At 35.9% G+C, this 68810-nt stretch overlaps 9 protein-coding genes across 11 annotated transcripts in view; 6 read left to right on the top strand and 3 right to left on the bottom strand.

The window, feature by feature from the left end:
- The window catches only part of LOC136815881 (ficolin-1-like), a 2459-nt gene extending 2 nt beyond the window's left edge, over positions 1–2457 (bottom strand). The window contains exons 1-4 of the mRNA XM_067072329.1: positions 1968–2457; positions 1611–1760; positions 1154–1343; positions 1–337 (exon numbers count right to left, since the gene is read on the bottom strand). The exon at positions 1–337 is cut by the window's left edge and continues 2 nt beyond it. Coding sequence (XP_066928430.1) covers positions 71–337; positions 1154–1343; positions 1611–1760; positions 1968–2374 — 1014 coding nt within the window. The 5' untranslated portion in view covers positions 2375–2457 and the 3' untranslated portion in view covers positions 1–70. The remainder of the gene's footprint in view (positions 338–1153; positions 1344–1610; positions 1761–1967) is intronic.
- Positions 1–6190, top strand: part of LOC136815886 (BAG family molecular chaperone regulator 3-like) — a 24321-nt gene extending 18131 nt beyond the window's left edge. Inside the window, exons 11-14 of one of the 2 annotated variants that reach the window (XM_067072335.1) lie at positions 3290–3448; positions 3962–4077; positions 4729–4831; positions 5612–6190. In XM_067072335.1, coding sequence (XP_066928436.1) covers positions 3290–3448; positions 3962–4077; positions 4729–4811 — 358 coding nt within the window. In that variant the 3' untranslated portion in view covers positions 4812–4831; positions 5612–6190. The remainder of the gene's footprint in view (positions 1–3289; positions 3449–3961; positions 4078–4728; positions 4832–5611) is intronic. The other variant, XM_067072336.1, reaches the window with a different exon arrangement.
- LOC136815885 (uncharacterized) lies at positions 6105–12908 on the bottom strand. The gene is made up of 6 exons (XM_067072334.1): positions 12659–12908; positions 11178–12058; positions 10466–10669; positions 10076–10193; positions 8824–9665; positions 6105–8109 (listed from the first exon to the last, which is right to left on the bottom strand). Exons 1-6 carry the CDS (start codon positions 12753–12755, stop codon positions 6925–6927), a joined length of 3327 nt encoding a protein of 1108 aa, XP_066928435.1. The 5' UTR covers positions 12756–12908; the 3' UTR covers positions 6105–6924.
- Positions 12909–15627: 2719 nt separating this feature from the next.
- On the top strand, positions 15628–18891 carry LOC136815880 (uncharacterized). The gene is made up of 3 exons (XM_067072328.1): positions 15628–16032; positions 17150–17440; positions 18580–18891. The coding sequence occupies exons 1-3, from the start codon at positions 15663–15665 to the stop codon at positions 18672–18674; spliced, it is 756 nt and encodes a 251-aa protein (XP_066928429.1). The 5' UTR covers positions 15628–15662; the 3' UTR covers positions 18675–18891.
- A 2211-nt stretch (positions 18892–21102) lies between these two features.
- LOC136815879 (uncharacterized) lies at positions 21103–25657 on the top strand. Of its 2 annotated transcripts, none has more exons than XM_067072326.1 (6): positions 21103–21433; positions 22168–22350; positions 22696–22855; positions 23564–23734; positions 24135–24620; positions 24928–25657. In XM_067072326.1, exons 3-6 carry the CDS (start codon positions 22771–22773, stop codon positions 25023–25025), a joined length of 840 nt encoding a protein of 279 aa, XP_066928427.1. In that variant the 5' UTR covers positions 21103–21433; positions 22168–22350; positions 22696–22770; the 3' UTR covers positions 25026–25657. The 2 variants fall into 2 exon arrangements, with proteins under 2 accessions (XP_066928427.1, XP_066928428.1); XM_067072327.1 differs by having other exon boundaries at positions 23567–23734; positions 24928–25656.
- Positions 25658–30431: 4774 nt separating this feature from the next.
- On the top strand, positions 30432–34935 carry LOC136815878 (uncharacterized). The gene is made up of 7 exons (XM_067072325.1): positions 30432–30784; positions 31283–31471; positions 31901–32064; positions 32497–32742; positions 33290–33472; positions 34004–34447; positions 34772–34935. Exons 1-7 carry the CDS (start codon positions 30453–30455, stop codon positions 34867–34869), a joined length of 1656 nt encoding a protein of 551 aa, XP_066928426.1. The 5' UTR covers positions 30432–30452; the 3' UTR covers positions 34870–34935.
- LOC136815877 (uncharacterized) lies at positions 34807–45858 on the top strand. The gene is made up of 10 exons (XM_067072324.1): positions 34807–34851; positions 34943–35040; positions 38200–38531; positions 39539–39727; positions 40032–40192; positions 40494–40739; positions 41436–41660; positions 43891–44064; positions 44551–44955; positions 45454–45858. Exons 2-10 carry the CDS (start codon positions 34960–34962, stop codon positions 45585–45587), a joined length of 1947 nt encoding a protein of 648 aa, XP_066928425.1. The 5' UTR covers positions 34807–34851; positions 34943–34959; the 3' UTR covers positions 45588–45858.
- A 493-nt stretch (positions 45859–46351) lies between these two features.
- Positions 46352–50442, bottom strand: LOC136815876 (kinesin-like protein KIF17). Its single transcript, XM_067072323.1, has 6 exons — positions 50226–50442; positions 49509–49688; positions 48991–49185; positions 48400–48600; positions 46761–47923; positions 46352–46505 (listed from the first exon to the last, which is right to left on the bottom strand). The coding sequence occupies exons 1-6, from the start codon at positions 50365–50367 to the stop codon at positions 46428–46430; spliced, it is 1959 nt and encodes a 652-aa protein (XP_066928424.1). The 5' UTR covers positions 50368–50442; the 3' UTR covers positions 46352–46427.
- A 7399-nt stretch (positions 50443–57841) lies between these two features.
- LOC136815875 (nuclear factor NF-kappa-B p105 subunit-like) lies at positions 57842–68419 on the top strand. The gene is made up of 12 exons (XM_067072322.1): positions 57842–57886; positions 61232–61353; positions 61571–61602; positions 62529–62627; positions 63619–63767; positions 64131–64345; positions 64711–64872; positions 65342–65443; positions 65801–65848; positions 66270–66322; positions 66591–66732; positions 67797–68419. The coding sequence occupies exons 2-12, from the start codon at positions 61251–61253 to the stop codon at positions 68123–68125; spliced, it is 1434 nt and encodes a 477-aa protein (XP_066928423.1). The 5' UTR covers positions 57842–57886; positions 61232–61250; the 3' UTR covers positions 68126–68419.
- The last annotated feature ends 391 nt before the right edge of the window (positions 68420–68810 follow it).

Here is a 68810-nt window from a genome sequence, read left to right as displayed (position 1 = left end):
CGAAACGGAACAGTAACGTGTGAACACGGTCTTGTCTCAGTATTAAGAAGTATACTCAATATGAAGAATTTCATGGAATTACTCTTTTAATTGCCATCGAGAATGTGTTCATTGGTGTAGATAGCCAGAGAATTCCTGATACACTCGAATCACCAAATTTTCCGTTCGGATTAACAACATGAAGACAACCATCAGCAAACCACCAGGCTGTACTGAATGTAGATGCGCAGTTTTGATTGGTTACTTCATCGTTATCCTTGTCATTTGTACTGAAAGATAGACCTTCCAGATTCGAGAATCCTTGTGTTCTATCACCTGCTGCATATGTACCAGCCTCCTGTCAAATTAATGAAATAAAATGCACTTTTAGGGTAGTGGCCCGGGGGCACTGGATTTGTAAACGACGGCATGTGCCGCCCAAAACTTTGCTTTCAAAATCGGACCCTTACAGTGCAGCTCTTAATCGTTAAAAAGGCACCCTTACGTGCATTCTTCGAAAGCTATACCAAACAGGTAAATGGAGGTTGGACATATGAATCAAATTTAAAATTATTTTCATATGAAATTCGACGCACTCCTTGTTATTAAAATCGGGATAAATACACCTTTTCGACCGTAGCCGCCAATTGCCGCGCGGGCATTTTTTCCCCTAAATTCGATCCAGTCCTTTTTTGACACCTTTTTCTATTGTCTATAGGTGTGGAAAAAAGACTAGGACGGTTTAAGGGTGGTAAAACGGACAAAAAAATGCCCGCACGGTAATGATGGTGTAGGTGTATTAGGTGAATTATTATATTTCCCCATTCACTCTAACCCTTATTGATCACCTTCAAAGTCCATTGTACTAAACCTCTACCCTACCCCCCCCCCCCCCCCCCCTCGGGTAGTAGAAAATGGTAGTAGGAGGATTTATCTATGGGAAGGGGGAGAAAGAAGAAGCCTTTCTCGTCATTTTCAACAGTTAAGCAAAATTTGTCCTCGAGGAAAAAATAAGAAATATATTTTCTAAAACTCTAGAAAAATGAAATGAATTTTAAATGATATGGTTGATTCTTGAAGTTTTGGATAAGTGGAACATTTAATATTTTCCATTCATGAAAAAAAATCACTCATAAATTTATACATTTAAAAGTGTATAAGCAGGCATACGTACAATAACTTGATAGTTGGTGCTTTCGTCTCCTACTTGGAAATCGCGTTGTGTGAGATAGAAGGAACTGCCTTGGTAATATACCCCTCTCATTCTTATGTAAATTGTGCCTTCGTACTTTGTTGTCAATTCATGTATCTGATCCAATCCTATCCAATAACTCTCTGTTGGCTGGCCAAATCCATTTTTATAACTGTTAAAGAAAGTTTTTAGAGCTGAGTAGCATTTTTGCTAAGGTTTTAGAAACCTTTTCGCTTATTTAGTGAAAAGAAATGCTATCTTGATGAAAAAAGTTTCATCAAGGAAAAATAATTTTTTGTCAACAGGTTTTTTATGAGAACAAACTATATAAGAACGGAAGACTCCATTGGCTAAAAATTAAGATGTTCCTGTAAAAAAACGTGCACAGAGAAAGAAAAATTCGGAAAGTTTGCAAAATCTTAGAAAGGGTCTTACTTACTCTTCCCAGCCGCGATAAAAGTTTGTGGAGCCTTCCACTCTTCGTTGGATCAGCGTCCACCCTCCACCGTTCTCCACCATGTCACAGTATACATTCACTGGTCTCCCTCCTATTGTGATTTGGTACACTCCATCGCTTGTTTGGCCGTCCCTATACAGAAAGAGAAAACAATGGTATATACATTGGGCCATTCCATTTTATATCCATATAGGGGGGCTGGACAAACGTTTCCAGGGGGTGCTCCTTCATTTTTCCAAGGGGGTAAAAGACTGATAAAAGACTGACAATATATTGTGTAGTGTAGCTACCCTTTAGGGTAGCTACGTAACTTAACAAAACAATAGAATACCTCCATACCTCTTCAGTGTCCAACAAGAAACGTCGTTATCATATAGTTGTTTCTCCCTTTCCAATTCTTCCTGTCGATTGATTTCCACCTCGTTTTGATACTCTTTCGTTAAATTGACGTAAACATTCGAATTTCCGTCGTCTACCATCCATTTCCTTATACGGGCATACTCGTCGTACGAGAACAAACGGCACGACCAATTACCAGTCCCCCATTGTTTAATTTCAACCAACCACGCTTCAGTATTGATTGACCGATATTTGTGCAAACATTGTGCTTGAGATGATACTTGTAATGTTGTTAATGGTTGGATATGATCGTCAATCGCTTTTGACTGATATGCACTCAATAGAGTCGATGCAGTTATGCATTTAATTTGTAATACAAAAGTGAATTGCAAAATGAACAAAATCATTCTTCACAGACTTGAATGTCAGAGGTCCGCACTAACTAGCCTCTATTATCTTATGTTCCTGAGTTCAGCATTATCGCTATTATATTTTCCACTGAGAGTAACGCTCCTTACTTATCGAGACAACGGCGTTTTCTTCCGGAAACTGCAAAACGAATAATCTTCATTTGGGTAGGATTAGATATTGATTTAAAGAGCTGTGAAGATTACTTTAGTTTGATACAATAATTTTCACTTCTTCAACCATCATATCACGCTTTTGATTTCGATTGGTTAAGCACTCTATTGAAGTATTAGAGCATTATTTCAACGAAATGAAGATATTTTAAATATGTATCCCAAGCTTCAAATCCAAAGTATTCAGGATGAAATTTGTTATCTTATCAAGTTGATGAATCATTGTATTTTATCCAACTCGAAAGATCCGCAACCACCCTAGAATATCACATATTTAAGAAATCGTTTTTCAATTATTTATAACTTACCCCAAATGGACATTAGCTGGATGTTGTTTTGACGCTTAATGTGCCCTGAGTTGGATTAAATTCAGGAACTACAGACGACCTTTATTTCATTGATTTGCCTTTCTTGTGACCTAGGCCTGTTTATTAGGCCTAGGACAATTAACGAAATAAATACACGTATTTCTTTTATAAGAACATCCAAAAATTTTGAAGCCGTAGGAGGTTCTTAACTTTTTGAGATTTAAGCCTAGAATTGTTCTTAACATGTTCTTATTTTCACCATTTTTGAGTATTTTTATCCATTTTTTTTATAAATTGGCCGTTTTAGAGTTTACCATCTACAGTTCGTAAAGCCTTTAAATGTTATTAACTTGTTCTTAGTATTTTGGCCATCGAAGCTTTATGTTCTTATATAGTTTGTTCTTATGAATAAACGTGTACCCTTTCTTCACAGGTCATCGTCACAGTTCAAAGTGAAAACAACTCAACAGAAACGTTCCCCCATGCCAAAGAAGACTGCTATATTATCAAGTGCAACCGGGTTGGTGCAAAAACTACAACCCGAAGGCCCTGACCCATCACTCGTTATGGGAGCCAACTCGGACGAGTTAAGGTATTTGAACAATCAAATTATCACATTTCTGTAGTTTACCCCCTTGATATATAGACGAAACACGTTAATTTAAGTTCAAAAAACGTTAAAAGTTAAAACGCATGCGTATATTATTTTTATTTTATAAGCTGTTAGTCGTTACTGCACGCAAAACACAAAGAAGAATGAATACGTAGGGGTGGTACAGCGGCATTCGGTCGGGGTTGTGGATAGTGAAATTTGTCCTTTTTTTTAATGTTGTGAAGTAGGTACTTTCTCCCCCTCCTGCTCTGCAGCATGTAACTTTGTAACGTCAGATTTTTATGAGGTATTGTTTAGAGAAGTTTGCCCTCTCAGAGGGGGAACTTGCATCAGCTTCTGGCGTCCATCAGTAATATATATATATAATATATATAACATAAAAAAAGCCTTGGATACACGGGAACAATGTCGAGACAGTTAACCTTACTAATTCTAATACCTTTTCTAAGCCCTAAGGTATAAGTAGCATCCTTTTTCTTTTTCTTGTTGTAGAGCTGACCGTTTACAAACAGTGGGCCGTGATGGATCATTAGCTCGCGGTGCACAGCGTGGACTGGCAAGAGGAAGAGAGCGTGGATTGGCTCACGGAAAATCTTATTCTTCAAAAGGTAGCCTAAATTCTAAAACTTTTATAATCTTGATTTTGCGTAAGTCATTTTCTGGAAAATGGAAACATGTGAAATAAGCTGGAATTTGACCCTTGGAATTTGACTAAAAAATAGAACTGCGGTTATCAAAATCCTGGCTTTTTTTCGGGCACTTCCGTTAAAAAACATGACGTCAGCTAGACTTACACATATTAAGAATATGTAGTTTATTTTTTAACAACAATAATGAAAATTTTTACACAACAATCAAATTTACTTTTTCGTGATCGAAACCTTTCTAGTTTTTATTTCAAATGTTATATCTTTGCCTATCAGAGTATTAAGAGTGGGGAGTGAAATCAAAAGCATTCAAAGTCTGAATAAATTGGTTTTTCAAATACCTATAAATGGTCTATTCTGAAATAAAACTGTACCCCCCTCTGTTGAAAAGGTCTTTTTTGGAAAAGGTGAGGTACCACACTAATTTTTTTTTACAATTTTTCAGGACCCCCTTAGACTTTTTTCTCACTTTTTGGACCACCCTGGATTTCCAACCTTGTTTTACTGACCACCCTGAACACAATACCTCTTCAACATAGGGGGTACAGACAATTTCGGGAAAAGCCTACAATCTAGTATTCTTGACTTAAATTGTCTCTCTACTTTCTATAGGAGCAGATACAAGTCTCCGTTGTGGACCAAACTATGGTTTAGCGATAGGTACTCAACGCTCTGGTATGGTCACAGCAGTCTAAACAAGATAAGACAAAGATAGGTATGACAAACATTTTCTTTAGTTTTTTGTTTTGTATTGTTTCACCTAAGTGCACGTTTATAGATTTGCTCATTCAACTCTGCAAAGGTCGACAAAGACAGGCAACGAGAAACACAGGCAACGAGAAACACTGTAATGACTTTACAGGTTGCTTCTCCTGAGCTATTGACTGTTTTATTAAGATTACCCAAATCGTTGATATAAATTAAAAATTCAACTCGGAGCATTATAATCAAAATTAACTCAAATCAGCACTAAATACACCGCTGCACTTGTAACAGTCACTCCAAATTAAAATACTCATTTACTAATACTAAACGCATTAAATAATACCCTCATTAACTCACACACGCCTTCAATATTCTGCTCTTTACGCAAACACATTGTCATTCACTCTTGACTTTTTTATAATTCAATCTTACTCAGTACGAATAATATGCGAGCGCTCTTGCATTCTAGAATGAGCTACCCAAACCGTAATAGCCTCTACCACCCCGCCCACGGGCGTTTTTGATATTTTGAAAAAAACTTGCCGTGTGTCGAACCTCGCGTTATCTTTTCAGTCAGCGAAGAAGAGTTTGGTACAGGCTAAAACCGTAGCTGAATAACAGATAATATGATGAAGGATAATAAAGCACTAATGCAATGCACTACCTTAACATATTAACATCAATGCACCCGTATACCTGACACTAATAGCTCGGTTTATTACACTTCCTCTACTATGTTTCTACTGAGCTATGTTAAATTCGATTTCCACTTCTCTCAAATATAAAACAGATGCATATTTGGCCATTTTCGTTTTTGTAAAAGCATGTCGTTGCTTTTTGCCAATAATATTCAAAGAAGCATAACAAAGCAACTATTAAAAGAGGATGTCTTGTGTCAAATCTCGATTGAAGTTCATCGAAAAAAATCTATTACTAAACTAGATGTAGCCAACTATTTAATTGTAATTATAAATGAATTTATTTTAGTTTTGTACCCATTTTAGTCACTACTTTTTCAGCACTTTTGTCTAAATTAAACAATACTTAATTATTGTTGCAGAATTATGTAATATTCTAAATCTCCCCATATAATGAAATAAATAGAATCGCATCACGAAACTCGAGCGGTTATATCAATATATCTCACATATTATTTAAAAACTTTCGGTTCAAAAAATTTTCAAAGTTTTAATGACAAGAGTTTCTAACAAAAAAGAAAATCTCTGAGACCTTTCAGAGGCTGTCTTAAAAGACTTTTACTGTTTTTGATATCCCCATTTCGGTTACCGTAACTTCATTTTACTATATTTTCAAATCAATCTTATCTTTTGTACATAAAAATAATTATTGCTTTATCATTGCTGTATTATATTATATTCTGTCACATAAAAATATTTACAATTTTTGTCTTTTATCATGATAACCTGGAAAATATATCTTTACATTTAATCAAATTTTATTGCTGTCTCATTAAAATCCAATCTCTCAAGTTCTTGTTATATGCCAGCTTTAATGTAAAATGTTTCTCAAATCTCTTCATTGAAGATTATTGTCTTTGCCCTAATGCCCAACTTGCTCTGAGCTCACTCAATTACAGTCACATATTGGCGATTATAGCTCATTGTGCACGTCCTGTATCTCTATGAAATATGAGATTTCTCATAACTGTGTGTTTAGCCACAGATGGATATTCTAATTTGAAACTAGGTACCAATTATCAGTTAATAGACTATTCCAATTTACCAATATAATAGCTTTATCATTGTATTATAATTTCGTATCATGCCCTCATCAAAAAGCAGTTACATTTTGGTCTCTATAATTCAAACAGCAGGGTTTGAATTATTGTCTGTAATTTTCGAATGTGTAACTTGCTTAACACATTGTCCTCACAAGGTTCCAGCTATGTTTTGCAATATTCGAATATTCACTTTGCTTAACACATTCCAGTTAATGTTTGTAAAATTTGTATCCGAACTGGCAAAGACATTACTTTACACTTTGCATGTATACATCTTGCCTTAAACTTAAGTTTATGTTTAAGTTTCATGTATTTATGTCACAAACCTATCTTCATTCATACTATAAGTTACAAGGTTCCAGCTATTGTTTACAGCATTCAAACTTACAGCTTGGTAAACACATTACTTTACATTCTGCATCACAACTTAATGTCTTTTTACTTGCCGAAGTTCTCGGTCCATAATTCAATTCATCTGAAGATTTTGATAACAAAGAAATCAATGATTCTAATTTCTTTTGTGTTTCTTTTAAAAACTTTTGTCCTTTTTTAGAATCATAATTGATCTTCTTTCTCAGCTTTGGTAAGCTTGGCAAATCTTTAAACGCCAGAGCTTTTGATGCTGGTTTTTTCAACAATTTACTGATTTTTTGGTTAATCGATTTCACTTTATCTTCAATTTTTGAATCTTTCATTTTCTTCTTGTGTAAATGTTTACCCACATTCCTTGTATTGAATTTCTGGCTGTGTAAACCTTTGCCAACATTCTTTGCATTCGTTTTCTTATCCCCACCTTTACAGCATTCGAAACGACAGCTTGGTGTACAAACACGTTTGCAGCTCACGCGACATCCATCGTCATCAATCAAATGATTGTCTTTCGGTTTTGAGTCATGTCTAATGTTTTTAAAAGTCATCGGTATCCTCGAAGGCTTATAATCACCTCCCTTAAATTTTGAAGTTGAACCACCATGTTTGTGGTAAGTCATTGGTATGTAAGACGGCTTGAAATCTCCACTCTTAAAATGCGAGGATCCACTGAGATGCTTATGAAAGGTCACTGGTATATGAGAAGGCTTGTATTCTTTACCCTTGAACGGTGAGGAGGAAGCTCGGTGCCCACTAGCCTGCTTCCCTGGAAGAAGGTATCTGTTACCCTTCAGTTGTGCATCTTCATCCCCTTCCTCCTCTTCTGTATCCTCGTCAGCATCCTCCTGAGACAAAGTCCCAACTGCTGCTTTAGCTCCTTGTCTCGCATTAGTATTGGTCTGGAGAGGAGGTTTGATGTTAGCTGGTTTCTGGTAACCAGTTGTTGCCACGTTCTTATTCGATAATCCTTGACTAGAGGAAGCACTACTAAGTGACTCATCATCTTCTTCATCATTGTTTTTGGAAGCTTCACTTGTTTGGCTTTCAGTTGGTATGATTTTACTTTCATCTGAGTTATCTTCAACTTCAGTAGAAAGAGCTGTATTGGATGGAACAGTTTGTGGTTGGTTGTTTGCGACGTCATCATCACCATCTTGTTCCTGATTGGTCGATGCAACCTGATGAAAAGTTAATATGATATTATTGAAAAGTACGGTATTGAAACAAAAGTTAATCTCGCTGACTGATTATAATAAAGGAAAGAAAATTCGGCGTATTTCAAAATCGCCAAATTAAGTTTCCCGCTAAAATGACTATATTCCACCATTCGCCAAACTTGAGTTATTTTGTTCATCCTCCAAATTTTTGCCATCTCAGGCCTTAAAACCAGTTTTTTGATTCGATTAGTTCATTATCCCGCCATGATGTTTTCTGTTTTCAGTCATATTTTCGAACGTCTAAATTTTCATGTTGTTGGCGACCAGAACACAAAACAAAATGACACAGTAGACAGCTATAAAACTGGGCACGTTTTCCTATTTATGAGAAGCCAACCCAATTAAGTAGTTAGAAATCAGTACATTCGACCCCAGTAAACTCAAACCCAATCCTCCTGTGATGTTAAGTCGACAAGAAAGGCTTGTCAGGTTGGAAATCATTCGATTATTCCTCAATTGAATGACTAATTTGCTTTTCTCGTTCAAAACTCCCCAAAAAACATCCAATTAAATGAAAGTTTTGCATATAATTTATACCCATACAAAATCTTGTTTCCCAATAAGAATTTGTTTAAAATTATTCACTTTGATGAAAGTTTTGCATACTAAAATTCATACTCACCCAATAAGAAGAAGCCCCACCCAGCCAAAAAACACCAAAAGTTGATATCATACCTTTTGTTGCTCTTTATTCTTCAATTTAGCAATGGCTTCCAAAAATCCTTTACTTTGTTTTTCGCGGCCGTCTTCACCAGCAATTTCAGCACCAGTCTCTTTAAGTTCATCAAGAACCGGTTGAGCTGTATTCACCGAAGATATTGGATTCTCAGTGATTTCATTCAGATGTTTCTCGACTGGTGAAGGTACCGGGAACGTGAATTGAGGTGATTGTTTCGCATCGTTTGATTCTTTAGATCCATCTATATGTGATCCTGAACCTTTCGTATTTTCATCTTTTCCACTATCTACATTTGTTGTTGAAAGATGTTTGACTTCATTGCTATCTTTTGTTGTTTCTTTTACTGCTCCTGATGGCTCTTTCTCATTAAGGCGTGGACCTACAGATCCTCCTTCCTTGCTATGCTGCAGTGATGCATCCTTCTCGTTTAGGTGTGGCCCGGCCATCTCTTTTTCATTCAAGTGAGGTATAGACGGTTCTTTTTCGTTCAGTCTTGGCCCACTTTCCCTATCATTTTTGAGTGTCAGGGATGTGGTGTTTGTTTTACCTGATTCTTCACCAAGAGCTAATAGTTTCTCCTTAATAGCATTAACTTGTTGCTCCAACATATCTTTATCTGTTAGTTTCACTGGAACAGCTAAAATGATTGTTTTCCCTGAGTCTGTATTCTGTTCTGTTAGATTTTTGACGTGTTTTTCTGGTATGGATAAAACAACGTTGGATGTGTTGTTAGTTTTAGCACCTTCCTCGTGTTTCTTGGCAGAATTCTTGGTGAATATATTCAACGCTTCTTTGATGACCAAAGGGTCCACATTCTTGGTAGATAAATCATTTTTCCCTGAAACAACGAAGTTATTACGGGAATTTTTTAATACAGTTATACCTACGATATGGCACATACTCTTCAGACGGTATGGAAAACTCCTATTTGCTTCCTAAGAGACACGATTGCAGGCTACATTTAGATATTCAAAGTAGATTTGTTATCTAGATTTATAAAAAAAGTGAAAGTTTCTTAAAGTTAGCTTTCAAGAGAAGCTCTGTATTAATCGACTCCAAAACTCGGGTCTCTGAAATTTCTTCATAATTTGAACAGTTCAAGACCTTCCCCTCTGGTGTCCAGTACACTGTTCACTATTCTAGGATTTTAAAAGTATATACAATGGGAGGAACTTCTTGATTTGGCACCTAACCCAATAAGGAGCTATTCAAGAAAATATATAAAAAATAACGTTAATAATTTGCTACCTGAAAACATCAATACTTCGGATACGGGTTGCTCAGGGACATTTTTATTTTCTTTGACAGACGATTTTTGTTGTGTTTTATTCTTCTTCCCTTTTGCGTTCTTGTTCTTCTTGTGACTCTAGAAAAGTTCAGTAAAATATGTTAAGAAATCAAAAAGACATCCACCCTTGGGGTTGATTCATTATCCAGATCATCCATTAATTTTTTTAAAGTAAAAAATTAGAAATGAATACACATTTTGTGTTTTAAAATAAACATTTTGACGGGAACTTTATAATCTGGTGAATTTTGGGTAAATTCGCCAAATCCACCAAATTTTCTTCCTTTTAAAGTAGATGCGTTAATTCTAACAGCGTACCGCATCTACAGGATAATCGGAAGATACCTTACCTTCTTTTTGTTGTGATTCTTTTTCTTCTTTTGACCAGCATGATTTTCTTCCTGTATATCGAAGAGAAGATCAATCGTTTTCTGTTCATCATCATCCTCATCAGTATCTTCTGCACCGTCAGCAGTTTTTGACAATTTGGTTTCTTTGATTTTATTCTTGGAGGTCTCCTTGCGGACGGTTAAAACTTTGGTCGGGGCTGAAATCTATCAATTCAAAAGATTAACGTTTAAAATACTCACAATGCTGTGATGTTATAGATTTATTATCTTTCTAGGCTTGGTCGGCTAGGAGACCCGTCCTGTATTTTTATAATCTGATGTATAGCGGACGGGTTTGACCAGTGAGGCAGATTTTTGCCTCAAATAATTAACAGTAGGCCCACAGTAGAAAATCCGGATTTAGCGCTGTCCTCACTTATTAAAATCAACACAATTTTGAAACTTGTGTTTTTTGACCAAATGGTAACAAAATGGTAACAAAATTTGATTGGCTGCGTTTTCAACTGTGATTTGGAGCTGGAAGATTCAAACTCGTAGCCCAAATCATGCTATTCATTTCGCCATCAGTAAATAAAAGAAATCATAGCCAGGCTAGGTTGGCTTGTCTGTTTGCAAAATACAATTCCTTTCAATTTTGAATCTCAAAGAACTCGAGAAAATACACTTAGAAAAGAGAAAATTATCTGTGGTAAACCTGGTATCATATACGTACTTTTGGTTGAGCTGGTTGAATCATTGCTGATTGAATAGCACCAACTGAATTTTGTGGTTGAACTTGACTTGCACTCTGAGCTTTGGGTGCTACGTAATTTACATTGAGCCTCATTTGGTTTCGTATAGCAGTTATTCCACTCCCTTTTGGTGTTGCAGTTTTTACACTCCCTTTATTTTGGTTGTATTGGGGCCAGTAGTTCTGATATGCGTTTAAAGGATTGGTCTGAAGTCTCTGTTGTTGGTAGTGGATATTAGCGTAGTTCATAGTTTGCGTTTTGATTTGTGGTGATGACATTTTGGTATTCGTTAATGCAATTTTTTGTTCGTACCGTACTTTCTGATTTGATTTTTGCGTTGCCGGTGTTTTCTTTTGGGTTGCTTTCTGCACTTGCTTTACGTTTCTTTGAACTGCCTTATTTTTGGTCACTGCTCCCCTGGGGTTGCTTCCCTCGTCCAAGATGACTGGTACCCATTCGGCGTCCTCCTTAGAGGCACCACTACCACTCCCTGATCCTGATATCTCCTCCATTCCACCGTCTTCATCCCCTGATCCAGAGGAGGCAGCCTCTAACATTATGGTAGGTTGGTCCTCTTCACCACCTACTGCATCCACACCAATAGCATTCTGTAGCCTCTCGATAGTGTTTACTACCCCACTTGTGGTTCTCTTCTTTGGAACAGTTGCCATTACAGTCTTGCTGCTTGATAATGGTGTCTTGCCATTATGGACTACAGGGGAAGTTACCAAAGCTGTTCTTGGTGTTGAAGTACGCTTGTTTCCTCTTATGGCTTGGTTTTGAGCAAACTTCTCGACCAGTTGATGAAGTTCTTTGAGTTCACTCAAGTCCTGCTCTTTTGTGGGGTCTTGTTTGGTGTTTCCTATAGATCGGAAAATTAAGATTCCAAAAATGTTTAGAGCGTTTTGATTTTCAAATGCAAACATTAACAAAAATTGTGCAAGAAAAAATATTTCTTCCGGAATTAATGGACCAAAATCACCGAATTTTATAAATCTAAACCTTAAAGGTTTTATTTTTACAGAAGTATTCCCGTTTCATATCAGACACATATTTCATAACAGAACAGTGTCATCCTATTATTATATTATTCTGAATAAACAAAATATAACTTTTCCTTTCCTCATTCTGACCAATCTTGCGCCACATCCGTGTCAATTCAATGTGAAAAAGCTTGTAAATTAAAATCCTTCATGTTAAAATTGAGTTAGCAAACGATATCACTGTTATTTAAAAACAAAACCATTAAATCTGTCAGTCAGGAGTTATCCCTCTCTGCTAATTCGAAATCCAATGCAAATTATATGTGTTTGTTTTGGTTTACAGATCCAGAAGTAACAAAAATTTTGCAAGGAAAAATATTTCTTCCGGAATTTATTATGGACTAAAATTACCAAATTTCTAGACCTTTACTTGAAATAATGTTTCCGGGTAGTACCATTTTTCCTGTAGATTTTCTTACCTTTTTCATGCTGATGATTATTTTTCATACATACAGCCTCTTTGAGAATGAGACACATCAAAAATAAAACCAAAAATCCTCTATAGAAACCCATCATTAATATCTAATTATCCGTCAGATTGTATTGTCCATTATACATCAATCAAAATTTAAGTTCTTCATGGAAAAAGAATGTTTTAAAAACAAACCATTTATTAGTAGAATTTTCGAACCCTGTTTTGTTTAAAGTTTCCTTTTGTTTTTATCGTTCAATTGTTTTACTCATATTCAGCATTTAAAATTTTCGAATTTTTTTATAGCGAAGTTTTTCAGCATGATTCGATTGCTTTGATTTTTTTTCATCTCTACTATAATTTGCCTATTTATCTATCACTTTCATTTTACCTGACCGACATACTATATTCATGGGTACTATGAGATTCGGAGGTCAAATTCGATTTTAAATGTTCCTCTATACTGAATCATCAGTCTGTTCCTCTAAAGAATCCTGCATTGTAACACGCATTCGTAATTTGTCGTTCTTTAAAACCATATGTAGTTAATTCCCGTGATAAGTAAAGAGGAATGAATCCGTAGGGTTGTTACAGTCACTTTCGGTCGGGGTTGTGGACGGCAAAATTTGTCGTTCTTTATGAAATTTGTCGTTCTTCATGTTTATTTTTAGTAATGCAGAATTTTTGAGATAAACCCCCTATCAGTCTTCGATCCCATTTAGCAAGATCCCTAATAATAGGATATTTAAATACTCAAAAGGGTGGATGCTACGTTCTCTAAAAATTTTGATTTGGCGCCCTCTATCAAAAATGATATCTTAAAAATTACGCGAGCGGAGCAAGCACAAAAGTTACCGGGTATTTTCTCTCTTTTTTTTCGAAAATTTTTAAATTCTAAAATGTTAAAATGCAAAGGGGCGCCGAAATTAGTAATAAAAGGCGTCTTTAAGCGCCCTTTGTATTTCGGCGCCCCCAAAACAATCGATCGCTTGGGGGAAACGCCCCCTGCCCACACACCCCAAATAAGAAAAAAAAAACGAAAAAAATGCCAATCTGGACTTTTTTTATTTGGGTGGGGGTAAACAACAGGGTGGCATTTGTCCAGGCGCTCCTAGGTCCAGACGTACCGGTACAGGACAGAAAAAAGAGCGATCTCGTTTGGTGCCAGTGGTACTAACCTTGTCGCTATATTTTTCTCAAGACCCCCTGCGTATGAATTTTTCCGAACTTCAGAATATTTCGTATATTAACGTGGACTATAATGTAGAATTTCACCGAGTGGTACGGCGTCCAAAGTACTTTTTGATAAAAGATCGGTTAAGGTTTGGTTAAACATTTAACAAATGTTAGACGATGTTATCGTCCGTTACAGTGACAGTAAAGGCGGGAGAATATGGTGGTATACGGGGAAAAAATCGGCGGGAGAGTTTCAAAGAAACGACTGGCAACTCTACCGACTGTAAACTCTTCTTTTTGGCAAAAAAAACCGTTTTCTGAATTTTCTTCGGCTTTAGGCTTTTTTTCTAAGATAGTGATTCGTCTTAGACTATAGCATAGTCTCCGAATGGTAAGGCGTCCAAAGTACTTTTTGATAAAAGATCGGTTAAGGTTTGGTTAGACATTTGAGAAATGTCAAATTGTCAAACAGAAGAATCTATTTTTTACTTAAGCCATTAGGAAACAAATATAAGTTTTCAACCATATTAACTATTATATTGTTCTTCCGTGACGTATTACTCAAGTTACCGTCGTAAATTTTCTATAATTATCTTTTTATTTATTATCTTTTGCAATAATAATACTGTAGAGTTTCCATAACTCGAGAACACGCAACGGGGAACACAACTTTGTTCGATTTAAGGAAGAGTAAGGTTTATGAAGGCATTGTTAACTGAAGGAACCATAGAACTTGTTCGAGAAATAGAGATTCGAGTGTTGCAACTATCTATAAAACTTACAGCGTTTTTCTCCCAGAGGGGTACTAGGGTTGCGAGCTGACGGGGGGGGGGTGCCGCCCGACTTTCGAACTTTGGACCCTTACCGGGACTAAAAAGGAAAAAACAAAGGAAAATTTTGGGAATTTTACGACCCTTAGCGGGACAAATTTGCCAATTTTGATCAAATTTCGATTTTTCAGGGGGTATAGATTTGAAATTTTCCTATTTTTCCGACCCTTAGTGGAACCGAAATTGATTTTCTGATTTTTCCGACCCTTAGCGGGACAGTGGACGTCCAAAAAAGGTACCCTTAAGGGCGGCACCCCCCCCCCGGTGTTTGTCTTTGACATAAAGAATACTCTGCTATACACAAATTGCGTAATTAAAAAGTTAACACGTTCACGCATTATACCATTTTCAATGTCATATTAGACGTTATAATTACAGGAAATGGTTTCCTGTCATAAAAAACTGCTAATGAAAGCAAATTCGGTCATTAATATTTTGATTGCAAAATAAATTAGCAACATTAGAAAGCATAATGGCAAGCAATGAAAACTGACTCAACAATCATTTCTGTTTAGAATTCTAGTTCTGTGGGGCTGACCATGCTAGCTTACTTTTAAAGTTTATTTCAAATTAGCTGTTTTTTTTAATCTCAATAACTTTTTGATAGAATTTGAATTAAGCAGCGATTTTGTGCTCGTGGAAAAGACAAACAGGAGTGGGATATTTTCTATAAGAAAAAACTCAAAAAAGATCCGAAAATGAAGATTGAAAATGAAGAAGAAGAAAATCTACTTTATGACGTTCTAAGATTGAAGAGTTTATGATACAAAAATGAAGATCATAGCATTATTAATTATTCTACAAGAAGTTGATTTTCTTCTTCTTCATTTTTCATCTTCGTTTTTCCATTTTATATTTTTGTTTTCTTTTTGATAATACTCCACTCCGGATTATCTTTTTAACGAGCACGAAACCGTCAATTAATTTTTGCTGTATTTGAATTGATTGAACCAAGTATTTTTCTATAACATTATTTTCTGTTTCTCCATTTTTAGAGCTATTAAAATGGTTAATTCATTAAATTTGTTTGTCTTTTTTTGCTTGAGTCTATTTTACCAACAAGCTCAATGCTGTCATGGTCCTGGCTGCCGATACTCAAGTGATATTCATGGCGTTCAAGGGTCTAATACGGGACACCCTGTCCCCAATATAGAACAAAGAACGAAGCCTCTCACAATCAAGGAGAGAAAAGATTTGTGGTTACGCTTAGAGAGAATGCCACATCTACCACGTCCGCCTTATCCACCCCCTCCGCCTTATCCACCACGTCCGCCACATCCACCCCCTCCGCCTTATCCACCACATCCGCCATATGGAGATTTTCATCGACCAGCAGAAATGAAGAAAACAACCAATCACCGAGTAGCTGATGAAAGTGAGTATTGTTAATTTGAAAATGAATGGCGTATGATATTCAGTGAAAACATCATTATATCAATCTTCCCGGGGGGGGGGGCACTCAAGCGAAATTGGGAACAGGGACGTGCCACTGAAAACAATAAGTCTTTTTTTTAGGCTCTGGAGATATCTGACAGGCTCCCAAATTTACAAATTTTTAAGATTTGTGTCTGACAGGGTCGACTTTTGGTTATTTTGGACAATTTTCAGGGTGGAGAATTAAAATTCTTTTCAATATTTCGTCTTCATCTCGTCATTTTTGCTACTTTTCAGGGTGCAAATGGGAAATTATTTTCTATTTTTCGTACCGTCAAGGGTCCTAAATTTACCAAACATTCATATCTGACAGGGTCCACTTTTCAAACTCCAGCGGCACGTCCCCGTCGGACGTCAAGGTCAGTGCCCCCGGATAATCTTCCCATCACAACTCGTTTAAAATTTATAGCTATGGTGTTCGAAAATTGAATTTTTAAAAGAACTAAAATATAAGAAGAGCTTTGCTTTGGTATAATTTAAAGAACAAATTAAGGCTTTTTAAACATCCGATTTCTTAGGAAAGTGCACACGAATACTCACAAAATGGTGAAAATAAGAACGTGTTAAGAATATTTTTAAAGGTACAACTCAAAAAGTTAAGAACATCCCAATATTCAAAAAAATTGAATATTCTTACAAAAAAACGTGTATGGGCGGGATTCTAAGATTGGATAAGACTGGTTGACCCAAAAAGAAGTAAAGTGAAAATTTTTTCCCTTAGAATATACGCAAAAGATTTTACCAAGAGTCAATTTCATTTTGGACTTGTTCTAACCTCTATTAGTTATACATTTTATAAGAACATCCAAAAAATTTCAAACTTGCGTTTGTTCTTAACTATTTGAGTTTTAAGCCTAAAAATGATATTGAAATGCTCAAATTTTTATCATTTTGTGAGTATTTTTGTGTGATTTCTTAACAAATTGGGCGTTTTTGAGTCTGCCAAGCCTTAAAATGTTCTTTTAACTTGTTCTTAACATTTCAGCCATCGAAGCCCGATATTCTTAAATAGTTTGTTGTTATAAAAATACGTGTAATGTCAATATTTTAATATTTAGATTCGGATTCAAGAAGTAAGGAGAATAAAATTGGTGTGATAGCTCTCATCGTTACCATTGTATTATTTGTACTGGCAATTACAATAAGTTACGTCACTCACCAACGTAGAAAGACGAAAAAGTTGATTGAAAGACGAATCAGCCAATCACTACCAAGCTTGGAAGAAGATCCGGATATTGTTATGGAAGAGATTTCAGTAAACCCGTCAGTTGTTGTGGAAAGATCATCTCAAAGTCGTTTGGAAACGAGCAATGATGGATTGGCAATGCTAGCCCTACAAAAACAAAATGGTAATTCGTCTTTCCTTACGTTTTGTACACTGTTAGTGGGGTCGTTTAGCATAATTTACATAATATACCATTCGAAAGCTCTCAAAAAACTATATAGAAGACTTTTAAATGGGTATAGCCGATTTCATTACCTAACTCAAGATAATTCACGCAGAAGATGCAATTTATGGTCAATTTTAGACCAAAATGTGGCGAAAAGTGGAACTTGCGCATGAAATATGTTGTTAGGTAAGGAAATCCGCTATAACCGTCTAAAAGTCAGCCTGTATTTTTCTAACACGTCCACACTATGTCCGATTCTGTCAGAGTCAAAGATTGGTAAAACTTAAAGGTCCCCGGTAATGTTTTTCAGCTAATTCGAACGGTATATTATTAACAATTATTATGATCCATATAGCGGTCATTGAGTAAGCCATTAAAGGTTCAATCGGCGGGCGGTATTGTGACTCAAATTGTCATACCCGCGCTGAGGAAACTAAAGCGCCAGGCTTCAGAGTGCTAAAATATCATTAACGGCCCGGGTATAGGGTAATAACGTCATTTGCGACCCGCTCGGAATTGGATTGAAGTCGTTGCATTGAAGCGAAGAGACTAAACTAACGTCAGAAAAACACTTTTTGGTCATTTGCGGCCCGCTCGCAAGGTGCTAAAAATTTGTTAAAGACATTTCATTGAAGCGAAAAGAATTGGTTGACGCTAGAAAAAAACGTTGTTTGAATGTCCGATATGGATAATAATAGTAATGCCATTTGCGCCCTCCGCTTCGCGTCGGGCCCAAATGACACTATCGGGCCAATAATCAAACTACGCGGGCAGAAAATAACAAACAACGACCTCAAACTGAATGCTATTGTTATATTAACCTTTGACGTCAGTGTTTTGGACATTAAATGTTGTTAGCCTCACTAAAGTTTCCACTCTCAAAAAGGTCTTGAAATAAAATTTTCACGAAAGATAGGGATTCGTTAGAAGATTCCAGTGGTGCATTTAATGGAGGTTTAAGATTTACGAGGAAGAGTGTTTCTTTTAGCCATACTCCTTATAAATAAATGAAACTGTCCTTCAGAAATATTGACACCCCCGCCCTCAGATCTGCAACTGTATCACGTGACCTTGATGTTACTTCTTTTCATTAACAGATCCTCCACCAAGTTACGAAGCTTCTATTCAAACCACCCTCCAACCGCCCTCATATAACGAAACAATGAGATACAGTAATGTTGACACTACTTAATACGCATTGGTCAAAACAGCACCATTTTCCTTCTTGTAAACAACCGTTATACAGTAGAGAGATTATGTATCGGAGATATTCTACGGCTACGATTGCGGGGTTGCCGATGCGGATCTGCAAATATCGAACTTGCTTTCACCTGCCATTACTTGCCTTACTCGCCATATCCCTCGCCACTTTAACCGCATTCCAGATACATAAACTCTCTAGTAAAATTCTCATAGTTTATACCAAATTATATGAATTATACTTAATATTTCAATCTAAAAAAACTATTCAATCATTTTGGGAATCGAATTGAACGGAAAATTTTATTCTTATTTCAATTATTCTAAGCCCAGTTTAGATTGTGAGTTTTGACGATTTTACTTTATATCAGGATATTCGTGGGGGTGGGGCGGTTCAAAACTAGGGGGGCAGTTCCTGTACCACCCCTTTAACCTTTGACCTAGTGGGTCTTTTTGGATGAAATTTGGCACACAAGATCCTTGTCATAAGGCCCGGGGGGGGGTACTTAGGCAAAATGGGTGCCGGGTATGTGCGAGCCATAAGGGTACCTTTTCTCATTCCTCAAAAGTCTCTCAAAGGGGTACAAACTCAAAGGTTGGTCTCTGAAAGGGTCCCAAAATCACGAAAATCAAAAATTTCTCTCTCAAAGGGTCACGATTTCCAAATATTTTGACCAAAATTTGGTGAAAATCAAAACAAAATTTGGAAAAAAATGGACCAAAATTTAGGAAAAGTCTCTCAAAGGGTCCCAAAATCAAAATTTTGTCTCTCAAAGGGTCGATTTTCGATTTTCGGCTCGGACATACCCGTCACCTAGCAAACCTAGTACCCCCTGGGTTATAAGGTAACTTTTGGCAAAAAAGTTTTTGATGACGTCACTCATCATATTCAAAGTGAGCAAAAATCGAGACGTTCTATTGTTCTTACAAATAAGTATTGTGTTCTAACATAGGCTTTGTTGGGAAAAAGTTCCCTGAGTCTGAAATGCTTATTTTATCCTAAATATTCCGTTTTAACGATATATTTGACATAAAAAATAAATTTGTGACACTTTACTGTCAGAAATGTCATCAAACACATGGTGTGAAAATTTTTATGTGTCAATTCTTTTTTGTATTTTGAAGCTAAATAAAAATTTATTAACATTTGTTTCACCACCGAACAGAAACAGCCCCCCCCCCCCAGTACGAATAGAGTTAAATGCGAATAAAATGTAAATATATTGTTTATAGCATATCACTTTTCTTTATTCTAACGATTTATTTAAATTTATGGATAAACTGATCAATAAAAATTGATTAAACCCACATCGCCTACATATCAGCAACTGAATTCCGCCACTCTGTCTAAAAAAAGAAAAGATTCCTCCCCGCCGCCAACCGTGCCCCCTCAGAAGGCATACCTTAGAAACTATCTTTCCAAAATTGAAATATTTTTGTTAATAACGCTAGCTATGACAGAATATTTAGCACCTTCCCAAAAGCAGCTGTTATCCAATATCCGATCTCGCTCCCAGAGCCATTTGCACCACTTTTTGATTTTATTGATGGTTAGTTCGATTTTTGTTTTATATCGCGGAACTCCATCCCGACTAAAAACATGGTTTTCTTAATCTGCAGACGTGTCCTGGTTTGTCTGTGAAACAGTTTTCTCAAGTTATTAGTTTTTTCAGGGTTTCGGCTTTGTGAGAATATACACTGCCGACATTTTATTTCTGATCTAATAAATACAGAAGCGCTCCGTATCTCACACGTCATAATTATTTCAACTAGAAACTTTTACGAGTTCCAATCCCACAGTTCATTTCGAAATGATTGGAAAACCGTGAAAGTTATTACCTTTTTTTTATATAATTAATTAACGTGAAAGGGCAATTAATGGAAATGAGGGTGGGATTGAATTCGGTGCGTTGTGTTATTGCATAGATTTTCGTTTATTATGTCATTATTATAGGATTTTGTACAAGATTAATATAGGAAATCCATCCACATAGTAACAGGAATAAAACATAATAAGTAGTCAAAAGAAAAAGATCATAAATGAATTATAAATATTCTAAAACTAATTTGATTGATTCTGCTTCCCATAGCACAGTGTCAAATTTAAACGAAAATTTGAGTTAGAATATTAAAGATTTTGTAATTAAATAAGAGTGACATTGTTTGCTTACTCATTACAAAAGTTTTTTTTCACATTGGATTGAAACGGATGTGGAGCAAGATTGGTCAGAAAGAGGAAATGAAAAACAGTTTTTTGCTTACATCAGCATAATATAACAATAGGCAGACACTGTCCTGATATGGAATATGTGGCTGATATGAAACGGGAACACTTAGGCAAAAATAAAACCTTTGAAACCTTTGAATATTATTTTAGGAAGAGAGAATCATGGTATATTGTTTCTAATTTTTTTAGATGAAAATAAGTTGTACATCATGTAAAGTTACAACAAAAAGTTTTCAGACATTATTTCTGGTCACCATCTTAGCATCCCTTGGGAATAATTGGGTCAGGAGCACCCCACAACCAAAATGCACCCCATATACTGATTGCATTGAAAATCATTACGTCATTTACAAATCTTCATTAACAGTCCAATCAGAAAGCCGTTCCAATGTGGAATTCTACCATTTTTATAATAACAGTTTATCTCTCAAGGATCAAATCTCATATCGTCTAAAATGGAATGTTTTCCAATTGAATGGTAATTTTCCAGAATGTGAAAAAGATTCGGTTACAGTTTTTGTAGGGTAAGTGATCACTAATTCTGACAACCCTGTCCCGCTCACACTCTCTAAAAATCGAGGGAAGGGGTTTCTTTAAGGGGAAAATGGTCTCCTGCGTTTTCACACTTTCAGAGGAGGACCTCCAACGGGCCCAAATTTCACGCATAGTCATGCAAATTTTTCTCAAATTTTACCCAAACTAATACAGCTAATAGTATATCTACTCTGTATTTCCCAAGCATTGGCAGGTGAAGCAAAATAATCCGCTATCTTTGCTGAAAATAGGTCACAGTAGGTTAAATTTCCGTACCGGCAATTTGTTCAACCAGGCAAAAAAAACTTGAATGGCGCGAAGCAACGAGGCGAACGATAGAGCTTCTTGATCGATCAAATTTCCGGCACCGAACTATGGTCTACTTATCAGAGATGGTGGATTATTTTGATTCAAATAGGGACAGAGTAGCTCCATCTGTAGTGTTTTACATAAGATATATGTGAATACAACACATAACAAAAAAAACCTATTCCCGCATTCACACAACCCACTGAGGAGCCTTACAGAAGGAGAAATAAAACAGTCTTCTCTATCTTGAACTTTTCTGCTCAAGACATTGAGTTTCAGTTGCTCCATGGCAAGTCTTGACAATCCCTTAATTTAAAAACACCTTTTCGATTTTTTTTTGTCAACAAAATTTGTCTTAATATCGATTTTTGTCTTAAAAAGTTAAAAACTTCTTTTTTGTTGGTGTTTTTGACAGGAATGGTAGCAACGTAAAGCAAGTTGGAACATTTTGCGGACGAATCATCCCACACGACATTTATTCACTCGATGGTTGTTTTACATTACAATTGAAGAATGGACGATTGTACCAAAGTAAATTTGAAGTGGAAGTTGAATTCATACCTTACTCAAAATCTGATTCTAATTGTGAAAATCTAAGGTACCGTTTTATTTTGTAGATAATAGGATAAGGGGTTCTTCACGCCCTAATTTTTTCAGCCAGCTTTGAAAGTTTCTAACAGTTTTTAAGAAAAAGGCTTCTCGACCTAAGGATTATATATTTATAATATCTCATAATCCATCATTTTATAGCATTTATATAGCGGTTTTAAAATCCAGGGTGGTCAGTATAACGAGGTCGAAAATCCAGGGTGGTTCAAAGAAATGAAAGAACAAAATTCAGGGGGGTCACCTTTTTAAATAAAAGATCTCCTCAACATTTTCTGGAATAGCCCAATTTGTAACTTTGAGAAATGATACTTAACTTCAGTTTTCCTTTTTACAGCATATCAACTGAAAGTCATGGTGTCATACTATCCCCTGGTTGGCCAACCATTCCCAAAAGTAGATCGTCTTGTACATGGAGCATCAAGCAAACGCTAATCAATACATTGTATTCAATTTCATGGACGTAGTTCTCGGTGGCTCCTCGACAATTGAAATAGGTAAGAATGAAAGATTTAAATCGTTCTTTTTTTACTTTTTACTTTTTCCGTTCTTCCCATTTCATGCCATTGAAGATTTTGTCTGGAATAAGATACCCCTCCCCATGATTGAGATGGACAACCCCTTCTCATAAACCCACTGGGACCCCCACGCTAAAATCTCGTCCCTAGTGGAAGATTATACTATAATTTTTGTCCCGCTGAAATAATAATTTTTAATAAGAAGGTACTCTGTAAGAATGGGCTTTTCCAGAAAAAAAACTGTTAAGGAGTCCATTTCCATTCCAAGGGGTATGGTTTATAATGCAGTGGAATTCCATGGGGGTAATGAATGAATTTCTGTAAAAATTCGGAATTCCAGAGGGGTATGATCCTAAAATCGCCTGGAATTCCAAGGGGGTAATTCACAAAAATCTGGAGCACCTCAACAGGGGGTGTACGGTTTTTTTCTGGAAAAGCCCAATCTCATAAGCAAATCCTCACTGCAATATTATGCTCACTTTCTATACCCATTGAATTTTCTGGCTAAAAAACAAAGGAATTCAAATCTCCATCCTTAAAAAGATCCCCATCGAGTTTTTGTCCGTTATTTTTTTCCCCCATAAAGTCCCACTGGGTCTGTGAGAATGGGGTGTATTCTAAGATTTTATTTAAAATTTACTTTTTTGAGGTATATTTTGCTACTTATTTAAATTTCTTGTTTTGAAGCAGGTAGAGATCCACAGCAATTCACTTTCAAATTATCCAAAGAAAACGTGAAGAATATCACAACGTACATGACTTATAACCGCGAAGTGGAAATCAAATATACACCTGATGATATCACTGGTGAAGGTGCATCGAATCGTTTCGCTTTGGGTTGGATGTTAGTTGACAAGGGTAAGTAAACTAAAGGGATTCATAGCTTGTCAAAGATACACTCAACTCTCTCTAATTCGAAATTCTATTATTCAAATTTGTTTGTAATTCGAACTAAATTATTGGTCCCCTTAGCTGGTTTAGATTTCTCTCTCTAATTCGAATTTTTCTCCAATTCGAAAAGAATTTTTGTTCCCTTGAAGATCAAATATGAGAAAGATTCAACTGTTTGACAGTTTGAATTCTTTAAAAACTGGTTCTTACGCAACTCTTACGTTGGAATTCTTGACAAAAGTAAAAAAAATTTGTAGCTTGTTCAGGAAAAAAACTTGCCCAGGACAATCCACAAAGCAAATCAAATATCACATACTTTTCTATATATATTTATCATAATAATTCTTGTTTCTTTACCTCTTTCCAGCACCTAAATCAAGCCAAAATAAAAAGTCATCGTCCAGAGGGTTTCTAGTCATTGCTATCTGCTTTCTATCTTTGTTTGGAATCTTTTTTTTGTTCGCATGTTTCGGGTGTAGACCAAAAAGGCGTCTTCAAAGAGTAGTAAGCAACCGACTACCATCTAGCCTCCATCTTTCTCAAACGATACAAGTTTCTTTTGACAATGAAGCCTCGACTACTACAGAAGAACGTAGTGTTTCAACTAGGAATCAAGAAGAGAATACCACAAGTAGAACAAGATCGAATTTTACAAATGAAATTGACATTGGAAGTAGAAGAGACAGTTTCAATAACTTATTACACCTTTTGGAGATGGCTGTCCCGGGGAATACGGCTCTTGGTGAAATAGGAATTGATAATAATACACTGGAAATGGCTGAACCACCCGAGGGAAATATTGAATCAAATAGTGAAATTGGAAATTATAATAGCGTGTTTAATGACCCTTCCGGTAAGTTCAGAGGATACCTTTTTACGGAAATACAAATTCTTTTCCGACCTTTTAGTTGTTTCTTATGAGATCAGAATCTTAACTGTGCAGTAGTGCAGCAATTAATGAACAAGAGACTTGATAACGCTACCATGGTCAATCTGCATTGAGTTTTATCCTACAACATTCCAATCAGAAATTATGCGCCTTGTCATGCTTAGGAATTCAATGAATCTACATATATTTTTCCCAAAAATTCAATCAGTATATTGGATTTCAAGCTAATGAACCTATACAAATTTGGTCTATATCCATGCCTCTCGTTTAGATTCACCTCCAACGTACAATGACGTCACACTTGGACCGAGTCCTCCAAGTGAAGCACCTCCTCCATCTTATGATGAAGTTCTCAAAATGGCAAGGTGACGATGCTGACAAAAAAAACAAAGGCTGAATTGTCAATTGATAAAGATCACGGTCATTTGATACTTACTGTCGAAATTGTCGTCTTAACCAATTCTCCAGATACCGTTAGGAAAACCTTTGACGTTAATTTAAATCATTGACAGTACTGTTTTTTAAAGAAACAGATGTCACTTAAAGATAAAACAAAATGCGTGGAAAACGCTTGGTGGGATAGGTATATAGTCCATTGATATATCAGCATGTTCATTTTCTTTATATGACATCAGAGAAGAAAACCCGAAGAACTACCTCTATCAAAACAGCTTTTCCTGAGGAAAGAATACGTTACGCCACACTCTGTGACCCAAGGACCATTCAACTTTATCCATCATAAAAGCGTATCAAACTCCCTATCTATAGTTGACGTTTTCCTGGAATGTCTGACAATGTTACTAGGTGTCAACATTGTAAATGCAAAAAAAAATAGGACTACAAAATCCTTTTTCGTTCTTCTCTATGCTTGAAAGATGAATCTATTAATCAACATTTGAATTTGAAAATTTATTTTTTTCGCCCAAAAAGAGTTACTTCATCATCATTGGCGATAGTCAACGTGCCAGAAAGTTAACAAAAACAACATAACAAAATCAATCAAGCAGTAAACTACTCAAATCTCTCACATCGATATCGCTAGTGCTATTAGAATTACGTTTACTGCCTGAACTATCTTAACATTGACATGGATGTTTGTTCGATGTTAAGGTAGATAGCCTTCAGCCTTTTCACTGTAGTTAGCTAACTAAGCTGTTCAAAAACAGAACAGAAAACGGATCTGTGGCGACATCACTCTCGCGCTAAAAACATACATCCCCCGGACAAGGCAATTTTTGTAAATTTTTCACTACCCCGGACAATATATCCTCCGCCCCCCCCCTGTACAAACATTTTCTTGAAGAGCCCAAGTACAATTTATACAGAGAATGGTTTACAACTGAAGAGAAGAAAACTGCAATAAATTCTTATAAGAACGGTCGTGCCGGAGTTAAAAATCACTGTTTCTTATATAAAAAAGCGTGAGTTTTGTTTTTGGTATGACAGAGGTATGACTCATTAAAGTTATTTGTCCGTAAAGACACATTTTTGATGTGATGAATTTTGATATTTTTTTTCAAAAGTAAAATGTGTAGGATACATATTTTTTTATAAGAGCATTCGAAAATCTTAGAGCATTCGGATGTTCTTAATTTTTTGAGTTTTCAGTCTAAAAATGTTCTTAGCATGTACTTATTTTCACCATTTTCTGAGTATTTTTACCCATTTTTCCTAAGAGATCGGGTGTTTTAGAGTCTGCGAAGCCTTGTAATGATCTTAACTTATTCTTAATATTTTGGCCATTGAAGCCTTATGTTCTTATATAGTTTGTTCTAATAAGAGAACGTGTACCTAGGTCTTTTCAGGAGAAAAAAACATTTTTAACATAACACAGCATGCTTAGTATGGGATTGATTTATAAACTCTCAATACTGTATTATATCTAGATATTTCTTTTAAGAACGACAATTTTATATTACATAGATAGCTGGTTAACAAGATTCGATTCATTTTGTCTTTGTAATGATCAATAATGATGTGACGATATTAAGTGTTGTCAAGATTTGTCCAGATTTTTGTTCTTTTACGATAGATACTCGTGAATTGCAATATCAAACACAAAATGGGAGATTGTGAGAGCATATGCATCTAGATTGGATTAAATTTATTTCATTTTTCGAAAATTTCTTGGAAAATGAAGAAAATTTTCCCGTGTTATATGCGTTGAAAATCAGTCAAAATCAGAATCCTCTTTTTTCCGATTGACAGCGAAACTTTGAGCTCTATGGTCTTCCTGTTTTCTTTTCCTGTCTGTGTATAAAAAAGATTCTTCATTCATTTTTGATAATATTCAATTTTTCTTGCACCCGTTTTGGTATAAAAAGTTTATTTTATCTCACAAAAAACTGATTTTAGCTTTTTTTAATGCCAAGGAACCTCAATTATAATTAGCAGTTAAAAAAAAAAGTTTTTGATAGAGCTTGTTTTTTTTGTGATTTGTGCTCCTTGCAAAGATAATGGTACACCTTTTTTATGAGAACATCCAAAATTTTCGAAGCCTTGGGATGTTCTTAACTTTTTGAGTTTTCAGCTTAAAAATGTTCTTAACATGTTCTTAATTTCGCCATTTTTGAGTATTTTTGTCAATTTTCCTAAAAACTTCGGTGTTTTAGAGTTCACAAAATGTCCTTAAAATGTTCTTAATATGTTCTTAACATTTTGGCCATCGAAGCCTTATGTACGGTGGCCGAGAAGGGCCACACAAAATAAAAAACATCAATACATAATAAACAATTCCAATACAAAATAAAGAATCCCAATACAAAATAAAAAATCCCAATACAAAATAAAGAATCCCAATACAAAATAAAGAATCCCATAACAAAATAAGAAATTCCAATACAAAATAGAAAGTCCCAATATATACAAAATAAAAAATTCCGATACAAAATAGAAAAAACTTCAATACAAAATAAAAACTTCCGATACGAAATAAAAATTTTTTTTGAATACCGGGACTCGTGAACCACCAAAAAAGGTCCCAAAATCTTAAAAATTGGAACCCCCTAAGGTTTGGACCCGGACTTTCAAAAATTTCAAAAATTGGTACCAGGGGCCCTAAATTCTTGAAAAGCTAAAGTAGGACACAAAATCTTGCAATTGAGGACTCCAGGGGAGCCTGAGCTGAAGTAATGGGAGCCAAAAAGATCAACCTAACTAACTAAAACCTTAAACATCACGGTCAATGATAAGTATCCAGGCTCACAACATAAGACTTTGGCCATTTTTGGGTCCCACTTTTTGTATGTATTGAATTTTTTATTTTGTATTCATGAACTTTTTTTATTTTGTGTTGGACTTTTTTTATTTTGTGTTGAACTTTTTTTATTTTGTATTGAACTTTTTTTATTTTGTATTGAACTTTTTTTTATTTTGTGTTTAACTTTTTTTATTTTGTATTTGAATTTGTTATTTTGTATTGGAATTTTTTATTTTGTATTGGAATTCTTTATTTTGTGTGGCCCTTCTCGGCTTCCGTACTTATGTTCTTATATATTTTGTTTTTATGAAAAATCGTGTAGTTAAATAAGGAAAAACTTTTTGGAATTACATTCTCTTCATTTCAAAATTCAAAATATTTTTATTCAATAATATTCCACATATAATTATCTTTACTACGAGCACAAAATCACAATCAAGGTAAGTTCGTACAAACTTACTTGCCAAATTAAAATGAGATAAACTTTTTGAGTGTTCAATTGGGTTTAAACTGAATTTTTTGGCATCTGTATCTTACTCATAGGCAGAGAAACATGTTAATAACAGCATCTTAAAGGTTTTATTTTTACATAAGTGTTCCCGTTTCATATCAGACACATATTTTATATCAGGCTGTGTCTGCCTTTAGTTATATTATGCTGAAGCAAAAAAATGTTTTTCTTTTCCTTTTCCTGACCAATCTTGCTCCACATCCGTGTCAATTCAACAATATCAAAAAGCTTGTAAATTAAAATTGACGAGTAAGCAAAAGATATCACTCTCATCTAAAAACAAAACCTTTAAAACATGAATATTAATTATATAATTATTGATATAAATCTTGTAGCTTTTTATAAAGCCTTTTTGATGATAAATGATGTCAAAAACTCTTGGAATGTGCTTTAGCAATAAAATCTTTTTAAAAACGATTTATACTTTATACTTAACATTTCGATTCCTCACAAGATTTATAATACCGATTGTGGAATGTAGAGAATATTGATTTGATTTATATAAGATATTTGTGTTGAAACTTAGGGTAAGTTTGTTAACGATAACGATGCACTCGTTTTGGATTTCAGGAGGACAAAATAGGTATTGGGTTTGTGCGGTCGGTAAGAGTCGGATAGAATTTAGTCTTTCTAAGGGTCTGTTTTCGAAGGACCGGTCTGCACATACCCGACATTCTCCATCTTAAGTACTTAACTTAAGGGAACAAATTTTCGCGGAACAAATTTTCGCGGGACAAGTTTTCGCGGAATTTAATTACCGAAAACACGAATATTCTCAGGACTTAAAATATCACCTCTAAAATTGGTTCTTTTAGGTGGGGGGCGTACGGTATTTCGGTATTGCGGAAATCGACCCTTTTTTCTTCGGAATTTCGGAAATCGGGGAAAATTCCTTCGGTATTTCGGAATTCTGAATTTCTTTCGGTATCGGAAGTCCATGAATTTTTGCTTTGAAATTTCGGTATTATAAAATTTTTATCCCCATTTTTCGGAATTCATACATGAAAAATCAAATTTGATGGAAAAATTAGTCAAAACGAGGAAAAATACCCAAAAAATCGGTATCGGAATTGCAAGTATTTTTTTACGGAATTTCGGAAATTTTGGCTAAATTATTCGGTATTTCGGAAATCGCAAACCCCGTAATTCCCCCCCTTTTAGGGCAAAATAGGCCATATTGTAAACAAAAAATTCTCTCGACCGCGAAAATAAATTCCGTGAAACTTACGAATTTTGAGCTGTGAACTGCGGCTTTCCCCATGGTATAGCAAAATGAGTATCCCCACTTATAGTAGGGAGCCAAGCCTGGGGTTCCATGACATATTTTTCACGACCTTACCATTTTTAGTCTATTCTAAAGAACAGTATAATATAAGATATTTTTGAGAGGGAGGCCGCGGATTAGGCTCGGAAAAACTTTTTGTGACTAAAACACACAAAGAAATACAGCCGCTTTAAGATCAACTAATTGTCAGCTCTACTGTGATTTGACGTCCAATATCTTGTCTTGATCGTACTAACGTCGGTATGTTTTTGAACTTCAAGCAGCTGTTTTTCTTTGTGTGTTTTAGTCAGAAAGTTGTTTTAATACATTTTTTTGCTCAGAATCTCATGCTCTTTCAGATGCTACCAATCATTTGCAGTTTTGCCTATGACGTCACTATTTTGGTCATAAAAAGTTTTCCCGGGCCTAATCCGCGTCCTTCCTCTCAAAAATATCTTGTAATATACTTTTCTTTGAAATAGACTAAAAATGGTTAGGTCGTAAAAAAGATATCACGGGACCCAAGGCTTGGCTCCCTACTATTATTGTGAGTAAGTCAGAACCCTACTCCATTTTTCACTTCTACAACATCAAAAATTTTTGAGGGATAGTAGATCTAGCGCTCTCGATGCATTTACACCGCTATTGAGTAGTGCCGCCATTAGGGTAGCACTTTCACAAAAACTCCGATCAAAGATTTTGATTGGCCGGGATTGAGAAGCTTGGTCCAGGGTATATGAAGGCCAGTGATCCCCACTTACTGTGAGTAAGTCGGAATCGCAAACTGAATCACTTTTTCACTTGTACTTTGATATCTTTCAGATGAAAATTGGTTATGCATCATGTAGGAGAACAGAACAAAAATTTCACAAAATCTTTCTCATCATCATCCTTACCTTAGCATTTACTGCCAGCTTGGCAACTCCACAAGCAAAATGCACTCCTTATACTGATTGCATCGAAAATCATTACGTCATTTACAAATCTCCATTAACTGTCCAATCAGAAAGCCGTTCCAATGTGGAATTCTACCATCTCTACAATAATAGTTTCTCTCTCAAGGATCAAATCTCATATCGTCTAAAATGGAAGATTTTCCAATTAAGCGGTGATTTTCCAGAATGTGACAAAGATTATGTTGCAGTTTTTACAGGGTAAGATAGAATGACATCTTTATTTTCATCGTTTGTGATTTCAAGGAGGCCATATGAGTATACATGGTACTCTAAATTTCTTTAACCTCTGCATCTCGAATGTGTCTTTTAAATCAGGGCAAGTTTTCTGGTTCCTTCAATTAACAATGGCGTAAAAAATAAACCAATCATCCAATTTAGCCCATGTTCATACGTTACTATTCCGTTTCGCTCCGGTAAGGTTTTCGTTACGGTTCGAGTGTATTCATATTGGTTTCGGAACGTTTCGGAGCGTTTCGGAGCAAGAAAACGAAGCAGTTCCGTTCCGATGAAAAAAGTGGAGCGAAAACATTTCGATCTGTTTTGCTTTGTAACGTCTTCTTTTTTGACGTTTCGAATTTTGACGTTCACACTTGTTTAGGAACCGTTTCGTTTCGGAACGGAACGGAACCGTAACGTCTGGACATGGTCTTACTTTCACCGTACGTTACGAAAACGCAGCTGATTTCCCTTTTACAGGTGTGGTAGCAACCCAAAGCAAGTTGCGACATTTTGTGGACGAACCATCCCACATGATATTTATTCACTTGATGGTTGTTTTACATTAAAATTGAAGAATGGACGAACTTACGGAAGTAAATTTGAAGCGGAAATTGAATCATTACCTTTATCGAAATTGAATACTTCTCTGTGTACTGAAGATCCAAGGTATTCACTTTTTAATGTTCTTAATTTGTTCTTAATATTTTGATTCACAGTGCGCATTATTGATTTTTTGACGCTTTTCTGGTGTGGATATGGGGACGAGACCGATACTGTACCAATAAGAGCATTAGTTTTAACTGTTGGAGTTTTATTTCTTACATGTTTTTTTTTTATCAGAACAGCCAAAGTTTTGAATACTTCGATTGTTCTTAATTTTTGAAGTTTAAGCCTAGAAATTTTCTTGAAATGTTCTTAATTTCACCATTTTGTAAATATTTTTGTACAATTTCCTAAACCATTGTTCCAGCCCTAAAACGTTTCTTAGCTTGTTCTTAACTTGTTCTTAATATTTTGTCCATCGAAATCTTAAATTCTTAAATAGTTTGTTCTAAAAAACGAAGCTGTATTTACCCTTCAAACTTTTTTTTTTAGCTCATACAATTCAAACAATAGTGTCATTCTATCTCCTGGTTGGCCAGCAACATCTCCTAAGAATATATCCTCTTGTACGTGGAAAATCAGAGCAACAGAAAATAAAGTTACAGTTCTCAATTTTTTTGATCTGGATCTTCACGATGATACTATTCAATTTTCAGGTTAGAAAACTTGTTTTTTCTTCGTTTTGGGTCATTGTGGACCATATCATGGGGTCCATATTGTGGACCATATCACGGGACCTTATTGTGGGCCGTATCACGGGACCTTATTGTGGACCGTATCACGGGACCTTATTGTGGACCATATCACGGGACCATATTGTGGACCATATCACGGGGCCTTATTGTGGACCGTATCACGGGACCCTATTGTAGACCATATCACGGGACCTTATTGGGGACCATTTCGATGGCCTTATTCACAAAATTATACAGACCATCCTATTTTAATTTTAATACTTTTTTTTGTTTTTCACGTAAAAAAAGTCAAATTTATATTTGTAATTTTTCAGAAAAATTTGCAGAGGTTTGTACTGAAAATTGACTTAAAATACAATTCTATTGGACTAAAAAATTACATCTTTTTCTTAGCAATCAACCTTTGGTTTGTCACAAAGAATGCTTGCATCAAACTAAACAACGAAAGAACTTATGACAATATCCCATCTTTCACACAATGTCAAGAAAGGTGTGAAAAAGAATCTTGGTGCAAGTCGATCGACTACAATACATTACAAAAAAAATGTCATCTCTCAAAGTTGAACTCCTCGTCATCTGTTTATTACAACCCTTGCTATGTGACACCAAATGATTTTTTTTACGCTGAAATCGGTAGAGGTAAGATAAAAGACTACACGAAAGAATAGACTGCACGCACCCCCCCCTGATTGAAATTATTTGATACAAGGGGCCGTCCATATAGTATATACGCAAAGAATTTCCAAAAATTCGATACCCCCTCCCCCTTGTACGCTGAGAACAATAGAAATGATGTAATTTAAATAATAGATACTGTATACGCTTTTGGTAAACCCCCCTCTCCCCCCTTCACTGCGTACGTACTATATGGATGGCCCCCAAGGGGATGTAAATTGTGTATAAAATTCCTGTCCGAGAGTTGCCCCGAATATGGGGTAACCTGTTTCAATTTTCTTTAAAAAAAGGTTTAGAAATCCAATATTGTTTTTACCTCTGACCATTCAAATTATCATCGTTTCTTTTCGATCTTATTTCGGTTTTTAGTTTGCCTCAGATAGATTTCTTATTTCCGCCGATTCCCGTACTTTTTCGTCAATGTCAAAAATAGCCAATTTACGTCTGAATCAGTAATTATTCTATCCAAGAGTATTTACTTTGACCTTTGTTTATTTTTTCAATTTTTAAGGTATCCATACTGGGTTGGTGTCTCGAAAATTTAATTTCATAATATCAAAAGACATGAAGAAAAATTACACGATGTACATGACTTTTAATGAAGAAGTAGAAGTCAAATATTTACAAGATATTAACGCTAGGCAGGACAGGAAAACTAACCGGTTCGCTCTGGGATGGATGTTCATTGACACCTGTAAGTTAAATACTGTCGAGTCTCCGTAACTCTAACCCGCACGGAAAAGATGAATTCGTTCGAGTTAAATAAATTTCGAGTTATATTGTTAATATAAGGGATTAGAAAACTTGTCAGAGTTTTAAGGAGACATTCGAGGTATAGAAGTTCGAGTTAAAGATACTCTACTGTACTTTTACTCTTGTGTTTGTGTGTTTGTCAGTCCTGGTTCTAAGGTCTCCGACACAATAGAAATACGCAGGTCCAAAATATTGTCACGGTGAAGAAGGTTTCACTTAAGCGCCAAAACAACGAAAAGAAATACCCATAGATACCAAGGTGCCCACAAATCATCAAAGCGAGCTAATATCCATTCAGTGAGAGGTGAAATAAACGTTTTTAAACCAAATGTTGCGTTTCAGGTGGTTGGGAAAGATAAATTTTGCTTTTTGTTGAGATTTTTTCTTCTGTTTGCGTATTTTGCATTTCTCTGAATCTAATTCGACTTATACGAGCTTTAAAATCCACTCAAAGTTAAATTTCTTTCCGTAGCTCTTCAATCGACATCCAACAGCAAGGAATCTTCTTCAACCGACGGTGCATCAGTTGGTGGTATCATCTTCTTCTGTATCGTAGCCTGTTTCTTCCTACAAGGATGTTATCGAAGAAATGGTGAAGGTGGGGGCTGCACGGTACCAACATGCCCCCAACGAGCGACTAGAAGCCAACCTAGAAGCCAACTTTGTAGCAGGAATTTTGCTATAGAAACACGTCGGTCATCTGTTGGCAATCAAGACCAAACTAATACACGTAGATCCTCGATAGGGGATCAGGAGCAAGCTGCTACTCCCAGATTAAGATCTAGAACTCTTAGTAATAGTAGTAGGAGACATAGTTTTGCTTTGGAGATGCCGACTCCGGGAATTATGGAAATTGGAGATGCAATGGGAATTGATAATATCGGTATGGAAATGCCTACACGAAACGACCCTTTCGGTAAGTGGTCAATAAGACATATAGTCGGCCATTTGTTAGTACAGTGCATTTAAGGAAATGGTATATTTCACATATTTGTAACAACAAAAAGTACAGACTTAGCTGACACCAAATGCCATTCTAAATCTTAAATCCTAACTACTTACGTATTCCTGATATGCACCACTGCGATATCTTCCACGGACCCAACAGCTGATTGGTTGAAAGTGTGACGTATTGACTGATTTTACGTCATTTACAACCAATCTATCAGCTGTTGGGTCCGTGATGTAATTTAAGCTTTTACAATGCTTTGTAAAAAAATCTTTCTATCAATTTTTTTAGATTCACCGCCAGCGTACAATGACGTCACACTTGGACCGAGTCCTCCAAGTGAAGCACCTCCTCCATCTTATGACGAAGCTCTCAACATGGCAAGGTGACGATGATGTTGTTTAGATTCACTTCCAACGTACAATGACGTCATTCTTGGACCCAGTCCTCCAAGTGAAGCACCTCAACATGACAAGGTGATGTTGCTGACGACAAAACAACAAAAGCATGAATTGTTAATTCTATTATGTCAGCATTATTTGAAAGCCACGCACTATAAGGTATTATAATTAATTGCACTATTAAATAAACATATTTATATTCTATAGTTTTTACAATATTTTTAACTTTATTTTTCTATCACTTTAGTCTATTGTACTATAAAATCTAAGAAGGAATTTTTTTACCTGAGGTAAAAAACTAACAGATAAACCCACAAGTTACAGTTACAATCTTAAAGGTATTATTTTTACATAAGTGTTCCCGTTTCATATCAGATAGTGCCTGCCTATTGTTATATTGTACTGATATAAGCAGCTTTCTGATAAATCTTGCTCCACATCCGTGTCAATCCAATGTGAAAAAGCTTGTAAATTAAAATTGATGAGTAAGCAAACAATATCACTCTTATTTAAAAACAAACCCTTTAAGTCTATTTAAGACTGCTTCAATCGTCATATAACAAATAAGCTATAGATACCATATCTTACCGTTGGAGACATACATATTTCTGAACACTGTGGTCTAATGCCAAAGGGCTAAAGTGAGAATGATGCCCAACTTTAATTTAAAGTCCATCCGTGTATACACTGATGAACTAGCTACCATGTTACCACACTTAAAGCGAATAGGCTTTAATAGCTTGATTTCGATATTCAGGGCTCATTATAACGGTGTATGGGTCATTTTTAATTCTGACGTTTTAATGTTTTTAAGACAACTGATTATTAGATAACAAGATATGCATTGGATATCCTTTTATAACAAAAGTATTTTATCAAAGCTTTAGCAAAAAACAGTATATGCTTAGCATGCATTGGTGTCTAATCTCTTTTTCCATGGATTTTTTTTTAAGAACGCATAAGAGAGGAAAAAACTTGGATCGATAAGACTTGGTAATTGATGCAATTTTATATGGTATATTTTAGATTCGCATGTGTCAGGTTTGTCAGATTTTTTTTTGGTATTTCAGCTTTTTCGCAATAAGGTAGCCTGAATCACAGGCCTCTATAGGCTACGTCATATCTTTTTGTTTCAAGCGTAAAATACTCTCTGGGATATGCTCACTAATCACTAATTAATAGGTGCATTTCATGTAGGGAAAACAGTGGCTGTCCATAGCAGTGTCTATAGACTAAAAGTAAGACCTAAAAGCCTGGAACTGCCTATTGTGTGGACTAAGAACTTTACATACCACCAGTAGAATAAGAAGCGCGAATCCCTTAGTGAATTTCAGCAGCTTGACAATGAAGGGACCCAATATAAGGAAAGAAACCATTGTATCGTATCATATCCGGTGTATGGGACATTAAAAGAACGTCCATGGTGATACCGTAACATTCAAATATGGTATGGGTGAATTTTAATGAGCCTCAACTTTTGTTGTCTTTTCTCATTTGAGATTTTTCAAACCGACCGCTGTGACGGAGTGTTGATGAGAGAGAGGAGACGATGAGAGAACTGGGAGAAGTGTTGCTCTCTGTAAATCATGCTTCATCGCAGAGGTCTCCGTACGGGAATATTTTAGTCAAACAGACAATGCGCACAGAGTGTACTATGAAGCGACAAACGTGAATTACACTCAATTGTACAGAGTACAATTTTTGGCAAAAAAACAAATTGGCTGAGTCAGCATATTTAGGACATTTGAAGAACATTGAAGATTTAAAATCACAAAAAATTAAAAACAGTCAAACCTCATCCAAAATTTACTGGTTCTTATACAAAAGTGTATAATATGAAAATCTTTATATAAAAGAGTTCATTTGTTTCTTACACGCAGAAGTTGCTTATAAAGCCCCTTTATCTGTAATAGAGGTATTTGAATTATTTAAAAAACTTTATACAAAAAGGCAGAATTTTAATACATGAATGATAGATTTTGAATGTAATATTTGGCATAAAATGTTGTAGCTTGTTAAAAACATTTTTTATGGCGATTTCAAAAATACTCTACGAAGAATCTCGAGACAACTCGGCAAAAATTTAATTATGATGGTTGCATATGTAGTAAAATCTCACCTTTTTGTGATCATCTTACAAACAATAATGTTTTACAGAATCTTTGTGACTTTCTACTTATAGTGGACTCACCATAACTGGAAGACGTACAGAAAACTAGAATTTGCTCGAGTTATGTTAGATTCAGTTATGAGACTTATTACAAATTGGACTGAATACAGTAATATCAGTGATATTCTCAACTTCAATTGAGCTAGAATCTGAGTCTGTCTGTCTGTCTGTCTGTCTGTCTGTCTGTCTGTCTGTCTGTCTGTCTGTCTGTCTGTCTGTCTGTCTGTCTGTCTGTCTGTCTGTCTGTCTGTCTGTCTGTCTGTCTGTCTGCTGTCTGTCTGTCTGTCTGTCTGTCTGTCTGTCTGTCTGTCTGTCTGTCTGTCTGTCTGTCTGTCTGTCTGTCTGTCTGTCTGTCTGTCTGTCTGTCTGTCTGTCTGTCTGTCTGTCTGTCTGTCTGTCTGTCTGTCTGTCTGTCTGTCTGTCTGTCTGTCTGTCTGTCTGTCTGTCTGTCTCTTCAAACTTTTTGGGCAGACTGAAGACTTCAAAAATGGTCCAATTTGGCTGAGATCTTACAGACTTGATCCTTGGGCGAATCCCTGGGTATGTCATTTTCATTTTTTCAAATGTTTGTGGCCACTAGTTTTAGCCCCAAAAATAGGCTGAAAAAATTTGAGGCAGCCACAAAAAATGGTTGAAATTGTTTTTTTATCAATTTTGCAATTGGGTTTAAAAGTGAAGTTGAGGCAGTATTGTTAGCACGTTCGACAGTGGTATACGCTATTTTTGCGAGATAATGTGTCGTTTTCTATACAACTACATATTTGTCCATATTTTGATTATTGACCACTATGTCTGAATTGATTGACTGTTATATTTTAGACTAGTTAAAAAAGTTTCTTACGTAAAGGGACGCTAATTCACCCTAAATTCGAGAAATAGAGACTCTAGGCTCCGGCTGTTGTTATTTTTTGCCACTTTGAGCATCAAATTGTTCTTATTATGTTCTTAGTTATAGGATGAAATTAAGGTATTTTAGGCTTTTTACCTTATTCTTACTATTTTGACCTCTAAATTGCTTGAAAATGAGTAATTCCAGACTCAGCATTGTTCTTAAATTGTTGTCATATTTTGGCGATTTTGAGCCTTGTTATTCTTATAAAATTGTTCTTCTAAAAGAAAAAAATGATTACCTTTATCGTATTTTTCAGATGAAAATTGGTTACAAATCATGTAAAACAAGACGAAGAAGATTTCATACACTTTTTCTCATCATTATCCTTAATATAGCATTTACTGACAGCTTGGCCACTCCACAAGCAAGATGCACTCCTTATACTGATTGCATTGAAAATCATTACGTCATTTACAAATCTCCATTAACAGTCCAATCAGAAAGCCGTTCCAATGTGGAATACTACCATCTTTATAATGACAGTTTATCCTTAAAAGATCAAATCTCATATCGTCTAAAATGGAAGACTTTTCAATTGGGTGGTAATTTTCCAAAATGCGAAAACGATTCTTTAACCGTATTCACAGGGTTAGTCAGAAAATTTATTTGATTACACGTTTTTTTTTATAAGAACAACACAAATTTTTCAAGCCTTTGGGTATTCTTAACTTTTTGACTTTTAAGCCTAAAAATGTTCCTATCATGTTCTCATCTTCGCCATTTTGGGAATATGTTTGTCTGTTTTCCTAAGAAATCGGGCATTTTAGAGTCCCGAAAGCCTTATAATGTTCTTATATTGTTCTTAATATTTAGGTTATCAAAGCCTTATATCCTTAGATCTTCCCCGGGGGGGGGGCAGTCAGGCAAATTGACCGACGGGTATGTGCGGCAGTTAAGGGTATGTTTTTTCAAAATATCAGAGATGCACTGTAAGGGTGGACTTTTGAAAAATGCACTGTAAGGGTGGAAATTTCAGCAAATCTGGGAAAAATTGCAAATTTTTGCTCGAAAATGTTGATTTTTTTTGCTCTAAAAGAGTTTAAAATTTGAAAAAATGCACTGTAAGGGTATGAAATTCACTGATTTTTTTCTGCACTGTAAGGGTGCGATTCTAAAAGCCAATTTTTTCACCGCACATACCGTCAGTTGGTAAACCCACTGCCCCCCCGGGAGTTCTTCTCATGACAAATAACATATCTTGACTTGATTTGAGTGTATTAATTTCTTTGGTCTTAAGTTACAGCCGGTAAAATTTGGTATCCTTGTCACACCACAGTGTTGTTTTAACGACCCTCTTGTAAGACGTTATGAGTGTCAAATGAACGTTGACACAACATTGTGTCCATCAGCTGGGGGGGTTAAAAAACTAAATCCTTCTAACATAAATTAAGCAGAATAATTGTGTCTCTATCCTCTATCACCTGTTAACATTTCCTGAATACCGAATCATGAGTTGACACAAAATTGAGTCCATCAGCTGGGAGGAGAATTTAAAAATCAAATCCTTCTAACATTAATCAAGCAGAAACGTTTCGTCTAAATCTTTTTTCTTACATATAGACTTCATACCAAATTTCTTCTCGGCTTTTTTTCAGGTGTGGGAGCAGTTCAAAGCGAATCGGGACATTTTGTGGACGCACCACACCGCATGATATTTATTCACTCGATGGTTGTTTTACATTAGAATTGATGAATGGACGAACTTACCAAAGTAAATTCGAAGCGGAAATTGAATCATTACCTTTATCGAAAACGAGTGGCCCTTTTTGCACCAACAGTCCAAGGTATTTCCAGCATTGCTTCGACGTTCATCTTAACGTTCTATGGACGATCGCTGTGGAACCTAATATATTAATGACATACCCAAGGCAAAGTTTTTACGTAAGCGACCAAAGACCTCCAATAGCGATCCAAGACATCCAAAACTTCTTAGTTTATAATCTAGCTATCCAAGACCTGGTTAAAGGCCTAACTATCCAAGATAATGGTAGAGCGGCAAAAATTCCTGTGAATAATTTGACTTCGGGAAAAACGTCACTTTTTCGAGAGTCAAAAAGATTCATGCTTGTGTATTCTTTATTTTAACAGCATGTCAACTGAAAGTAATGGTGTCATACTATCCCCTGGTTGGCCAACAATTCCCAAAAGTAGATCGTCTTGCACATGGAGCATCAAAGCAAACGCTAATCAATACATTGTTCTCAATTTCATGGACGTAGTTCTCGGTGGCTCCTCCACGATTGAGATAAGTAAGAATCAAAGATTTTTGGTTCCTCTTTCCTTTTTCAGTTTCTCCCTCTTTCGATTGGACGAGAAAACCCTGATTGATGATGTTCTATGGGATAACATACCCCCATGGGTGCCTTTTTGGGACTAGTAAATTACAGGCACGTCGCAACGGGTCGTGAAATTTTCCTCTTCGTCGGTAAAATCGCTATAAATTTCCTCATTCGCCATACCAGATATAAAAAGCTTCCATCGTGTCTAAATTATCAAGTAATGTCAACTGTTGTTTTTTTAGTTTAGATCCATTGTTTTTTCTTCTTCTAGCAATCAAAAGTTGGTCTGTCACAAAGAATGCATGCATCAAAAATAACAATGAAAAGACTTACAGAAACATTCAGACTCTCCAGGAATGTCAAGATTATTGCGAGAGAGAATCTTGGTGTCAATCACTGGATTACAATATTGTTACCAAGAATTGCTATCTCTCAAAATTGACGTCATCGTCAAGCTTTTATAAAAACCCATGTCATGTGACACCAGATGATTATGTTTATGCTGAGAAAATTAAAGGTTAGAAAACGTAGCCCTATTTTTTTAAACGAGTTTGAGTTTGAAAATTCTTTAATATACTGGCAGTGCTTATAACAAAAAGTTTCTTTAAGGGGGATCCAACTTTTCAAGAAAGGCTTTATAGGGGGGATAAGAGATTTTCCAAGTAAAATGAGGGGTTTGAGTTTTTAGGGGGGTATTATATAACGGTTTGTGAACCAATATTGTAGTTAGAGCGGGTTCGAAAGTTTTTTGAAATATGGGGATGCAAACATAGGGGGGATTAAATATAAATGGAGATCAGACCCCTCTTCAACCTTTCCTTGCAAAAGAAAGTAATATTTTGAAATTTGCGTCGCATTTCGGATGATTGTTTGAATCTAGCGCTATCTTTAATTTTGTGTCAAAGTTTAGCGGTAAATGACTTACTAAATGTTACTTCCTCTCAGGCGTTTGTGCAACTTCAAATCCTACATCCTCTAGCCTTCGGCTATAACTGCTTTGAACTCTATTTTATCTACAGCATTTTTACTTCCCAGCTGGCACACAACGTTGTTTCAACGTTAGTTAATCTAATGTTTACAAAGTCCATAAAACGTTAGATGAACGTTGAACCATAGTATAGGGGACACAGAAATCATGGGCATTAAGAAACTTTTACGTAGAGAAAAACCTAAGAAATCAGCGTAAAAATCTTCATTTGATTATCTATTTTAGCAATCAACCTTTGGACTGTCACAAAGTTCATTTGCATCAAAAACAACAACGAAAGAAAATATGACAATATTCAAACTTTTCGAGATTGTCAAGAAATGTGTGAAAAGGAATCTTGGTGTCGATCGCTCAATTATAATACAAGAGAAAACCAATGTCATCTTTCAAAATCGACGTCTTCTTCGGCTTGTTATTGGGATTATTTTATCCACTCTGAAATTAGTAGAGGTAAAAGTTTAAGAATTATCACTTTTTTACAAAACTAGGGTCCAATCCTACTCGGTAAATTAGATGTCTAAACTTGGAGGCCCCTTATAACACTGGAGAAAGTGAGTAAATAATCTTGGTGTGAAATGTGCGTTTCACTGCTTTGAACATGCAAGAATGCCCTACACAGGTTGCAAAATTAAAGTTTGAAGACAAATCACGCTTTTACTCGAAATTTTATGTGGTTTGTACAGGGTGTCCCTAATTAAAGTATCGAGTCGAAACACAACTATGAGTAGAAAGTTTTATGTGCGTGTTCACAAAATTGTATTTTAAGCTCTCCCTCTTTTTTCTTTGTCATTACGATTAATTTATACGTTGTAACTACCTTTTGTAATAAGCCTGTGTGATGGAGAACGTTCTTATATTTTAGCGATAACACACACAAACTTTTCTACTCAATCGCATGTTCAAACTCGATACTTTAATTAGGGACACCCTGTACATGACATTTATTTCTGATTGGTTCGAATTTATTGACACTAATAAAGTTATCAGCTGTAAGTTGTAAAGCAAGTAACATGGGAATAAAATCACGTGAACTTTTTCATGTATTCACATGTTTTGACTACATTGGTATATTTTTATAATTTTACATTTGTATATATTCTTTAAAGTCGAAAAATGTGTACAAATCTGTACTAGCTTGAAAGCTAATAGAGTTCGACTGCCTATTTTACAAAATGAATCATTCATCATCATCTGTCAATGCCCAATCCCTGACGATTTCTTCTGTAGAGCATTTTAGTTTGTAATTTGAAGATATTTTTGTTTGGTTTTGTAATTTTTTAACGAGGCGTAGTTTTGTTCTTGGGCTTCCTCTTACGCGCCAGTTGAATCCTTTATTGTTATTGTTCTTGTTGAGTTTCTTTGCTTGTTCGTGCATCTCCTTGATCTTTTTCTGTTCGTTGATTGTGAAATCTTCCGTTTTACTTACCTGAAAGAAACAAGTTTCTTTTAGCATGTGTAAATTCTTCATGATAAGATCTTTGTCATGTTGACTTTGCAGGGTGACTTTCAGAGGACGGCCATTCTTAGTTTTTCTGTCTCCTAATCTGTGGTGAGTAACATTGTTCTCTGGAACATTGATGTCATCTAGGAGTTCTCGGAACCGAAATTTGTCATATTTTTTCCCATTTTCTTCTTCTTCCTTATCTGGGCCTGAATATTCGAGAAACCCGTGAACGATCATATTCAGTTTTCTAGATTCTATGTCTCTCTTTTCACTTTCTTCCTTCCGTTTTTGTTCTTCGGCAGATTTTAAGTCTTCTTTTTGTTTCTTGGTAATCTCGGCGTATGTTTTCTTTGATGTTTCCGTCATTATTTCTGCGGTGTGCTTTATTTCCTCCTTTATCATGCTTCTTGTCTTTTCCTCCATCTCTTGTAGTTTCCCTGCCAGAAAAGTTTTTAAGTCATTTTTGATGGAATCACGGGTTTTGATGTTGGTGTTGACCTCATTGTTCAGTTTTTGTATGACGTCGTCTTTCTTTTTAAGTTCATTTTGCATCATATGTTGAGTGTTTTTTCCCACTTTATTTCTTAGGTTTTTCGTTATTCGTACGCAGTTTGAACATAAGTAATGATCATTGTAGGATGTCACGAATATTTGTAGTTGATACAGGGGTAACTGTGTGCACTCATAATGAACTGATCTTTTACATTTTTTGCATGTTAAGCGATCCAGGTCTTCGTCTTCAGTACATCTTGACGGCGTGCAAGCTTGAGGTGGTGAGGCAGCTTCGAAAGGCTGATCTTTATCCATTTTGATGTTATTTTCATGAATTTTGATGTTTTTATTTGTTTTAAGGCATTTTTTCGAAGAGCGTTGCAAAAGCGTCTGATCTAGTTGACGTCAAATGGATAGGATGGGTAGGATTTAGGAAACGTCTTTAAAGCTCCAACATTGGGATATGCACTTTTTACATATGGATGACTTAATCAGTTTTTCTTGTGCAAAGCTTTATGATAGACTGGATAAGATTCATCAATAAATTATCAAAAAGTAGATTTCAGTTAAAATTAACCCTTAAGGTCCTTGACCTGATTTTAATACCACTGCACTAGTCCCAGCTGGTACGCAATACTGTTTAATGTTCATCCAACTTTTAGAGACGTTTCGAACGTTAGATAAACGTTAAAGCAACATTTTGTGCCAGATGGGGTATTGTTTGAGCTTAAATCTAATCCATAGGTGTCCAAATAGGACCAAATCCATTCAGCTTGGCAATATCCAAAGAAAACGTTGAGAATATCACAACCTACATGACTTATAACCGCGAAGTGGAAATCAAATATACACCTGATGATATCACTGGTGAAGGTACATCGAACCGTTTCGCTTTGGGTTGGATGTTACTCCAAAGTTGTGAGTTTTCCAGAACATTTTCTTAGCTTTGCAATTAATCATGTATGCATCATTAAACCTTGCAGGCATCCTTGCAACGGTAAACGATGTTGAAAATAAACCTTGTACACTTCTTGAAACATGATGTTCCAAATTCAAGGCCTAGCAGACTTATAAATTAGACTTCCACCTATATTTTGAGTTCAATTCATGTTCCCTAGGCCTTGTATTTAGAGCTCCATGTCATGACCCTATTTCTTCTTCTAACTAGCATTTAGCAGCACTGTTAGTTTTTGAAGAAAAAAACTAGTTTCTTTAAGGACCCGAAGAGGAACTGGCTGGGTACATAAAAACGAGTACAGGGTGAATGTGAGCGGAAAGTAGCACTTTCATACCCTCTTATGGCTGAAAATGGATATAAAATTGGCAAATAATCCCAAGATTCTCAAAAATGTCATATGAACGTGCTTGCGGTAAAGGTGTCTCTGTTTTTTATTTTTTTTGCAGATCCTCAATCGACTAGCAAAAAAGAAATAGAATCGTCACCAGCTGGGTGGATTGGTGGAACCATCTTTGTTATCATCTCATTTAGTTGCTTTGTTAAACACAAATGTCATTGCAACGCCTTTAGAAGGAGCCAATCAGCTGTCACTATACAAACACGTCGATCATCTATTGGTAATCAAAACATAGCTACTACACCAGGACTTGGTCGAACGCGTAGAGCCTCAACTGGAAGTGTTGGATCAATTGCTAACCCCAGGATGAGATCTAGAACACTTAGTAATAGGTCTATAAGTAGAAGACATAGTTTGGTTTTGGAGATGCCGACTCCGGGAACTATGGCAACTGGAGGTGGAATAGGATTTGATAATATTGCCATGGAATTACCTACAAATAACGACCCTTTCGGTAAGTTTATGAGGACAGTGTTTGTTTCCTTACATCGTGGATTTTGAGGCATTTAAGGAAATAGTAAAAACTCTTAATTGGCGTCCATGTTTCAATGGGTTCGGAAAGAAACAAACACAGACACAACCGAGTTGGCAAGAATTTTATGAAGGTAAATCGGCCTAGTGGTTTAAATCATTGTGTCGGTGAGTAAACTGCTGGAGGTCATATTTCATCAAACCGATAAAATTCTCTATAAAAAGCTAATGCATAAAACAGCTAATAACTAAGATTTTTTCTCTTACCTTATCGGCCCTTTTTACACCGGCCCTTATTGGCGTTTTTTTTGGGCTCGTGGCGTAATTAGGGCCGATTTAAAAAGGGCGATATTTTGGAATAAGTATCCTTCAGAACCAGTCAACAAAAAAAAAACATTTAACACTGTATGAGCTACAGAGAAAAAAGTAAGAATTTAGATCTTACCTAATCATAAAATACCCTTCATTCCTTCTCGTCTAGATTCACCGCCATTATATAACAACGTTATGGCTTTACCAAGTGCTCCAACGTACAATGACGTCACACTTGGACCCAGTCCTCCAATTGAAGCACCTCCTCCATCTTATGATGAAGCTCTCAACATGGTAAGGTGACGATGCTGTTGTTTTTGTCAAAACAATTTTCTACTTATTATTTGTGAGCATCATTACGTAATTGAAAGTCATGGAAAAGTGATGCTGTTGTTTGCCAAAGAACTTTTCTACATATGGTGTCCTATTGTCATTATTTGTGAGCATTAATAGAACGCACTAAGGTAATCATATTAGATTACGTATATTTATTTTTTCTCAGATTTATATTTGATATGTTAGCATTATTTTCCTATATATAAGTCTTAATGTATCCTAAGGTCAATCGTTAGTTACTGAAAAACCAAAATCATAAAGAATCTACACGGATAAATTGCAACAAACCATTTAGATCCCAATGGCGGACCTCTGAGGGGGTTCAAAATTAATGACGGAGAGTGTTAATTTCCTTATATGGGAGTATGGCTAAAATAAACACTTTTCCTCATGAATTTTAAACTTTTTGACACTTTCAGATCCGCCACTGCATCTTATTTAACTAAACAAATACAAAATGTCAATAATCAAATAACCAACTCGTCATCTGTAGTTTTCATGATAATAAGTCTCAATAAAATTCTTGGATATTTTGTTAATTATGCTTTCAAATCCCAATGAAAAATTTCATTTGAAATGCTTCGTGGTCCAGCTCTTTCTTCTTAATTTTCTATTAATATGTCTTTTGGAAGTTCTCAAATTCATATACTGATTATGCCAATTGTTTTGGCATTAGCTTTCAAACTTGGTCTCTTCAGCTTCATAATTGGAAAACAGTTCTTCTTCGTGGTTTAGTTCTTTCATCTTAATTTCCACTGCGATTTCGTATATTCGTCATGTCAGTTGCTTTCTAACTTCTTCTCATCTTCATGATTGGAAAGCAATTTGTTCACCGAAAAACGAAACAAACGGAACAAAACAGCATAAACCGTTCCAATATGTCTCCTGAAAAAAGAAGAAGAAATTCTGTGTATTCTGTGTATGCTTGACTCTTAACTTTGACACTTCATGGGATAGAAATAACGCTTACCTTGTTTTCAAAATTTGTTATGATTATTTAACTCCAAGAGGAGTTCATAAGAAGTTTAAAGTAACATTTGAAGGCCCAAGGCTTAATCACCTTGGTAATGGTTTCAAAACGAGGCAGTCGTTGCAATTTTTCAGAATTCGTAATCTGACATGAAAATGTGTTCAACTTACCTTTTGTTCTTTTGCGTCACGTGACTCTTCATTCTCCATTCCCATTGGTTCAGAGGAAATAATTGTTTCCATTGATGACATTTCATAGGAGGTTGTAAGCGAGTACAACGCCCTCTTACTACAAATTTGACATGTTTGACTCGCTTTCTCCGTTCTTTTATTCTCCTTAATCTGCTCCACACAGATACAGTGAAATTCACTTTGAACTTCATCATTATTAGGGAGATAAAGACCACGAAACATGGCTCGCTTATTCGTATCACAATAGCATTTAAGCCATTGGTAGCTCCATAAATGTCCATTTTCTGTTAAAGGACTCAATAACGTGCTTTTGTTTGCACGATCTGAACTTGATCCACATGAAAAGTTCTCTGTATCGCTTGTAGCTGAAATATATGCTGACTCATCAGAATCATCTTTAATTGGTGACATGCTACTGCTACTGTCTTTAAAATGTTTGATTTTCGATTTATAATGTGATTGAAGTTTTTGTACTTTGTATTCATTTGATAACCGATAATTATCGAATTCTGATTGGACGGTTTTTAATGTTTTCTCTAAACGACCACGTGATAGATACTCTAGTTCGTATTTTTGCTGTAAACTACTGATTTTCTGCTCGTAAGAAAGTCTCTCTTGTTTTGTAAGTAATACGCTGGATCGCTTAGGTGAGCTTTGTTTAGGAGATGCGCTTTCCTTTGTATCTTCAGTTTCAGAGACAGTATTTGACACTGATAGATCTTTGGCTGATGTGATTTTCATCTGGCTTGCCAGCATTTGTCGAAGTGTTTTGATCTCTTTTTGGTATTGTCGGATCAAGGCATCTTTCGGGTCTTCATTAATGCGTGGCCGGTTCTTGATATTTTTCGCTCTATTCGCGTAACGGAGAGTACTCAATGTCTCACATTCATTGTTTTCGCCTGGACTGACACATGCGATCATGAGCGTGCGAGAATTTCCGCCCAACGAGTCTTGCAATAATCGAGTGAGCTTTGATGCCCGGTATGGTATGTGTTTGACTTTTTCGTTGACAAGTGCTGAGATCACATTTCCAAGAGCACTCAACGAGAGATTGATTTTGGTGGCTTCTTTGAAGCGCTCGCCACGTGTTCGAGAATAACGTTGTCGCTCACTGCCAGCCAGATCAACCAAATTGATTCGACCTAAAATTATTATAAAATATAAATTATAGTGGAATCTTCATAACTCGACCCTCAACTCGAATTTCTTCTTAACTCGAACAAGTTTTCTTGTCCCTTTAGTTAATAATGCTTTATAAAACCAAACCCCATAACTCGAAATTTTCATAATTTGTACAAATTTGTTTTACCCGTGCATGTTTCACTTATGGAGTTTTGGACTTATGACTCTACTGCCTTTTTGCCCGCCCTCGAAGGGTTAAAGGATATTGGATAGTTCACAGCCGAGATGACAGTTTACGGAATACACCTGCTTTCTAGAATACACTCCTTCTAGTAACCTTGTACAAACGGTTTCTCCATTTATCGCTCTACCCATAGTTTTCTCTCACAAAATTATCTCTGAGAGGATCTGGACCTCTCAAACTGAAATTCGAATTTCAGTACATTTAGATCAATTTAGTCAAACGGTCTCCGAAACAGAAAATCTTTGAATTTACCTGATCTGAAATTTTCTTTTCCATTTGCTTCACTGGTAAAACAAATCTCATATTCGATGGTAAAAATACAATGCGATCTTGATGAGTCAGCATTTAATGCGGTGGCACCCAAAACTCGGTTCCAGCTCCCCACCTCTAGAACTTCTTCCATATCTTCAATGCAGGTCACATCGACAGTTGTTAGATCTTTCACGTAAACACCTGAGAAATAATATAATGAGGTTATAATAGGGTCTAAGTTTTATTGAGGTGGGGAACAACGGCAAAACTACAATAGAATACAATGCCATAATATCTAACAGCCGTCCCACCGCTAGTTAGTTGTTCGAAAATTTTCCACCCAGGACTTTTTTATTGCAACCCCCCTTATTAAGTATTGAGATTTTTTCCATTCCCCCCCCCCCCCCCCCCGCTTATTCCAATCCCCCAGCTATTAGGTACCCGAGAGTACATTGAATAGATTGACACATGCGCGATAAAATTTCTTTACTTGGTCCTCAGAGGTTGTTGATTATGTTCTTTGAAAACTCAACCTTTGATACTCAGGGTAGGTTGCAGGCTTACTAAATTACTGTGGCAAGGGAATTTTACCTTTCTCGGGGTGTTCTTTTACTACCAATTTATGTTGATTGTGCTTATTCAGCAAATCTCTTATTTCTTCATTGTAAATTTCCAAATATGATGTTCTGACCACACAATATTCTACATCTGTTGTTTGTATATATTCGAAAATTTGTTCGAATGTTCGACTCATGATTCCACGTTGTAAATCGTCATCTTCAATCCCTTAAAAGTTAAAGCCAAAATCAGTGAGCAAATCAATATTTTACAGCTTGTGTAAAAAAGCTTGTTATTGTTTCATTAATCTCCTAGCGTTATAAAGACGTCCTCGTAGGGCACTCAATCGAACGAGAGAGTCTCAAAATTGGACCCTTACAGTGCAAAGATAATTAATTTTTTAAATCTTTTAAATCCACGTTCGAGTGCACGTTCTATCATTTAATCATTACAGTGCACTTTAAGAATCCTGAAAGACGTACTCTAAGGAAGGGCTTCACCTACGCTAACCTCTCTCCGCATGGAGATATTTATTTAGAGATAATATATACCTTGCATAGAAAATGTTTTCCCACATGACGTTTGTCCATAAGCAAAGATACAACCATTATATCCATTCAGTACACTTTCTACTAATGGTGAAACAACATCGGAAAAAATCTCTTGATTGGTTGCACGCGTATCATACACTCGGTCGAACGTGAACACTTTGCGTGGGTAGTTGACGTCCGCTGAAAGAAGAAATAGTCGATATCGGCTTTCCGTGAACTTTACCACGCGTAAAGCATTCTGGGAAAGTATGTATAAGAAATCCTAATTTTGGTATACCTTTAAGACAATGAATAAGAGATAGATACGTTGATTTTCAAAGGAACTCCTACTGGTTTTTCCCATTGATTTCTCTCGGGAATACACATATTAAACCTTAATCGTGATCGTGATCGTGATAAAGAGACTAGGTTAGAGTTTACTAGCTACGATCTGACGTCAAATGTCTAGAGTCGTTGTATTTACTTTCTACTGATCCTGTATGTGTAGAAAAGTAGAAAAAAAAATTTGCTATTTTTGTGTGCTGCGACATAATACTAGCAACTTTTGGCTTTTCCATATTGTAAAACCAATCAATATCCGAGCACAGAAAACTGTGCTAGGTTTGCCTTGGTGATCTGCTATTTACCTGATGTTGATAAGACATCAATATCATAAAAATCGATAATATCGGATTTAGAAACGGGTTCTCGTCACCAGGTTTCTTGGCCACAACTTACATGGGTGTCTCACGATGATTTGTTGGTCTTCCCCTTCATTTTCCATGGCAACAACCACTTCAACGTCATTCTCAAGTTCTTTTTCACTTAACGGTCGACAACGAACTATTACTTTCACAAATTCACTCATTTTTTCATTCATTCATTCATTCATTCATTCATTTACTGCAATTAAAAGTATGAAGAGTGAGTTAAAACCTTAACTCAGTGCTAACTCCCAAGTGCTTGCAAAAGTTTGAGTTGGCTTTGTTGCAGGCAGTTGCAATTATCTTGTGCAATATTTTTATTGCGTTGGTTCATAAAAATCTGACTGCTTGCAACCCCTGTAAAATCTTATTAGTGTAGCCTTAGCTGAAAGAAATTACTTAGATTTATTTTTTTTAATAATTCTGACCCGTTCTATGCCTTCTATAATCTCCTTTTCATTCGAATCGTCTTAAGCGCTTATAACAACTGTCTATATTTTCCTACTATCTCACGTCATCTACACTGCGACTTAAACTATGATAAATTCTATACTTTTAATATGTTTGTAATTTTCTGAATTTTCACGATGATTTTTCCTGCTATTGTTTTTATTCTCTCATTTGTTTTCAAGATTTTTTGATTTTATAAATCAACTCTCAGATAAAACCAAAACTAATCAAAGTTAACGAGCCTTTAAATTCACTTTAAATTTAAAGAATTCAAATTTTATTTTCATAATTAAAAACATGGCGTTTGGAAGATTACGATCATTAACTACTCTTTCGTCCAATCAAATTACGTTTTAGAAATATTAGCCAATCAGAGACATTCGAACGTAAGTAAAAAACCAACCAGAATAAAGTAAACAATAAAACAATGCGTATGTTTTGTGTTTGAGTTTAACGAGCCATTTTAAACACAGTTCGTTTGAGACTGTTTGGAAAAATGTTTCCAGAATACAAAATACGGTTCATTAACTCTATCAGAGCTTCCTATTACCAATATTACCAGTGGAGTCTCTATAACTTGAACATACACATGGAACACAAATTTGTTCGAGTTAAGGAAATTTCGAGATATAGAGTAAGTAAGGTTTATAAGGCATTGTTAACTGGAGGAACTAGAAAACTTGTTTGAGTTAAGGAGACATTCAAGTTATTTTCGATTTCAAATTAAAGAGACTCTTCTGTATTATGTTTAAAACATATACATTATCCCTTTCCAATTATCCCTTTGTAGCCAGATCGTGTAGCATAGGGCAACTGCCAAAACTGCTCCCCCATTCGCGCCTCTAACAACTAATTTAGGTGCCCCTTTGCTTTATCACTCCTCAGCAGTTTTCAGCCAGAAAAGAACAAATACCCATAAATCATTATACAAAGTTAGTTACTTTTAAAACGAGGTGCCAAAATCCCGACTTTCGAAAGTCCTTTTTGGTCGACCCACCACGCTACTTGCTTCTGTGGCTCTAGATGATGTCAAAGATACCACCCATCAAGGCCTCTGTCTTATTTGAATAGACCTTTTCATAAATTACGTCACGAACATCACTTGCCTCGTTTTCAAACAATCACTATGGTGATTATGTCCCTTGAGACATTAAATGATTTTTTTATGAAAAGAAAGTAGTTTAAATAAAATCCGCTGGGAGTTAATCACCATGGCAATAATTTCAAAACGAGGCAAGTGATGTTCGTGACGTAATTTATGAAAAGGTTTATCATAATTGCTACTAGAACTAGAATGTTGTACTTCAATGCTCCATTGCAATATTTCATCAAAAGAAATTCTATTTTCAATTCTCAAGAGACGAAAAATACACAGTTGTCACAGTTTGACAACTTTGCTTCAGAGTGTATCTCACGTTTATCGAAATTAGCCGTAGATACTGTAAGCTTCTGCTCATCCGCTAGCGAGGTATATAGGAACGATAGGAAGTATATCTATAGAGGTTTGCGATTCAAACTATAGGTTTGTACATAGGGTCTGTGTACAGACAACCGCTTCGCAAGAGCTTTAAAAGTTTAAAGTGACGTCAAAATTTCGGTATTCAGTACAGTATACCATATACCGACTCGACTCGTAGGGTATCTTTTTGGGGGAAATCGGGAAAAAGGGGTACCTTTCTCGAATTTTTCTGTCGGTCCTTTGGGGCTCGAGACAACGAGTGTCAAACTGTATATCCATTTTTAAAGTTATTCGTAACGTGAATTGTTTGCCACGAAAATTTATCCGACCAAAGTAGGGATTACATACTTCTTATTTTTTAAAAGACTTCGTTTTGTTCTTTGAGTTGGAGTAGGTATATTATTATTTTTATATCGTTCTAAGCAATAGGTCTATTGATCCAATCCCCAAAGAAACTGATAGAAACTATTCTTTGAAAGCGTCGTCACAACAAAGATAACTGGGAGGTACGAAGCTAAGTAGAGGATTTTTACCGCCCAGAAATATTACATAGCATAAAAACTCGAGATTTGACTGTGTTTTATTCTCTTTTTCACGGGAAGAAGAACAACTGTAAATACAATCAGGGACAAAATACTTGGCACAAAAGGGAAATTCACCGGGGTGTTTTGAAACCACAATCGATTTGTAAGTGATCTAAAGTAGGTTCGAAGGGTAGAGTTTTAACTCTGAGTTTTAACGCTAGACTTAAAACTTGAGGATCCAAAAGTTCAAAAATGGTCCAGTAGGGCTTGAAATATAGCCTAGAAACCAATAAATCCTCCCAGAGTTGGAACAGTAATTGATATGAGGCATGACAAGAGCGTTGGTTAATAGCCTTTTAGTATCATCTGTTAAAAGGGATGAAATCCGCGTTTTATCCTGTTTAAGGCAAGATAAGCTTTGCTTCAGACCCTTTTAGCCTGTTCATCCCAGGTCATGCTCTCGTAAAAGACGACACCAAGATATCTCGCCTCCTTTTTAGAGTCTATAGCATCACCTAGAAATATGAGAGATAGAACAGACTTGCATTCCTCAACTTTCTTGGATCTACCGAAGAAGATGATTTCAGTTTTAGAGGTGTTAACTGAGAGTTTACATCCATAGGACCACTGACCAAGATCTGAGAGTTGACGCATCAGACCAGAGCGTAATAAGTCAAGGTCGTCAGCACTCTTGATGATTATTGTGTCGTCAGCATAGGGATGGTAAAAAGTGCCAGCGTTAATGCAATCTCCTATATCATTGATATACAGCAAGAACAGAAGAGGTCCTAGTACTGATCCTTGGGGAACACCAAAAGGATTTTCTTTCGATAAATCAGACATGGTGTTTTCAATAAGGGTGCACTGGAGTCTGTCACTAAGATACGATTGAAACCATTCATAAGGGAGACATCCCGAAATCCGTAACAGAAAAGCTTCTTTAGCTTAGGAGTATTTGGTGGTTTACAGTGTCAAAAGCCTTTTTGAGATCAACGAGTACAGCTCCAACATATTTACCTTTTCCTAACTCTTTAAGGATAAAATCTGAAACGCAAATGACAGCAGTGTCGGTAGAACAACCGTGTCTGAACTGAAGCCACTTTGCGATGACGAAAGTATCTTAGACGAATCTAGAAAATCAGAGACCTGGTAATGCACAACTTTTTCAAACACTTTCATATCGATAGGTAGTATAGAAATTGGACGATAGTTGCTAACATCATACGTATCGCCCTTCTTAAAGACTGGTGTCACCCTTTTTTTCTTCCATGATTTAGGAACACAGCCAGAAGACAAAGAAAGGTTAAAAAGATGAGTTAGATAAAAAGAAAGAATTGGCGAGCCAGCTTTGAGTGCCCGCGGCGGGATACCATCCAGACCTGTTGCCTTATTGTTATCAAGCTGAGAAACAATCTTTTGAACAACCGGAACAACAGACAAGTTAACCCTATTAGCCCCAAGCTTTTTTGACTTTTGTATCCCCAGGGGGGGGGGGTAGAATCTACCACCCTCGATTATTTTCGATCTAGAAGAGCTATGGCCATGAAATTTGGTACAGATGTTCTCCATCATGATACAATTTTCTAGGAAGAAAAAAAAATTGATGACGTCATGCAAAAACTGATGACGTCATCACAAAATTTCGACCTTTCGGAAAAAAGCCCCAATATATGGTTTACAAAAATATCTATTACAGTTGAACCAATAAAGATATTTCAATTCTGTTTGAAGATTCTGAAAGGTAAAAGAATGTTCTTTAACATAATTGCCGGTTTTGCAATTTCCATGAAGAGTTTTTCTTAAAATCTATGCTGAAGATGAGTAAAATTTTCAAAATTTGATGACGTCATAAATGATGACGTCATCATTTTCAAAAATTTTCTTTAGATTTTTTAAATTTGTATTATTAATGCCTATCACGTGTCAAAATTTGAAAATGCTTGAATAAATAGTTTAGAAGTTATCAGCACTTTAAAATTTTGAGTTTTAAGTGATTTTAGCTGGGTTTTATGTCATGTTTCACAATAAAGTCATAAAACCTGATCTGGACAACCTATGACCCTAAAATTTTGCACAAGTACTCTTAAGATTTTATTAAAAGTCAGAAAGTTTCAAGTCGTTTAAAAAATTTTTCTTGGAGATATAAACAAAAGAACTCCAGCGTGGTAGATTCTACCCCCCCCTGGGGCTAATAGGGTTAACTTTAGAGAAATTGAACTGGTTTTGATTGGTCGAAGTTGTGATGTGTGAAAGTTTCGTTTTGGAATCAAAGGACTCAGCAAAATTTGTTGAAAATTGTAGCCATTTCTTTTCTGTCAGTGACCTCGACCTCGTCTTTTTTGAGAGAATTGGGCGATGTGTTGATATTTTTGCCATTTGGAGCAATCTCATTTAAGGTTTTCCATAGTCTGATTCGCAGACCTATACTTCCTATAGTTTCTATAAGAAACTATTTTCGCTAGAGGATGAGCAGAAGCCTAGGTTTTCCATAGTTTGCGAGAGTTAGTTTAGTCTGAATCGCAGACCTCTACAAAACCCCTGGTAGTATAGGTCTGCTTAATGATCTACCAACCGCTTTCCGATTCGGTTTTTTTTAATTCGATGTATTTTACAGAATCTTAGCGAGTAAATAATTTGACTGACATTGATGTGCGCGCAAAGACGACCGTTTCGAACGTTTTCAATAGAATGTTTACATTCGAAATTCGAATCCCAGACCAGAAAAACAAAACAGAAAGAAAGATAAAAAACAATTTGATGCGCGCATTTTGTACAGTCTGTAGATTTATTTTTAACTTTTGCTTTTATACGATATCTGGTCTGTAAATTTATCAAAACGTTTCCTTCATCTCTTCGGTCGAAGCTCAAAAATACAAATATGAACAAAAAAGTGAAAGAAAACAACCAAAAACACTCCAATCTCTTCAAAAGGATTGAAGCTAAGTACATGAAAAAGATAAACACAAAGGCCACACAGTATCGAAAAGTGGAATGCCAAAGCTGAAGAAGTTTGAAGTTTTTTGTTTGTTTTAACATTTAACAAGGGAACAACAACACTCCCTTTTGTAGAATCATAAAGAAGTAATGTCAGAAATATTCAATATAACCCCCAAAATGTACTGTATATACATAAACTAAAATACCTTGAAATAATCTGCAACATATCTGTAGAACTGACAAAACAATTATCTGGAGCCAAAGTGATCAAAGAATCCAGTGTGGTAAAAAATATATACACTTGTATGAGTCCAAATTCAAGCATCAAAATGTAGTTTTATGAAGCAAAATTTTGTTGGTGCACAGAGAAGATACATCAGGGCACTTAAATTCAATAAATTTAATTTCTAATCTTTTACAAAATCTCCACATTAAACAAGAAAGGAGGAAGAAAAAGAAGCAAACTTCCTTCCGCCTACTTTTTTTTCGAAATCCAAATATATTTTCCAATCTATGATTCGGTGCCTCACAGAAAATGTAAACATTACGTAATGTTATATTTGTATAACTCGCCAGCTAAAAATGTCTTTAGCCGTATATCGGCTAAAGGCGGCAAATCTCTGGACAAAGGAAATATCGCTTATTAAGCATCCTCTATAAGGAGCACGAATCCGTTAGTGGATGCCAGCAGCCTAGAGTATCAGGGGGGATCGGGGTCAAAAATCCGGAGCATCGAGGCCGTCATACAATTTCATAGAGGTCGTCATATGTTTCCTAGAGGTCGTGGTTGAAAACATAGAGGTCGTCGTGGAAAACGTCGAGGTCGTCGTTGAAGTATGGAGGTCGTCGTTGAAATATTGTCAAATTTTATACTTACTTATCTGGTCCTCCTTTTATATTATTAAGTCTGTAAAATAAAGACTAATAAATTGAGCGGATTGAAAGATCTAAAATTAAACGAAGTTCTCACGGTTCTCATATATCATATCGGTAGTCCGGATAAAGCATAGAGGTCGTCGTCCAACCATAGAGGTCATCATCCAACCATAGAGCTCGTCGTCGTCCAACCTAAGAGGGCGTCGTCCAACCATTAAAGGTTGTCGTCGTTCAACCGTAGAGGGTGTCGTGCAACCGTAGAGGATGTCGTCCAACCACAGAGGTCGTCGTCCAACCGTTTTCGAAAATGAATTTATGTGACACTATTTTACTATTTTTGCATTATTATGATACTATTTTTATCACCATTTGTTACTAAGTTTATGCAAAATCCGTGTTTCTTATTCATTGAAGATAGAGTAAAAATTTTCTTGCTATATAGAAAACTTTAGAAAAGGGGTATTTGACCATTTTTTATAAGTGAGTTTGAAAAAAGAACAAAATTTCGCGAATTTGAAGGACTGTCGTTTTCCTGACATCTACTTTGCTTGGTCGCCATTTGTGATTTAAAAGTCCAGCTTTATGATGGCATATTTTTCCGGAATAACCAGACCAGGAAACCGGGAAACCAGGGATGAAATAAAGACGACGACCGTTTGGACGACGACCTCTATATGATGGGGCCTCTATGGTTGGACGATGACGCCTATGTTATGCTAGACGGAAATTTTGTCATCTTCCAGACCTTCGTTTATTTTCCAGACCTTAATGTTATAAATCAAAGACCAGATCTTAAAATGTTGAATTTTACACTACGACCCACTACGACCTCTATAGTCCGCTCACGACCTCTTTGTAATAGACGACGACATCGATGATTTCTACGGCGACCTCTATGAATTGAACGACGGCCTCCGTGCTTCGGATTTTTGACCCCGACCCCCCTTGATACTAGAGTTAGTTCTGTTTTCAGTAAGCGTTCGCTGATAATACTCCTGCTTCAATCGGTCTTTAAGCTTAATAACAGAGTTTCTTTTCTTTTTCCGGAATGTGCATGTGCTGTGACTGCACTTTTTTCCCTGGACTCTTCCCCCGTAACAACCCCTCCCCTCTCAAGCCTCGTGTGTATCCAATGTATCATCATATCATAGACGCACCATCTGGGTTGAAGAGCAAAAGAGGGGAAGTTTTGAAGTCACCAGAGGAGAAGCGCAGCAGTCAGCAACTTTCGATTTCATCCAGTTTTGTCTTAACCTTCCAAACTTTGTTATGGACGCTCGATTCAATACGAAAGAGTAAGCGAGACAAATCTCGGGTATTTCCCGACGCCATTATGGAAAATTCTGAAATCGAAAGGGAATTTTCTTGACGAACACGGTCTTTTTTCTCAGTTCGCAGAAAGGAGTTGACTGGGAAAAACATTTTGGAAGAAGGGGAAATGTAAACTGGGTAAATTTTTATTTTGCAATCTTTGGTCATAGTATGAAATTTGTTATCATATTTAAAATGTTAACATTTATCAAGTGCAGATAGATTATGACGATCAGGATGTTTGTTGACATTGTTTGGTATCATAATTTTTGTCTTTGTCAGTTTGTTCTTGACTAAAGTCTAAAAAGGGGTGGCTCCAAGTTTTGCTGTCTACTTTGCTGGTAATTTGTGAAAGTGAACTAGTGAAAGTATGATTATTTACTGTCATTTTGCAGAGGATTCCCTTTCCTGCACTAAGATTCAACTGCCACTTTTCTACTGGAAAAAGATCAGAACTCTGTCTGAGTTGAAAAAATTGAGTTAGGCTGTTTTGTGAGTAAAAACACAAGATTTTAGAAGAAAACCCTTTCTAATCTCATGCCGGCCATCACACGCTATCCTGGGAAAATAGCCGAAAAATCTCGGAAAGGTCAGGAGAATCTCAGTGTGGGAAAGGGAATATTTAGCAAAACGACAGTAATAATTTACGACAGTAATAATTTAGCTAAATAGACTTTTGATAAAAGTAAAATAATTATCTTAGTGGTGTTAAGCTGGGTTTTCTTCTGGAAAAATGTTCAAATTCATAAAAAGAGACACACAAAATTTTATAGTCATTTGGGAGATAAGGATAGCAAATTACTCCAGCCAGTACTACAGTACAAACAGGATTATCTTGGTACCTTAGTTAGTAACAGTTGTGTTGTAAAAGACAAATCAAATGACGTTCCGTCAACTGCTCTGACTCTTGGGACTATCTGACGAAACATGGGACGGCAATTCGGCCACCATTTCATCGAACCTCCAAAGTCATTTGATTTGAGTTAATGAACGGCATATAAAAAAATACACGCTTTCTTTTTCGTACCGAGTAGGCTTTTAAATCGAAATATTAAAAAAATCAGAACACACAAATGTCTGAAACAAAGAGACCATTTTGGCGGCAAAACGATGGAGCATTTGACGTCACTCGTGCGGCACACACTCGTTATTTGTTAATCCCATCAGGCGATAGGCGGCGGGCGTTCGCTAATTCTCCAACTCGGGATACCTAAGGCACTCCCCGATGGTCGCATGAGGTTCCGCCCCTTAACGTAAATGTTTTTTAGGTTTTTTCGAAGCATTTCGATATAGAAAATAAGATGGGGCATGGTCAGATGGTCCCATTTTTGCTGAAAAATCGAAAAAAATTTCGAAAAAAACCTAATTTTTCAGCCAATTTTCATGATTTTGATTGTTAGAAGAAAGCTTTTGACTTCAAATTTTCACTAAAGGTGTATAACAATAAAAAGAAGCGATCCAGGAAAAAAAATAATTTTTTTTGCTGACGTCAGCAAATTTTGTAAAATTCCGTTTTAGCTAAAATATGCTGACGTCATCAAATAATTTTAAATTTTTTTCCTGGATCCTTTATTTTAAGCGTCCGGTCATTTTGAATGAAAACAAAAAAGTTAAAAAGGGCGTGCTACCAGTGAAAGTTATCGTGACATGTTATGACAGAAAGTATGATTGATAAACTTGGTGGAGTTATCAAAACAAATTTGTTGCCAAAGAGATTTAACAGTAAGTGAAAATACAGGCCAGATATCAACAGTCCCATGTTGGATGAATCAATTACCAATCGTCCCAAGTTCAGTTGACGGTTATCATTATATAAAACCTCCAAAATTTGGATAGTTGCTGTAGTATTAGCCACTTTTTTCCCTTTTGGTGCTTTTGATTGTTTAAGTATATATATAGACCTTTTGCTAGACACAATGTCATGAAATAATAGGAAGGTCAGAATCACTGATTGAATTTTTTTTTTGCCCTCTGGCTGCTAACCAAGGAATTATACATATCCATGACACCCACGGGGCAGTTAGTGTTAAACTTTGAGAGATTGGCCTTGGTTTCCAGCAGCTTACTTGAACGAATTGGGTGCTCTACTTGGACGAATTGGGTGCTGGGTATGTGGGAGCCATTTAAACCCTCAAAAGTCTCTCAAAGGGTTACAAAAACGTTAAATTAGTAATAATGAGTCTCTGAAATAGTCCCAAAATTACGAAATATTAAAAATTGACTCCCTCAAAGGGTCACAAAATCTGGTAAAATTGGAAATTCAGTCTCTCAGGTGAGTTAAGGCAAGTTCCAAACATATTTTGCGTGACGCGCACCGCTTCCCATTGTTCCTTAACTTTCGTATATAGCTCAAAATAAGCGTATTAAGGAGAGGATTTTGGAAAGTGCTGGGCCGAAAATTTAAATTAAAAAATTTGGTGTTATTTGTAGCAATAAAATTGAAGTTATTACTGTTTTTAAATATGACGTCATTTAACTTGTCTTTTTGACGTGTTTTTTTGACGTATTTCCTAACGTAAAAATCAGTTTTTGGCCGATATCTTGAGATTGCCTTAATTTAAATTTTCGGCCCAGCACTTTCCGAAATCCTCTCCTTAATCAGGGGGGGGCACGCAGTTACTACAAGACAGTATGACACTTACTACCGTGGTGGTACTGTATTCAGAAGTTATGAAAACAGTTACTACACAGTGTAGTAACTGCTGTTTGGGGGTGGTGCCAAACACTAAAACTAACACTTTTGGTGTAGTAAGTGCTTATATTTTAATTCTTTTAAAGAACTTTCAAAATTTTTCACAAAAAATGAATTTTTTTCTTTGTTAAAAAAAATATTTTTGTTATAAATGGACGAAAAAAAATTTGAAATTTTTCTCAGACCCAACTTTGAAATTATGCTTTCCCTAATTATCATTAAAATGTTCTCAACAGCTGTTAACCAAGTAAATTAAAAGAAAATCTAGCACAAAAATGGCTTTAGGTTGAAAAATAATCGCAATTTAGGTTAATTTCGAGCATGTTTTTGATGATATCACTCAAAAACAGGGGTGGTACCTGGAAATCTTTTCTGAAAACAGTTACTACCAAGGTGTAGTAACTGCAAAGGGTGGTGGTCCTGAAAAAAGTGTTGAAAAAGCACTTACTACACATCATGTCTTGTAGTAACTGCGTGCCCCCCCTGCCTTAATACGCTTCTTTTGAGCTATATACAAAAGTTAAGGAACAATGGGAAGCGGTGCGCGTCACGCAAAATATGTTTGGAACTTGCCTTAACTCACCTGAGCTCTAAAAGGATCAATTTTTCAAACTTTACCTTGGACATACTTGTCACCTCGCAAACCTACTTCCTCCCTGGTTGCCAGGTCAAAAATGCTTTAGCGCATCACAAGACATCCCCTGTCAGATAAAGTTAAACTTTCAGAGTTTTAAACATGCACATTCACTTTGTGTATTGTTAGGTCTTTAATAAACATTTCTATTTCTTAGTTGAAAAAAAGAAAAGAAAATGAATTTGCCAGAAGTAACAAAGAATCCAATTTATGGAAGCTCCATGATTGGTGCAAGTTACCCGATGTCAATGTCTGTACCCTACCCATTTAAAGGAGCAGGTATTTATTATTCTTTTGTGGTAAAATCTCTTTGTCAAAGCTTCATTTTGTAAATTTCTTTTTCTGAACAGATTTATTTCGTTTAGAATCACTTTTACACTACTATACAAGAACCTTTTTTAGATAATTTATATTATCATGTGATTGTATTACATATATCATATATAATATATTCAATTTAAAAACTCATTAATTTTCACTTTATTTTTATTTATAGCAAGACTTGAAATTACAAGACAGCCAAAGAAGGTATATATTAGTCTACACAATAGACAGCTCCAGGCTTTTAGGCCTTGATCTTGGTCTATGGGCACTGTTATAGGCGGCCACTAGTAACCCCCACCGGACATTGCTTATTTAATAGGTTTAAACATAATAGACAACTTTCTCAAAAGATGTTTATCAATAGAGATTTCAAATAAAAGAATGTTTAAAACACAGCTGATTGGCTTAGGTTTCCAGGCTCTCTATTGTTTCATTAAAACCTCAAGTGCGCATGCGATTTATCCAGAGAATTTCAATATTCAAAACAAGAGCAGTGCTCATATCTCGAAGAGTAGGAGTTTTACGCTCGAAACGAAGGAAGATATGACGTAGCCTAGTATATATTAAACCTATCTTTTATAAAGAGACTATTTTTAAGAAAAAGCTTGATTTGGCCATCCATCGCCTAATTAGGCCATATTTTACACAAGAAAAAATCACTGTTCATCTCTGGTTTTCAAAGATGCGCATAAAAATAAATAAGTTTATTGTATTGGAACAATGAAAAAATAAAAACTTTTTGACCTTTTGAGCGCATCCAAAATACATAAAGGAAATGTATCAGTAAATTTAGCAAGCATCTTTGCATCTATAAAACCTGCATTTTACCAAAAATTCATCACGCAGATCTTCAATCAAAAATTAGCATGATTTTCCTTTCTCATATCCAAATTAGGCTATAAATTTTAGCCTAATTTTGATATCATATCTAAGTTAGGCCATAATCAGCCAGCATAGCCTAATTTGCAGATGTTGTGTCCCTGACTGTTGCTAAAAATTTAAGATTTAAGGCCTCAGCTAAACAAAGACCACATTACCTTTTGAAGTTTTTAAAAAGCGAATACCAGCTATCATTGATAGTTAGTTAATTGTGACTTAAATGCTTAAAAAAGAAACTTTTTGTTTTGTAGCGTGGATATCGTTTTCGCTATTTATCAGAAGGAAAGACCCATGGTATGCTTCCTGGAGAACCATCAGACAGCGGTGAAAAAGTATTCCCATCAGTGAGGGTATGTCAAAAATGATTATGACTGTTACATTTCTGTGCTTAATTGTAGGGGAGGGGGTTATTTTCCATGTTTCAATTTTTTCAACCCCAAAATCCTTTTATAATGACCCCCCCCCCATTTTATTTAATAAAGTGTCAAAACCTTCATTTTCCTAGGGAAATCCACTAAAATCACTCCAATATTACGTAATTATGTTATGACCATTTTATAACATTTCTTCCGAAGTTTCACCTCCTTTGCTTATTCTACTCCTCCGCTTATTCTACTCCCCTACAATTAAGCACAGAAGAGTATTTGGCTCACCAACACCATACTAATTTAACCCTATAGCTATAGTATCTGGTGGCCTTAAATGTGGACAAAAATTATTTTGGTTAAGAGTTTCGTGAGAAATCAAATGGGCTTTTCCTCTCAAATTTTCAGGAAAAATTGCTGATTTTAATTTTTCGATATTTTAGATTATGAAAGTATTTTCAATTTTGAATTTTGAATTTTGGTTTTATTGAAACCAGCTCGTCGAGGGCCTCATTTTGGTATAGGGGTGTCTACTGTGGAAGGTACCATGGTACTATAGGATAACAAAAAACCTTTGACCTTTCCATTTAAGTAAGATGGTCTAGTTACTTTTTACAATATAAGCTTTCATCAAAAAAATTGTCCAAACGTTAAGAATAACCCAAGACCTTATTTCTACCATCATTATTTTAAATTAGTGCCGGGTAGCTCAGTTGGTAGATCATTCGCCTTACAATATAAGGGCTGTTGGCTTGATTCGCGGTCACTCCAACTCATTGAATGAGTAGTTTAGATTGGATAATCTTATCTAGGTGGGAAGTTTCTGTGAGCTGAGAGTAGGTGGGGCGCTCCACCTCAGCATTCGATCTCCAATAATCTAGCGCAAATAGAAAAGGGGATAGACTTCCTCACTCCTGGCTCCGCCGACAGCCACCACATGAATAGCTTACTTACTTGATCATAATTGATTATTTAGATTGTGAACCATCTTGGAAATGCAAAAGTTGTGATGTATTTGGTGACTGAAGAAGATCCACAATTTATTCACCCACACACATTGTTGATCGATAAAATACCTGTTGGCGGATATCACATCTTTGACGTCAATGAAGATTTTGATGTGCAGTAAGTTTATTCTTTTTATAAGAACATAAGGGTTTGAGCTTAAAAAAAATTAGCAAAATTCTAAGAACTTGCAATTTACTAGAAAATTTCTTAGGAAGTTTCTTAGGGAATTAGAAAATAGAAAATAAGAGCACTTTAAGATTTTAGGCTCAGTTTCAATAAAGTTGAGAACATGCTAGATCCTATCTAAACTCGGTCCATGCGAAATTTCATGTTTAGTGGAATTACATATTAAAATTATATACCATTTGGTTCCACTTAATTTGGTCCATGGCGGGGAGGGGGCGTCAGGCTGTAATAAACACAATATTTGATTTTCAAACACACGTCCATGTAATGCAACAAATAATTCAATACCCATAGATTGAAAAATGTGGCAATTCAACACGTCAACAAGCAGGATTTGCCAACTAAAATGTTGGACCGACACTTACAGTCAAAATACATCAAAGAAGTATACTCAATGAATCAATATGGAGCTAACCCTAAAATTGACATCGACACTTTTGCCAGTAACCTTGCCGATAAAGCTAAAAAGCAACCTTTCTTTGACCACAGGACCAAGCAAGCGTTGACTGGTATGGAAGTATATAGTTTATAAGAACACATGATTTTATTTCATTGTTGAATAAAATCTGAACAACTTTATTTCCTTAGCTTGGTGAGGCTTTTTGAATTCGAGCTTCATATATAAAGCACCAAAAGCTATAGTGAACACATTTGCCAGCTTGTTTTTATTCGAGTTTTGAGCACAATCCATAGAACTTTTTCAGCCCTGAGATACCAAAGTCTATTTAACAGTGGTTAATGGTTCTTGCTCCACGGAAGACAATTTTGATAATAAAGTGCTCAAAGACTCCCTCAACGAGCCGATCTCATCGCAAAGGCTAAAACCACACTCAATTCTATCACAGATCGCTAACGCTACCTCATTTTTTCACAGGAGAAGAAGAAATTCAACTATCATTGGCCATGCGGAAGAAGCAGAAAGAGATCAACATGTCTTCGTGTCGGTTATGCTTCATTGCTTTCCTTCAAGACCCGGAGACGGGAAAATTCGACAAAATTCTCCAGCCCGTTCATTCTGATCTCATTATTGACGGCAGTAAGCTTATTCTTTATATTCCATTTTTTTCATCATTTGTTCTGGTTTAAGGTCATGGACTTTATGTGTATTAGGCTTAGGTCTTACAATCAACGCCTTCTTATTCGACGTTCATCTCTTTAATACTCTCTCTATCATTCGATAATATTGCAAGCCAACGTTAACAAGAAATTCTGAATAAAAATGACGCTCTACTATTCGTTGCGTTCCCTTAATTGATGAAAATCCATCTCCCCTTGAAAATCGAATTGGAGAACGTCAAGTGTCAATTTATTTTTGGATAAGGAATAAACTTTGCCTTCTTGTTAGGTAACGGTCTTCAATATTCTGCTGTTCCAATGTTTTACATTTAATTGAAGGATTTAATGTTTCGATTTTATTCTAAAATACTAATAGTGAAAGATAATAAAGATTATTTTCGTGCAGTAAAAGCAGCCCTAACAATTTTCTTTTTATTTCACGTTTGTAGAGAAGAAAGAAGGTGCGCCACTGAAAATCATTCGTGTTAGTCACGTGGCTGGTAGCGTAGAGGGTGGCAAAGAAGTCTGGTTGCTAAGCGATAAAATTGATGGTATGACTCAATTTTATTGTTTTCTTCTTCATTTTCAAATTTGAAAAATATTTTTCAAAGATTGAAAATCTTTTTTGAATTTGAAAAAAGAATTTTACCCCAAAATCCTAATTTTCTTACAGCTAGTACGCAAAATTTGCATACCACCTGCTTTGCACTTTGCACCGGATGTTAACTGCACTTTGCCGATTTTTAAATAAAATAGACCACCGCCCTGCACCGCCACATTTAAATCGTACGTAAATCTCTGTGGAAAGTTTTTCTTTGTTCAGTGTCATTGGTTAGACATTTTATGTAGATCGACTCTTTCGTAGTATATAACTCTCTTAAATATTTCTTGTTTTTCTTTTTATCTAGCTGAGGATACAGAAGTGTATTTTTGGGAGAGAAGTCAAGACAAACAAGGTATTTATGTGTGCGAATACTGCTTTAATTAAGAAAATACCCTATACTAAAAAATGGTGGAACCCAAATGCAATTAAACCCAAATGCAATCAAACCCAACTCCGAAGCTTAATCAAATGACTTCCAATTGTTTGGTTCGCAATCATATTTCCAAATCATTGAATGTGCTTACCGCACTGAGAACATTGCAGTGCTATCCAAGTTTCAGGCTTTTTTGACGATAATTATTTCATATTATTTAAGTGAATGTTTTTTTTTTGGTTAAAGATAATAAAATATGATGTCGAAAAGGAAGGCGCACCTCTTATGTTGAAAAAGCATCATTAACAAAAGGATTTCTCCAAATTTGTGCTCTTGCAGCGCAGTAGAAAATTATCTTTTCTTCTCATTTGCGTTCGATGATGTCCTTTTTAATCTTTAGAAATGTTTTGGGAAGGTTTCGGCGAATTTAACAAAACTGACGTTTACAAACAAGTAAGTACTTCTATTAAAAGATGTGTTTCTCAAGTTTTCCTTTTATCCCTTTCCGAGTCTTTTCCTGTGAAAATTCATATCACGAAATGCAACTTTTTCATGGCGATATGTCTTAACCCTTGGTAAATTGAACGTTTTATGCAAAATATTTGTCGTCGTGACAGCGAGTATAAAATCTGTTTCAAAAATTATTGACAATCCGTATTTTTTCAAACATTCCTCTTGAGAGAAAAGGATAAATCTAAAATCTTTTCGTTTATTTACCAAGGCATTAATAGTGTTCAAGATTCCACCATATTGCAATCAAAATATCGATCAACCGAGGACGGTCAACCTTCAGTTACGCCGGAAGAAGGATCGAAATTGTGTATCTGATGTTCATCACTTCAGCTACAAACCGAAACATTACGGTGAGTTTTTTTGCTTCCACGCGATTCATGCAGATGAGGAGATGGAGTTTTAATAAGATAGTTTAATATTGGGTCATTTGAAGTAATAAAAATGACTCGTTCTTTAGAAAAAGTAACAAATTTTTTTTATTACTGGTTAACGACCAACCAAATCAAATAAGAGCTTGTAAAAACCCTATCTCGTCCTGATTCACGATATACATGACGTTATGTTTTATACAGAAACACCCTGGTTTTTGCCAGTAGTCGCAAATTTAAATTTGAGAAATTGTTGAAGTTGTTCGAAATTTGCCATTTCTGTCAAAAACCAGGGTGTTTCTGTAGAGAAAATTGTGTCACGAATATCATGAATAAGCTTTACCCAACGTACGTTCGAAAATGACTAATATCTGAGCGTTAATAATTTTTGTTGAATATTAAAAACAATTCCGTTTAATATTATACCGGTGTGGTTTTTAAAAAATCAACGCTGTGCTAAATTTCAGTAGATTTCTCCCAGAAAACATAAAACAATGAAAATAGTACTATAGTATGTAAAAGTTTTACTCTATGGAAAGCAAATGCAAAAAAAAAATCATATTCTTCCGGTTGTCAGGCATCACGGTTGAATGTTTATATATGAAACAATTTAAAGGGGAGAAGGGGTTACCCTTGAAAATCACAACGTACTTTTCGTTGCAACTTTCAATTGTTATTAGGCTAATAGTTGTGGACACATTGAGTTTAAAGCCCAAAGGGGTAGAGTAGAATCTCTACCTTTTCCAGGCAAGAAAAAGTGAAGCGTTATTTATAGTGATTTATTTCGCGCCTAGAACGCACCGCAACCATGATGACGGATTGTATCTAGCGGTTCCTATGTTTTTGAGGACTACATGTTTTGAAATTTAGCGATACATTTTACTTTCAATCCGGCGTTTGTGTGAAAACCACGCGTGGGCGTTCTGGATGGGAAATTAAGTAGGTTCATTTCCCATCCAAAGGTTACTACTCTAGACCCTTCGTGTCTTTAAACTCAATGTATGGACGTATGAAGCGTGTTTCAAATGTTTCCATTCTTTTCTTAGATCGATACGGGCTACGTGAAAAGCGACGTAAAAATCTACCACCCGAAATTTACGAATCGACGCCGCCCATAAAACGCCAACACATGGACTACGCGGCCGATTCACCGCCAGCCTCTACTGCATCAAAATATCAACCTTACGATTCTGCTCACATAAACAATCCAACGCTAAGTGACATTGTTATGCCGCAAGGTAGAAACGAATACAGAGCTATAGTGGATGCTTCGACTCGGCACTCTCCCGCCGTACCGACGACGTTTAACGGTCCCCTTGATAATTATCGTAAAAACCATCATTCGTCTAAGGAATCCGATACTGATGAGAACTAATACTTTTAGACGTTTTGCATTTTGATATGGACGAAATAAAACTCGAAAAGAATCTGGATTGTTCGATCTTAAAAGCACTCTTTACACCTGTCATTCCTAAAGGGCTTCTTACACTTTACTGTTCCATGTAGCTTAAGCGGTAAGAGTTGACGAAACGTACGAAAGTGACGTACGAAAGTGAGCAAAATTTAGCGTTGAAATCCGGTGATGCTAAAAACGCTCGAGGAACAAAACATTTTGTGATTGTTCTTTGTGGTTCAATTCGGTTTTTTTGGTACGAATTTAATGTTGATGAAAATAAATAGATAAATAAATGAATGGGACAGCCATACGTCGAGCTGCCACCACGCCCTTCATTTTTCAGAAAAGATATATGATTTATAGATGAGATGACACGCCCTAGTAAACGCCCTCCTATGTGACTATTAAAAAGTGACGATAAAATGTTCGACCGTTTAGGAAAGGCAATTTTTTTGCCCATACACTGAACAATTGAAACATACTTTGCTTCGTTTATGATTTTTACACGCCCGAAAATATAGTCATGGCGGTCTCCATTTGTATTTTTGTCCTAAATTGACGCTTTTACATATGTTTTAAAAATTTTGATAGGCTTTAATACCGGGAATAAGTCATCGAACCAATTTTTGGAGAAATAAAGCAAGTTTTTTTTGCAAAAATCGTG

This window comes from Clytia hemisphaerica, unplaced genomic scaffold (genome assembly GCF_902728285.1).
Source record: "Clytia hemisphaerica strain Z4C2 unplaced genomic scaffold, Clytia hemisphaerica genome assembly, whole genome shotgun sequence".
NCBI lineage: Eukaryota > Metazoa > Cnidaria > Hydrozoa > Leptothecata > Clytiidae > Clytia > Clytia hemisphaerica.
The sequence above is the reverse complement of the archived record's forward strand: the minus strand, read 5'-3'. Positions and strand labels throughout refer to the sequence as shown.

What these genes read in the sequence shown, in the direction of transcription:
- LOC136815878 (XM_067072325.1), top strand. Translation starts at nt 30,453, where the DNA reads ATGAAAATTGGTTATGCATCATGTAGGAGAACAGAACAAAAATTTCAC. An exon ending in TGATACTATTCAATTTTCAG is followed by an intron (nt 32,065 to 32,496) that starts GTTAGAAAACTT and finishes TCTTTTTCTTAG; the next exon opens with CAATCAACCTTTGGTTTGTC. An exon ending in TTACGCTGAAATCGGTAGAG is followed by an intron (nt 32,743 to 33,289) that starts GTAAGATAAAAG and finishes TCAATTTTTAAG; the next exon opens with GTATCCATACTGGGTTGGTG.
- LOC136815876 (XM_067072323.1), bottom strand. Translation starts at nt 50,367, where the DNA reads ATGAATGAAAAAATGAGTGAATTTGTGAAAGTAATAGTTCGTTGTCGA. An exon ending in GAAAACATTTTCTATGCAAG is followed by an intron (nt 49,186 to 49,508) that starts GTATATATTATC and finishes TTAACTTTTAAG; the next exon opens with GGATTGAAGATGACGATTTA. An exon ending in GTGACGCAAAAGAACAAAAG is followed by an intron (nt 46,506 to 46,760) that starts GTAAGTTGAACA and finishes TTCTTTTTTCAG; the next exon opens with GAGACATATTGGAACGGTTT.
- LOC136815880 (XM_067072328.1), top strand. Translation starts at nt 15,663, where the DNA reads ATGGTTAATTCATTAAATTTGTTTGTCTTTTTTTGCTTGAGTCTATTT. An exon ending in TCACCGAGTAGCTGATGAAA is followed by an intron (nt 16,033 to 17,149) that starts GTGAGTATTGTT and finishes TTTAATATTTAG; the next exon opens with ATTCGGATTCAAGAAGTAAG. An exon ending in AGCCCTACAAAAACAAAATG is followed by an intron (nt 17,441 to 18,579) that starts GTAATTCGTCTT and finishes TTTCATTAACAG; the next exon opens with ATCCTCCACCAAGTTACGAA.
- LOC136815879 (XM_067072326.1), top strand. Translation starts at nt 22,771, where the DNA reads ATGGAGCATCAAGCAAACGCTAATCAATACATTGTATTCAATTTCATG. An exon ending in CTCCTCGACAATTGAAATAG is followed by an intron (nt 22,856 to 23,563) that starts GTAAGAATGAAA and finishes CTTGTTTTGAAG; the next exon opens with CAGGTAGAGATCCACAGCAA. An exon ending in TTGGATGTTAGTTGACAAGG is followed by an intron (nt 23,735 to 24,134) that starts GTAAGTAAACTA and finishes ACCTCTTTCCAG; the next exon opens with CACCTAAATCAAGCCAAAAT.
- LOC136815877 (XM_067072324.1), top strand. Translation starts at nt 34,960, where the DNA reads ATGTTGCTGACGACAAAACAACAAAAGCATGAATTGTTAATTCTATTA. An exon ending in TGAAAGCCACGCACTATAAG is followed by an intron (nt 35,041 to 38,199) that starts GTATTATAATTA and finishes CGTATTTTTCAG; the next exon opens with ATGAAAATTGGTTACAAATC. An exon ending in TTTTGCACCAACAGTCCAAG is followed by an intron (nt 39,728 to 40,031) that starts GTATTTCCAGCA and finishes TTATTTTAACAG; the next exon opens with CATGTCAACTGAAAGTAATG.
- LOC136815875 (XM_067072322.1), top strand. Translation starts at nt 61,251, where the DNA reads ATGAATTTGCCAGAAGTAACAAAGAATCCAATTTATGGAAGCTCCATG. An exon ending in TGATCTCATTATTGACGGCA is followed by an intron (nt 64,873 to 65,341) that starts GTAAGCTTATTC and finishes TCACGTTTGTAG; the next exon opens with AGAAGAAAGAAGGTGCGCCA. An exon ending in CTACAAACCGAAACATTACG is followed by an intron (nt 66,733 to 67,796) that starts GTGAGTTTTTTT and finishes TTCTTTTCTTAG; the next exon opens with ATCGATACGGGCTACGTGAA.
- LOC136815885 (XM_067072334.1), bottom strand. Translation starts at nt 12,755, where the DNA reads ATGATGGGTTTCTATAGAGGATTTTTGGTTTTATTTTTGATGTGTCTC. An exon ending in AGAATCACAACAAAAAGAAG is followed by an intron (nt 10,194 to 10,465) that starts GTAAGGTATCTT and finishes GAACTTTTCTAG; the next exon opens with AGTCACAAGAAGAACAAGAA. An exon ending in AGAATAAAGAGCAACAAAAG is followed by an intron (nt 8,110 to 8,823) that starts GTATGATATCAA and finishes ACTTTTCATCAG; the next exon opens with GTTGCATCGACCAATCAGGA.